Source organism: Bubalus kerabau, chromosome 4, assembly GCF_029407905.1.
Source record: "Bubalus kerabau isolate K-KA32 ecotype Philippines breed swamp buffalo chromosome 4, PCC_UOA_SB_1v2, whole genome shotgun sequence".
NCBI classification, from domain to species: Eukaryota; Metazoa; Chordata; class Mammalia; order Artiodactyla; family Bovidae; genus Bubalus; species Bubalus kerabau.
In genome coordinates this window covers 133,357,609-133,429,697 of record NC_073627.1, presented here as the reverse complement: position 1 = coordinate 133,429,697, position 72,089 = coordinate 133,357,609, and the positions used below count along the sequence as shown (strand labels likewise).

The 72,089-nt window shown below is 39.4% G+C and overlaps 1 protein-coding gene across 1 annotated transcript; it reads right to left on the bottom strand.

Moving 5' to 3' along the window:
• Window positions 1–35,479: 35,479 nt before the first annotated feature.
• Window positions 35,480–61,525, bottom strand: LPL (lipoprotein lipase). Its single transcript, XM_055578671.1, has 10 exons — window positions 61,245–61,525; window positions 55,033–55,202; window positions 48,475–48,654; window positions 46,743–46,854; window positions 45,525–45,758; window positions 44,018–44,260; window positions 42,681–42,801; window positions 41,607–41,789; window positions 39,990–40,094; window positions 35,480–37,447 (listed from the first exon to the last, which is right to left on the bottom strand). Coding segments are annotated over exons 1-10 (1,437 nt in total). The 5' UTR covers window positions 61,333–61,525; the 3' UTR covers window positions 35,480–37,446.
• Between the last annotated feature and the right edge of the window lie 10,564 nt (window positions 61,526–72,089).

The window sequence follows — 72,089 nt, the reverse complement described above, 5'->3', positions numbered from 1 at the left end:
TTATTGTGATCCACAGAGTCAAAGGCTTTAGCGTAGTCAATAAAGCAGAAATAGATGCTTTTCTGGAACTCTCTTGCTTTTTCCATGATCCAGCGGATGTTGGCAATTTGATCTCTGGTTCCTCTGCCTTTTCTAAAACCAGCTTGAACATCAGGAAGTTCACGGTTCACATATCGCTGAAGCCTGGCTTGGAGAATTTTGAGCATTACTTTACTAGCGTGTGAGATGAGTGCGATTGTGCGGTAGTTTAAGCATTCTTTGGCATTGCCTTTCTTTGGGACTCGAATGAAAACTGACCTTTTCCAGTCCTGTGGCCACTGCTGAGTTTTCCAAATTTGCTGGCATATTGAGTGCAGCACTTTCACAGCATCATCCTTCAGGATTTGGAATAGCTCAACTGGAATTCCATCACCTCCACTAGCTTTGTTCATAGTGATGCTTTCTAAGGCCCACTTGACTTCACATTCCAGGATGTCTGGCTCTAGGTCAGTGATCACACCATCGTGATCACCACATATTCCTCATTTTGCTGTTTCCAAGCCTGGATGATTGGATTGTGATTGTAAAGGAAGAAAAAATTTTTCTTAAATCTGTTAGGGTCCCTGGCCGAGTCTGAAAATTAAACTGACAAGACAATTTATTATAACAGAAGAAAAATACACTGTTACTAGATGTAAGTTTACATGACATGGGGAGTATCATAAGAAAATGAAGACCCACAGAAATAGACTGGAGTAATTTTAGGCTAGGTATAAGAAGGGTGACACTCACATAGCAGTATGGTAGGCCTGAGTGTGAGGTAAGTTTAATAAGCTGAGAATACTTAGCAAGGCCTTTTTGTTGGGATTTTGTCTTCAGAGATAATGATGCTCCTTTTCTTTGGCTAAAGGAAGGGCACTTGTTACATGGGCATTTTATGACCTGTTGCAAAAGATGAGGACGGGAAGGTTAGCAGACCTTTCTGCTCTGCCATTTTCTCAAACTCCTTCAACTAAAAATATTCAAGATGTCAAAGTGCCATATTTGGGAGGTAGAGTGTCTTGAACCTTATCACAAACCTTACTGAATACTCTTCAGATTTTTGCTTTTAAAGTTCTATCTTAAATCAAACTTCCAATTCTCAGTAAATTTTGACCTTATCATTCCCTGCTCCAAGACACTGCCAAAACTTTGCTATATGACATTCTTCCTCACTGAAGTAAGCAATATACTCAACTTTGTTTTACCAGCAGATTGTGTTAATACTCTTTGGGAAACCGTCTTTTGACATTCCATAGGAGGAGCATAAATCCATACTGAACTTACTGTACCTGCCTCCTGAGATTACTCAGGTTCCTCCTGCGTCTTCTTTTAAAAAATGTACTACCTGTCTCCTAGTCTTCCCCTTTAAAATTCCCAATCTTTTTGCAGAATGGAATGCATATTTTTAAGTTAACTGATTAATAAATTTTTTAAAATTGGTGTATAGTTGCTTTAAAATGTTGCATTAGTTTCTGCCATACAATTAAGTGAATCAGCTATACACATACATATATCCCCCTATCTCTCCCATGCTCCCCTCTATTCCATCCATCTAGGTCACCACAGAGCACTGAACTGAGCTCCCTCCACTATTCACAGGGAATGAATATTTTTTTTAAACTTCATTAAAAGGGTAACAACTGAAGTATTGGCTTATTAGTTCAACAAACAATTATTCAGCATGTACTAAATGCTAGGTACCATGCATTTGGCTATATGATTAAAAAGGAGACGATGGCAATTTTTCTCTGCTACTCATACCACATTGTAAATTTTCCAAGTCTCTGTGCCTCAGCATTACAAGTCAGAAACATCTTCTGTGTCACACGTTAGGTCACATGGTAAGAGAGTGTTAGGACTTCCCAGGTGGTGCTAGTGGTAAAGAAACTGCCTGTCAATGCAGCAGACTCAAGAGGTGTGGGTTCAACCCCCAGGTCTAGAGGATCCCTTGAAGTAGGAAAATGGCAATCCACTCCAGTATTCTTGCCTGAAAAATTCCATGGACAAGAGGAGCCTGGCAGGCTATAGTTCATAGGGTCGAAAAGAGATGGACATGACTAACCACACACACACACACTTGAGGGTATTAAGGTTATAGTTAGTTCAGTCACTCAGTCGTGTCCTACTCTTTGCAACCCCAGGGACTGCAGCACGCTAGGCCTCCCTGTCCATCATCAGCTCCTGGAGTTTGCTCAAACTCATATTCACTGTCGGTGATGCCATCCAACCATCTTATCCTCTGTCATCCCCTTCTCCTCCCACCTTCAATCTTTCCCAGCATCAGGGTGTTTCCCAATGAATCAGTTCTTTGCATCAGGTGGTTTAGATGAAATTAAAGTTGCTAATCAGCTGACCTTAAAATGAAATAATCTTGGACTATATGGATGGTCCCCATATAATCACAAGGATTCTTAAATGGGGAGGAGGGAGGCAGAAGAGTCAGAATCAGGCATGGTATTATAGAAAGAATCTACCTCCCATTATGGCTTCAAAGATGGACAAGGACAGTGGGTCACAGGATGCAGGCAGCTTCTAGAAACTGAAAGAAGCAAGAAAGTAAATTATTCTCTAAAGCATTTAGAAAGAATACAGCTATACTGACACCTTGATTTTATCCCAGTGAGACTCATTTCAGACCTCTGATCTCCTTCAGTGTAAGATAATACATTTGTGTTTAAGCCAGTGGTCCCCAGTTTTTTTGGCACCAGGGACTGGTTTCATGGTAGTTTTTCCATGGACTGGGATGGTGGGTGGATGATTTGAGTGCATTACATAAATGTAAGGGATTCTTGCTCCTATAAGAATCTAATACCATTGCTGATGTGACAGGAAGCAGAGAGCAGGTAGTAACGTAAGTGATGGGAAGTGGTTGCCAATACAGATGAAGCTTTGCTCCCTCAACCGCTGTTCACCTCCTGCTGTGCAGCCCATTTCCTAAGAGGCCATGGACCAGTACCAGTCTGTGGCCCAGGGGTTGGATACTCCTGGTTTAAGCCACTAAATTTGTAATAATTTATTGCAATAGCAAAAGGAAATTAATATAATAACTATAGTAAATTGTGGATAATCATGACATATGAACTTTTCAATAATATCTCCTGGGTTTTTGATGGGACACATGGTCTGGATAAATTTATGTTTTAAAATGTACCTGTGACTTTGTTTTTATTTAGGTATGTTGGGGTCCACAGATCAGAAGACAATTGCCATTTCTTGCTCACAGTTTCCAAGAGGAGAAGGCATGCCACACCATGCAGGACCACATGGGGAAGCACCTGAGTTGACGTGAGGCAGAAGAAGTGTGATGAAAATACCAGCAAAAGACTTTATTGTGTTTTTATGCAAGAAGAAATGGAGGAGGCAAGGTAAGAAGCTGAACAGGTTTAGGACTGGCAATTTTGAATAATTTTCTTGGGATCTAGGCTATCGGGGTGTTAGTTATTTGGTACCAGGCTCTGGGGGTGATTTAAGGAAGGAAGCTTGTCTAAACTACAGAAACCAGTTAAAAGAAGGTAGATGGGGTGGCATGAACTCTGACTTGGTTGGTTTATAAAGTCACATTCACAGGCAAGCTGTTTCCTAACTCTAGGGATTATCTAGCTCTGGGAGGGGTAGTATCTCAAGTCTGCAAGGCCTGATGGTATTCAAATCACCATAATATATAGAAACATTTTTAAGATTAATACAGGTTAGCATCCTGGACCCAAACGTGAACCATGAGACTCAGGCTGGAATCCAGTCAACGTATCCCATTTTTCTGACAACGGTAACAGTAGTTAGTGTTTGTTTTGGGGCCTGAGCCAATCTTAATGAGCTGAATTTCAAAACTTTTTAGATATTGGCTGGAAAGTAATCAGTAACATTTTTGGAGGGTCCTCTCCACTGATCTTGGAGCTGTGAATGTAAGACCAGCCAGCTGTCTTCTTATAACGATTGGAAGTCACCCTGAGAGTGGTAAAAACAAAGACCAGGAAACTTAAAAAATAGAAGCACTTGTATCAAGCTGTATCTGAAACCAGAACTCCTCTTGGATTTTTCAGGTATAAGTTCAGAGAGTTACTTTTTCTGAAATACTACTGTTTTTAATTTTCTTCATCTATTACTGAATAACAAGATACCCCCAAAGTCAGCGACCTAAACCTACAACAGTTTTACTATAGCCCACAATTCTGGGGGCCAGGAATTCGGGCGGGGCTTGACAGGACAGTTCTGTGTCTTGGGGCGTCAACTGAGGTCATTTTGGCAGATAGGCTTCTCTGGAGTGTGCAAGCAGTAAGAAAAAAACAATATCCCTCAGAAAGCACTCTTCATGTTTTTCAATCTTTTTGGCATAAAATTTTCCTCCCAGGAGAGATACTTTTGGCATTGCTTAACCTGTGGAGGTAGTATGGGTTTGATCTGAATCATTTCCTCTAATGCGTTCTTCTTGTCACTGGGGTTCTTGCCAGTGTTGAGGGAAAAAGCACTCGGAAGGATTTTAGAATGTCTGTATCCTAAAGATGATTTATTTCAGTGATATTTATGGAGAACTGGGCGTGTTCCAGAATAACCTGAGGGGCCATCAAGGGAGACTGCCCCTCTTGCTCTTTCCCCTCTGGGGGAGGGAGAATAATTTTCTTTTTACTTACAGGTTCTTGGCTGAATCTTCCCTGTAATAAAAGACAAATTAACAAGAGAAAAACAAACAGAAGCTTAAGGACATGTATAGGCCTTTCAGGGCTTCCCTAGTAACTCAGTCAGTAAAGAATCTGCCTGCAATGCAGGAGACTGCCTGCTGTGCAGGAAATGTAGGTTCAATCCCTGGGTCAGGAAGATCCCCTGGAGAAGGAAATGGCAACCCACTCCAGTATTCTTGCCTGAGAAATCCAATGGATAGAAGAGCCTGGAGGGCTACAGTCCATAGGGTTGCAAGAGTCTGACATGATTTAGCAACTAAACCGCCACCCCCACCACACCTTGTATGCAGAAAACTGAATAACTCTCCAAAATGACCCAAGCCACTACCTTAAACATCATCTCAAGCTAAAGACTGTCAACTGAATAAAAATGCATGGTCTAAAAGTTTCAAGCTAAGTCTTATTCAAGGATCTGAGAATTAGCTTGAAGGGCATCTTCTCAGATAGCTCTGAGGAACTACTCTGAAAAAGGGAAGAGCCAGGATATACCGGAATTTTCCATGGAAAAAAATTAGTGGAGCTTCAAAAGATTACTGCTAATAACAAGCAAGAATACTGGAGTGGGTTGCCATTTCTCTCTCCAGGGGATCTTCCCTACCCAGGGATTGAACCCACATCTCCTGTGTCTTCTGCATTAGCAGGCAGATTCTTTACCACTGAGCCACCTGGGAATCCCAAAGAATAGGCATCTCACATTAGTTATTTTAATGCTTTTTCTATGTATGGGAAGATGTAAGAGTCTGGGCTCATTGAAATTATTCCTTAGATATGTGTCTTAACTATCTCATGGCCAGTATCTGAAGCAGATAAAACTTTCTGTTTTTCTCCATCATGAATTTCCCTAAGGGCACACCGTTGAGGGTAGCAGCAGTGGCTGATGGCTTGACCTTTGTAGAACTGGAATGGCTTGCAATATTTTTTTTATTTCCTGGAATAACAAGTAACATTCCCTGTCCACAGAGCCCTCTGTTGGTCAAAAAATTAGGGATGTATTTTAGAGCTTCCCAGGTAGCTCAGTGAGTAAAGAATCTGCCTGTGGTGCAAGGGATGCCAATTCAATCCCCGAGTTGGGAAGATATCCTGGAGAAAGGCATGGCAACCCACTCCAGCATTCTTGCCTGGAGAATCCCATGGACAGAGGAGCCTGGCAGGTTACAGTCCATAGAGTTCCTAAGATTGGACATTTAAGCGACTGGGCATGCACATGGGAGGTATTTCATAATCAATTTGTCCTACAGTGCCAGGAATTCTCATTCCTAGGTCAGACAAGGATTTTGTTGATGGGTCATTCAATGTGTTATTCTTGGATTAGGCCATGTTGATAACCTAAAATCCTCTGGATTGTCTGTTTTTCTAGTCTATTATAATCCATGAAATGTTTTCCCTTGTTGTTTTCTTCCATATCTAGAGTTGTACTATTACAATTATCCTATATAGAGTTATATATATGATCAGTTGCCTCCAGTCATTTAGGTATCATTAATTTTGTCAGAAACTTGGTTTCACATTGAGAAGTCATGAACTCTCAGAACAAAACCAGCTCATCAAAACTAGGAAGTGGATCACTTAAGGCAATAATTTAATTTTTCATGTGGGTCATAGCATAAAGGGAGAGGTTTTTCTGAAAAACAAAGATTAAAAGCCAATAATATTTTAGATCAAAAGTCATACAATTATAAGTGATATTGATCAGTTTATTTATCCCTTATAATTAATTCCTATTTACCTGAATGAAGCCATCAGATATTTCATTAGTTTTTAAATTTCTTACTCAGTTCAGTGGCATGATCTAAAAGTCATCAGACCTTATATTTGTCAAAAAGTCCTTTCTGTGGATCTTCTTTTTTTTTTTTAAACTTTTTTTGGGATATAGCTGATTAACAAACAACGTTGTGATAGTTTTAGGTGAACAGCGAGGGTACTTTGCCATACAGAGACATGTGTCCATTCTCCCCCAGACTGCCCTCCCATCCAGGCTGCCACATACCATAAGATTGAGCAGAGTTCCACGTGCTATACAGCAGGTCCTTGTTGGTTACTCTATGGATCTTCTTGAAGATCTTCATTTGGTAAATGCATCAGAGTATGTGTCTGATTCTTTGCGACCCCATGGACTGTAGTCTGCCAGGCTCCTCTGCTCATGGGATCTTCCAGGCAAGAATACAGGAGTGGGTTGCCACTTCCTTCTCCAGGGGATCTTCCTGACCCAGGGATGGAACCTGGGTCTCCTGCATAGCAGATTCGTTTACTGTCTGAGCCACCAGGGAAGACCCCAAAACACTAACTGTCTATAAAAGACAAAAGATTTTAAAAGGCATAGTTAAATATCTGCAATGCAGTTGACAAATGATTATATCTGTGTCATACAACATTTAAAGATAATAACTAAAATTATGACTACCAACATTATACCAGGACATATCAGATTTTTAGGAATTCCATATAATTTTTTGGAATATCTACATTAATGACATTTACCCATACAATATAATCTAAGAAGGTTTATCATTGCTTATTTAACAATGTTTCCCATGTAATTTAGCATGTCAAATAGACCTAATTCTGTCTTTGGGATGTTTCAGTGGCCCACTGAAGCATTTCAAAGTTAGTTAAAGGTCAAAAGAAGTTTATTTAAAATTTGATTTTGAGAAGTTTGTCAAAGACATAAAAAGTTTGTAAAATACTTGGTCAAAGAGGATTATATGTAACTGTGAAGCTATACTTTTTCACTCAACGAAAGTGACAGTAAAATATTTTAAATGCAAATAGAGAAAGTTACAACAGATTACTTAAAAGGTAAAGAAATTTCACATATTGTTATCAAAAGCAGATCAGTAGGCAAAAACAAAAACCAAAAAACAAAAAAATACGCTTTGTTTTCAACACAGAGAAAAAATCAAATTCTGGTTTTTATCAACTTGCTTTTAATATTAAAATTTATTTATTTACTCAACTGAATTTTATCTTAATCTTAGTCTTGACTATGCACAGAACTCTTTTCTCAGCATTCCATTCCCACAAATCTTTTATAAATCTTACTTTACATTTAGATTTTGCCCTATGATTTCTTTTCCCTTTTTCTCTCCAGTACACAATTACTTCCTTTTCCTTAGCAACATGAATTTCCATTCCTTATGCCTTTTTTCATACAAAATGTTTTCCTTATTAATTTTAATAGTTTTAATTATATATGTTAATTAAGTTCTTAACTTTTAAAACCTTAATTGCTGGTGAAAACTAAGAAGACAGAAGTTATGGACAGTGTTTTACATTACCATGCTATAGATTGTAATATTGTAAATACTATTTATGATTTTTAAAACATGCTTTTTTATAGAAAATTTTTCAATAAAAATTTTCAAACATTTTTATTAATAGATTCAATATCTTTGGTTTCTCTGTAAAAGGAGGCCTATGTTTGGTAAAGTTTCACTATTTTATTTGGGAATGACCTAGATATTTAAATAATTTCCATCATTCAACTTAATTTAGCAAACTCTAAAATTTCAAATTACCAAAAATTTGGACAAACTCTTTTTAAGTAGACATACCATAAAACAACAATTTCTGAAGAGTTCATTTAAAAGCTCTTACCCCATTTATATCTGTTGAATTTGTTTGTTCCCAATAGTTATGGTAAGATTAGTCATGAAAACTTTATGAGATATTAGACCAGTTTATCCATCATTCCAAGCTACTTTCTTGCTGATAAATTTTACGACAGACATAACATGACTTTATCTGACTTTTAGTAAACCTAGGTGCAATAAACATAAGACATGTTTGATTTAATTATACCAACAAACAAACTAATACTGAATATTAATTTAATACTAAATATTTTCCGGATAGCATGAACCTGAAAGTAATTTGGGCTCGTCTCTGTTACATCTAGAAATAATTACTTTGTAAATGCTTTAATGTTAAATTGATCATAAATTAATTTTGAAAACACTATCTGAAGGTAAAGATATATCATTTGTATAATATGCACACAGATACATAAACAGGCATAACTAGAAATCTCATAGTTTCATTTCAAAACTTAGTCATGAATCAGGTATTACAATATAAACTTGCTGCTGCTGCTGCTGCTGCTGCTAAGTCGCTTCAGTCGTGTCCGACTCTGTGCGACCCCTAGACGGCAGCCCACCAGGCTTCCCCATCCCTGGGACTCTCCAGGCAAGAACACTGGAGTGGGTTGCCATTTCCTTCTCCAATGCATGAAAGTGAAAAGCGAAAGTCAAGTCGCTCAGTCGTGTCTGAGTCTTAGCGACCCCATGGACTGTAGCCCACCAGGCTCCTCCATTCATGGGATTTTCCAGGCAAGAGTACTGGAGTGGGGTGCCATTGCCTTCTCCAATATAAACTTTATAAATAGGAGAAGGCAATGGCACCCCACTCCAGTACTCTTGCCTGGAAAATCCCATGGACGGAGGAGCCTGGTGGGCTGCGGTTCATGAGACTGAGCGACTTCACTTTCACTTTTCACTTTCCAGCATTGGAGAGGGAAATGGCAACCCACTCCAGTGTTCTTGCCTGGAGAGTCCCAGGGACGGGGGAGCCTGGTGGGCTTCCGTCTATGGGGTTGCACAGAGTCCGACACGACTGAAGCGACTTAGCAGCAGCAGCTTATAAATAAAAATTGGAATAAGTTAAAGTTATTTGCTCAGATATGACTAAGGCTTTTTAATATTTGTAGAAAAGGCTTTCAAGATTTGTATTTTCCTTGATAAATCTTTAAGGAGGCTGTGAATTAGATTTTGAGTGAGGGAGTCTTTCCAGTAGTTTCCTCTTTCCTCCCCCCTCCTCCTTTTTTTCTTTTGGTCAGTTTTTACCTGATTGAACTAGTTAGACTGAGTCTCAGGTTATTGTGTGCTGTATTTCAATTTCTGATTTGTAGAGATTTTCAAGACAAATACAGTTGCTTTTTAATTCCCTGAAGAATTGGTCTGTTACCTAAATGATATAAAAAATTGATTTGCCCTGCCACGTTTTCTTTAATTTTCTTTTTAAAAGTATATATTAGCAAGAAGATTTCCAATTAAACTGGAACTCAAGATTTCTATGTTCTAGAACTTTAAGGTTAAATTTATAATGACCTCAAAAGTTTGCCAGAGTAACTTAACTCTCAATTTTTGCTTTTATTTCATGTATGCTAAGTCATTTCAATCGTGTCTGTCTCTTTGCAAGCCTATGGAGCAGACTGGGCTCCTCTGTCCATTAGATTCTCCTGGCAAGAATACTTTAGTGGGTTGCCATGCCCTCCTCCAGGGGATCCATGCCCTCTGATCCAGGGATCAAAAGCTCATCACTTACATCTCTTGCATTTGCAGGTAGGTTCTTTACCATTAGTGGCACCTGGGAAATCTTGCTTTTATTAGTCCCCAAATATTAGCTCCTGATTTTTATTTCACACTCTGTGGGCTCAGGTAACCCTATTGGTTTCCCTTAGTATGTTTAATTAATATTATGTTAGCAGCAGATTTATATACCCTGTCTTATAATACCAGGCAGGGCAAGCATCCCTAGTGAGATATAATGGCTATCCCAAAATATAATTAGGTTAAAGAGATATAACCATCTTATATAAAGCCCCTTTAAATATATCAGTTCTTTTAAGCTTTCATTTCTCTTGTGTCAACTCTTATACCTAATTTTAGCCTCCATTAAGACTCCATCAACAAGTCTGATCTGACAAGTAGTCCCACAAACTTTCCTTTTTGTCCTCTGGCCATTTTATGTATTTTTGTATAAAAGGCTTTGGAGCTCCCAATGAGGAATTGAGACAAGGGACTCAGGGGGATCCTTTTATCAATCTTTTAACTTAATTGACCTAAATGTTAACCCAAGCAATTGTTGTTCAGTGTAATTTTCTTCTTATTTTTTTTTAAACTAGGGCAAACAGAGTTGACTTCTTTGGGGTCCTTTAAGGCTGGGGGAACCAAAAGGAGGTCCCTTTGGCTTGTACAACCTTAGATATAGTACTATATCAGACCTTTGTTTTAATTCCATGAATATGAATATGCTTTATCTCTATTTTAAAATAACTGTCTGAAGATTACCATTCTGTTGGAACAAGTCTTTTTAAAATTTTCACCTATTGGGAAGAAGTCTCTAGATTTTCTCTCAGCTTCTTATTCCTCTGTGAAGCTAATGAACATTAATCTAATGTTTTTAATAACATCTGTAAGATTCATTGAGGGGAAACCAAGACCACAAATAAGGCTTCCCAAATGATTGTTTCTTTTGTTTTAAAAAAGGGGAGTTCTTAAGCTTCAGTTCAGTTCAGTCGCTCAGTTGTATCTGACTCTCCGCGACCCCGTGAACCGCAGCAAGTCAGGCCTCCCTGTCCATCACCAACTCCTGGAGTTCACCCAGACTTATGTCCATTGAGTCGGTGATGCCATCCAGGCATCTCATCCTCTGTCGTCCCTTTCTCCTCCTGCTCCCAATCCTTCCCAGCATCAGGGTCTTTTCTAATGAGAGTCAACTCTTAAGCTTAGTCATTATCTATTTGTATGCACATTCTAATTTGATCTTTTTATAGATACCAGTAAAGCAGCTGTTTATAGCAAGAGCTTTCTAAAATTTTACCAAATTTAGAAACTTCTCCAACCTAAAAGATTTATCATCTTGCCATTGACCAGTAGTATCTTAATAGCAATTCAAACCAATAAAAAGCAAGAAGCATTCCCATAAGAAAGAGCAAAGGATGCAACCTTCGTAAGATCTAGAAAGTTTACTCTCCGAAATACTTTAAGAAAGTAAAGATTTTCATTGTACACAGGTAGACACAACTGAGGCCAAGATAACAAAGACTCCTCATGGACTGCGACCCCATCGGCCAGGTTTCCTGAGAGCTGGCATAACCAGACAAAAGGACTACTTGGAATCCTAATCCATTTGACTGACTGCCAAATGCACACCATATGTGTACCTTTAGAATGGCAGAGATAAAGCCCTCAGAACACAGAACAAAATGCTTAAGAAGATTAGATAGAAAATTTACATCTCAAAGGCAGAGAGAGAGAAATACAAGTTCCTCCTAGAAGGAAGGAGGAGTTCTTTTGTTCTTTTAAGGTCAGAATTCTGAAAATATGTTTTTTACAAACTAGGTTTTTTTATATGTGCACACACAAAAATTAATTTTGGAATGTCCAAAAAAAAAGCAACTTTATAACTTTTAGGGCAAGATTTCCTTTCAGATCAGATCAGTCACTCAGTCATGTCCGACTCTTTGCGACCCCATGAATCACAGCACGCCAGGCCTCCCTGTCCATCACCAACTCCTAGAGTTCACCCAGACTCACGTCCATTGAGTCAGTGATGCCATCCAGCCATCTCATCCTCTGTCGTCCCCTTCTCCTCCTGCCCCCAATCCCTCCCAGCATCAGGGTCTTTTCCAATGAGTCAACTCTTCGCATGAGGTGGCCAAAGTACTGGAGTTTCAGCTTCAGCATCATTCCTTCCAAAGAAATCCCAGGGCTGATCTCCTTCAGAATGGACTGGTTGGATATCCTTGCAGTCCAAGGGACTCTCAAGAATCTTCTCCAACACCACAGTTCAAAAGCATCAATTCTTCCGCGCTCAGCCTTCTTCACAGTCCAACTCTCACATCCATACATGACCACAGGAAAAACCATAGCCTTGACTAGACGAACCTTTGTTGGCAAAGTAATGTCTCTGCTTTTGAATATGCTATCTAGGTTGGTCATAACTTTCCTTCCAAGAAGTAAGCGTCTTTTAATTTCATGGCTGCAGTCACCATCTGCAGTGATTTTGGAGCCCAGAAAAATAAAGTCTGACACTGTTTCCACTGTTTCCCCATCTATTTGCCATGAAGTGATGGGACGGGATGCCATGATCTTCGTTTTCTGAATGTTGAGCTTTAAGCCAACTTTTTCACTCTCCACTTTCACTTTCATCAAGAGGCTTTTTAGTTCCTCTTCACTTTCTGCCATAAGGGCGGTGTCATCTGCATATCTGAGGTTATTGATATTTCTCCCGGCAATCTTGATTCCAGCTTGTGTTTCTTCCAGTCCAGCGTTTCTCATGATGTACTCTGCATATAAGTTAAATAAACACGGTGACAATATACAGCCTTGACAAACTCCTTTTCCTATTTGGAACCAGTCTGTTGTTCCATGTCCAGTTCTAACTGTTGCTTCCTGACCTGCATACAAATTTCTCAAGAGGCAGATCAGGTGTTCTGGTATTCCCATCTCTTTCAGAATTTCCCACAGTTTATTGTGATCCACACAGTCAAAGGCTTTGGCATCGTCAATAAAGCAGAAATAGATGGTTTTCTGGAACTCTCTTGCTTTTTCCATGATCCAGCAGATGTTGGCAATTTGATCTCTGGTTCCTCTGCCTTTTCTAAAACCAGCTTGAACATCAGGAAGTTCACAGTTCATGTATTGCTGAAGCCTGGCTTGGAGAATTTTGAGCATTACTTTACTAGCGTGTGAGATGAGTGCAATTGTGCGGTAGTTTGAGCATTCTTTGGCATTGCCTTTCTTTGGGATTGGAATGAAAACTGACCTTTTCTAGTCCTGTGGCCACTGCTGAGTTCTCCAAATTTGCTGGCATATTGAGTGCAGCACTTTCACAGCATCATCTTTCAGGATTTGGAATAGCTCAACTGGAATTCCATCACCTCCACTAGCTTTGTTCGTAGTGATGCTTTCTAAGGCCCACTTGACTTCACATTCCAGGATGTCTGGCTCTAGGTCGGTGATCACACCATCGTGATTATCCGGGTCGTGAAGATCCTTTTTGTACAGTTCTTCTGTGTATTCTTGCCATCTCTTCTTAATATCTTCTGCTTCTGTTAGGTCCATACCATTTCTGTCCTTTATCGAGCCCATCTTTGCATGAAATGTTCTTTGGTATCTCTGATTTTCTTGAAGAGATCCCTAGTCTTTCCCATTCTGTTGTTTTCCTCTATTTCTTTGCACTGATCGCTGAAGAAGGCTTTCTTATCTCTTCTTGCTATTCTTTGGAACTCTGCATTCAGATGTTTATATCTTTCCTTTTCTCCTTTGCTTTTCGATTCTCTTCTTTTCACAGCTATTTGTAAGGCCTCCCCAGACAGCCATTTTGCTTTTTTGCATTTCTTTTCTATGGGAATGGTCTTGATCCCTGTCTCCTGTGCAATGTCACGAACGTCATTCCATAGTTCATCAGGCACTCTATCTATCAGATCTAGGCCCTTAAATCTATTTCTCACTTCCACTGTATAATCATAAGCAATTTGATTTAGGTCATACCTGAATGGTCTAGTGGTTTTCCCTACTTTCTTCAATTTAAGTCTGAATTTGGCAATAAGGAGTTCATGGTCTGAGCCACAGTCAGCTCCTGGTCTTGTTTTTGCTGACTGTATAGAGCTTCTTCATCTTTGGCTGCAAAGAATATAATCAATCTGATTTCGGTGTTGACCATCTGGTGATGTCTTGTGTGTAATGTCTTCTCTTGTGTTGTTGGAAGAGGTGTTTTTTATGACCAGTGCATTTTCTTGGAAAAACTCTATTAGTCTTTGCCCTGCTTCATTCTGTATTCCAAGGCCAAATTTGCCTGTTTCTCCAGGTGTTTCTTGACTTCCTACTTTTGCATTCCAGTCCCCTATAATGAAAAGGACATCTTTTTTGGGTGTTAGTTCTAAAAGGTCTTGTAGGTCTTCATAGAACCGTTCAACTTCAGCTTCTTCAGCATTACTGGTTGGGGCATAGACTTGGATTACTGTGATATGGAATGGTTTGCCTTGGAAATGAACAGAGATCATTCTGTCGTTTTTGAGATTGCATCCAAGTACTGCATTTCGGACTCTTTTGTTGACCATGATGGCCACTCCATTTCTTCTAAGGGATTCCTGCCGGCAGTAGTAGATATAATGGTCATCTGAGTTAAATTCACCCATTCCAGTCCATTTCAGTTCGCTGATTCCTCGAATATCGACATTCACTCTTGCCATCTCTAGTTTGACCACTTTCAATTTGCCTTGATTCATGGAGCAATTAAGCAAGTACTTGTCAGTATAAACACTGTACATTCATAATGAAATCTTCCCAGTATCTCTCAACCTACTTAACCTACTTAAATGTCTTTAAACTGAACAAAATCTTCTCAGAATTTTTCAACTGGACTATACTTCAGTTCAGTTCAGTTCAGTCACTCAGTTTTGTCTGACTCTTTGTGACCCCATGAACCACAGCATGCCAGGCCTTCCTGTCCATCACCAACTCCCAGAGTCCACCCAAACCCATGTCCATTGAGTCGGTAATGCCATCTAACCATTTCATCTTCTGTTGTCCCCTTTTCCTCCTGCTTTCACTCTTTCCTAGCATCAGGGTCTTTTCAAATGAGTCAGCTCTTTGCATCAGGTGGCCAAAGTATTGGAGTTTCAGCTTCAACATCAGTCCTTCCAATGAACACCCAGGACTGATCTCCTTTAGGATGGACTGGTTGGATCTCCTTGCAGTCCAAGGGGCTCTCAAGAGTCTTCTCCAACACAACAGTTCAAAACCATCAATTCTTCAGTGCTCAGCTTTCTTTATAGTCCAACTTTCACATCTATACATGACCACTGGAAAAACCATGTCCTTGACTAGACAGACTTTTGTTGACAAAGTAATGTCTCTGCTTTTGAATATGCTGTCTAGGTTGGTCATAACTTTCCTTTCAAGGAGGAAGCATCTTTTAATTTCATGGCTGCAATCACCATCTGCAGTGATTTTGGAGCCCCCCAAAAATAAAGTCAACCACTGTTTCCACTGTTTCCCCACTACACTAGTATTTTTCAACTAGAGGGGCATCCTTCAGTATCTTCCAACTGGGGAACCACATATTTGTTATGCATCGATCCCCTGGAGGAGGGCATGGCAAGCCACTCCAGTATTCTTGCCTAGAGAGAGAATCTCTTGGACAGAGCAGCCTGGCGGGCTACAGTCCATAGAGTCCCAAAAAGTTGGACAAGACTGAAATGACTCAACACACATGCACCAAACAAAACTCAGGTTCATCAACCAATAGTTGGGATATCTGAGAACCAGGAGATACTTATCCAGATTCATCTGTTCTCACTAACGAGGTAAATGGACACAAGAGGCCTTTGCTGGTATCAAGGCTCTGGATCCTTGGAGAGTTCAGGTGAAGGAGAGAAGTCTGCTCTGAATCCCTTCATGGTCATCAAAACTGTCAATTGAATAAAAATGCACAACTTAAAAGTTGTGAGTTAATTTTTATTCAGGGATCTTACTGAAAACTATAACCTGGGGAGACATCCTCTCAGTTACCTCCGAAGAACTACAACAGACAGGTAAAGGAAGAGAAAGATATATAAGAGGTTTTTCTGAAAAACAAAACAAAACAAAAAACAAAAAAACAAACATTTAGTGCAGCATTGAAAGATTACAGTAAGTCCCTTATATATGAACAAGTTCAATTCTTAGGGCATATTTGTAAGTCCAATTTGTGTGTAAGTCCAACAAAGTTAGCCAACTAACACAATTGACTAATAGTACTCTAATGTAATAGATTTGTTTCACACAAATAGTACATGAAAAAACAACAACAACAAAAAAAACCCCACAAAGAATAAAGAAAATATTTTTAATCTTATAGTGTGCATGCATGCTCAGTCGTGTCTGACTCTTTGTGACCCCATGGACTGCAACCCATCAGGTTCCTCTGTCCATGGAATTCTCCAGGCAAGAATACTGGAACAGGTAGCCATTCACTTCTCCAGGGAATCTTTCTGACCCATGGATGGAACCCAGGCAGATTAGGTTTCTTTACTCCAGGTAGTAACCCTGCAATAAAGAAACTGCAGACAGATTCTGCACTGTCTGAGCCACCAGGGAAGCCCATAAATAAAGCCATACAGAAAGAAAACATTTTTAATCATTCAATACCTTGAAAAGTACAGTGGTACAGTACACCAGCTGACATACAGGGATTGGCATCGAGTGAACAAGCAAGAAGAGTTACTGACTGGAGGAGGGAGAGAAGGTGGGAGATGGTAGAGCTGAAAGATCAACAGCAATGGGAGATGGAGGGCAAGCTCCAATTTTAGTAATGTCAGTACTTGTTGAAACTCAGGTTAAAAATTTCATAACTTGAAGTTCATAACTTGAAAAGTTCATAACTTGAAGTTTCGTTTGTATGTAGGGGACTTACTGTACTGCTAATCACAAAGAACGAGCATCTCAAGTTAATGATTTTAGTGCTATGAGAAGATACAAGAGTTTGGGTTCATTGAAAGTATTCCTTAGATATACAACTAAACTGTCTGAGGATCAGTATCCAAAGCTCAAAATTCTTCCTGCTTTTCTCCATCCTGAATTTCTCTCAGAATCCACCATCAGGGCAGCTAGAGACTGATGACTTGATCTTTGTAGAACTGCAATTGTGGGCAACATTCTTTATTTACTGGAATAGCAGGGAACATTCCCTGTCCACAAGACAAAAGAAAAAGTTGAGGTGGGGTGGGGTTAGGGGGGTAGCTAGCTATGGAGGTTATCACACAAAGCACGGTGAAGAAGGGTTTGGCTCTAATGCAGATTGTAGTTGGTGCTTAGATGATCCTCTCCATTGATGAGTTTCTAAAATGTTTGTCATCTTTCTCTTCAGGGAACTGAGAGGGAAACACCCTTACAAGTAAAAGTTGCCCTTGTAAATGTAAATTTCCCGTACAAAATGGTTATTTATACTCAGTTTTCAGAGCTTTCCCTGTGTTTGCTGTTCCTTAAAAATACTAGCTCAAAATAATCCACACACCAAATAGACATATTTTGGGATGGTGTAAAATATACAGACATATTTCTTATAATAGTTCATATACTTCTTATAGTTCATATACTACTTATAGTTCTACATGTGTGATTTCATTTGAAGAAAGGGTTCTGCTAAAACTAAAAATTTCAAAAATGCTGTGATATTGTGATTTATTCTAGGAAATAAATATTTGGTCTTTGATTCCATTCCAGGCACAGAGCTCCTAAAATACTTGGAATTTTGTAGGGAAGATGTTTTTTGTTATGTTAATATGAGGATGAGGGCTGGTTGCAAACTTTCAATTCCTCCAACCACTTGCCTGCCCCCCCCCCCCCTTCCCTGAAACCTTCTGAGAGGAGACAGGGACTAGAAATTGAATTCAATTCAGTGGTCTATAATTTAATCAATCATATGTAATAAATGAAGCCCTTATACAAACCCAAAAGGATGGAGTTCAAGATCTTATGAGATGGTCAACAGGAAGAGATTTGGAGAGAGTGGTATGCTCAGAGAAGTCATGGGAGCTTCAGGCCCTTTCCCCACACCTTGCCCTATGCATTTATTCCATCAACCTGTTCCTGAGTTATATCATTTTATAATATGCCAGTTAAGTAGTAAGTAAGTAAAATGTCTCTCTGAATTCTGTTAGCGACTCTAGTAAATTAGTTGAACCCAAGGAGAAGGTCATAGAAATTTCCAACCTGCAGCCAGTCAGTCAGAAAGACAGGTAGAAACTTAGGCTTATGATTGACATTTGAAGTTACAGGACTGAACCCTTCACTTATGGGATCTAAGGCTATTGCCAGGTAGATAATGTCAAGACTGAACTGAATTGTAAGATACCTGGCAGGTGCTGGAGAATTGCTTGGATGTGGGGACACTACACCCTCCCCTACCTCTACAGTGGAAATGAGGCAGGAGATAGATGGGTCTCTTCACTAGACTTCACCCATAGCCCTTTTCACTAGAATCCATCTTGGCTAAGAGATGCATGCACACATATAGCAGAGCAACAAGATAAACCAAGCATGGACTCAGAATCAGGCAAAGCAAGATGATTGGCCAGAGGAAACCCAGAAGATATTGCTCCATATAAGCTTTTCATACCATGATGGTACAACTCTCTCTCTGAACTGCCCATGTGAGTCTATCCACATATACTTTTTTCCTCCTAATAAACACTTTACTTGTTTCATTAGTTTCTAGCTTTTTGTGGAAATTCATTTCTACCAGGCCGACAGACCAGGATCACTTTCGCTGGTGGTCTAGCGGCTAGGATTCAGCACTCTTACAGCTGTGAGCTGACTTCAGTTTCTGGCCAGGGAACCTAAATCCTGCTTCTAGCCATTGCAGGCCAAAGCTGCTAGAGTTCAGATCCAGCTAGGTTAAATGACTTGCTCAAGGTCACACAGTTCAAGAAGTAAATAGATGAGAACTTAGGTCTCCTGAGTATGGTTATCTAATGTGTGTCCTCTCCTGTTTGATTCTAATAACCTAAGAAGCAAGTCCTAAATCTACTTAGATGTGAAAATAGGATTCAGAAAAGTTAAATGGTTAGGCCAACTACATAAGGAATAGAGTTGGATTTTAGAATACAGGTTGCCTGAAATATTTTTACTGCCAGTCTGGTGTACCATATGTTACACTAGTGATTCACACATTTTTTGGTTTGTTATATTCCTTCAGAATCTGATGAGCGTGATGGACTGCCTCACAGAAAACTATACTGTGTGCTTATGGATGTTAAATATAATATAATGGACATTCTGAAATTCATCTGTGGGCAAAGGTCTAGGAAGAGGTTGCAGATCTTAGGTTAGAAATAGTAGTGTTAGTTGCTCAGTCATGTCTGATTCTTTGTGACCCTATGGACTATAGCCCTCAAGGTTCCTCTGTCCATTGAATTCTGCAGGCAAGAAGACTGGAGTGGGTTGCCATTTCCTTCTCCAGGGGATCTTCCTGAATGAGGGATCAAACTCAGGTCTTCCACATTGCAGGCATATTCTTTACTGTCTGAGCTACCCTTGTAAATATTTAGCAGTCTCTCTCTACGTGTACTTCTGCCATAAATATTTGTTGATATTTTCCTTTATTCTAACAAGTAAGATGAAAGTGAAATAATGATGTATGTCAAAATTTCACTTGTTTATGTAATGACACAAGGACATTTTTGCCAAATCAGATAACGGTTTTTAAATATTAGAAAAATATTCCTCAATTCTTGTGTTATTCACAAAGTAATGGCAACAGTCACAACTTACCTTTAGGTTTAATCTGCATTAGTAACACTTCTCCTTCACTGTTTCATGTGACAGTTAATTGTAAAGTGATTAGCAGAAAACGAGGAAAGAATTAAAAACCATGGAGAATTTAGTCTCCACCAAGGACATTATAGGTGGAAAGAAGTGGCTCGATATATTGCCCTTCTTTTCAGTTAACTAATATTGTGCAGGAAAGTGGGGCTGGAGAGGATGGTCACATCCCAGTTTTCAAGCAAGTCCCTGGGATGGCCACCAAGTGTGATTTCTTGACTTTGCACAGGAAAGAATTCAAGAGCAAGCCATAGTAAAGTAAAAGAAGATAGGTTCAGATACACAGTCCACAAGCGCTTCCCTGATGGCTCAATGGTAAAGAATCTGCCTGCCGATGCAGGAGACACGGGTGTGATCCCTGGGTTGGGAAGATCTCCTGGAGAAGGAAATGCAACCCACTCCAATATTCTTGCCTGGGAAATCCCATGGACAATAGAGCCTGGTTGGCTATAATCCATGGGGTCTCAAAGAGTCGGACATGACTTAGTGACTCAATAATAACAACACTCCACCGACAGAGCGTGGGCCATCTCAGAAGGCAAGACTACCACCAGGGTGGAGGGCGGTCAGTTTTTATAGGGGTGGATTATTTCATAGGAATAATGAATTATTATTAATAATGAATTAGGAATCCTCCTAATGAGTAGGAGGATTATTCCAACTATCTTAGATAAGGGGAGGGATTTTCAGGAATTGGGACACAACCCACTCCTTGGTCTTTGATGGTTGGCCTCAGTACTGTCATGGTGCCTGTGGGTGTGTTATTTAGTGTTCTGATGTATCACAATAAGTGTACACGGAGGTTCAAGCTCCCCTAGAAGTTGACTTGTCTGTCATCTTGGACCCAGTTGGTTCTAACCAGTTTTTGTCATGTCCTCTGTCTATGTTATTCTTTTGTTAGGTAGTTAGAACAGGGAAAAGGAGTCCAAAATGGTGGTTGCTAAAAGACAAGGAAGGGAAAAGCCTGCAAAAATAGAACAGAGGAAGGTCAAAGGAAGGTCTGAGGACTGGAGTGAGGACTTCAGGTAGAACAGCACTCCTGACTAAGCACAATTTGCATAGGGCAGGCCCAGCGGAAAGAAAAAAACATATAAAAAGAGGAGACAAAGCTAGCTGTCTCTCTCTCTCTCCCGCGAGCTGGGGCACTCTTCTCTTCGCGTCTTTGTATGGACGTGCCCTCGTTCCTCAAAGATGGATTTTCCTGCTATCTTCTAAATGAAGGGAACGGGGTTCAGGATTGGGAACATGTGTACACCCATGGTGGATTCATGTTGATGTATGGCAAAACCAATACAATATTGTAAAGTAAAAAAAAAAAAAAAAAAAAAAAAAAGATCTGTAACACTGATTTGTCTAAGAGCTATAACATGGTCTGTTTGAGATCTGAGAGCTATAACACGGTCTGTCCAAGACCCGAGAGCTGTGACACGCCGAGGGGGCTTTAATGTCCCTCACTCCAAATCTTTGTTGTGATGAGACAAAAACCGAGGAGCATACACTCGCCTGACACTTTTAAAGGTTGTGCCATGCCCCTCCCTTCTTGTTTCAGTTGGAAGTGTGTATGTGTGCACACATGCGCATTCATATCAGCACAATGAGGAGCACCCAGGGGACAATGTGAGCACTAGGGTGTATTTTGGTAGAATTGGGTGGAGAGTCACTTCACATTCATCTGGAATCCCTTAATTTACTGTGTGACCCTGAGCAAGTCACTTCACTCCTGGAAGTCTCAGTTTTCTCATTTGTAAGATAAAAGGGTAGCACTGAGTCCCTGCCAGGTTTTAATGGTACTATAAATGTATTTAAATCATTAAGGTATATGTGTTGGAGGGGCGGGGAGGGACAAATATCTCAAAACACATATTTGTAGAAAAGAAGTAGGATCTATTCTTGCTTATCACAGTCAAGGGAGAAACACAGGAAAGTAAACCACCATTTCCCATTTCAATTATTCATGGAAAGTGTGACCTGTCAGAAGAAAGAGGGAGAACTGACTGAGAGATTGAGACTTTTTTTGTGTAATTTGTGTTTAAATTCAGGCAATAGCTTCCTTTTGTTGCAGGAATGGGGACTTCCTCCAGGGCCCTAAGATTGTTAGACAATCTTTCAAATTGTCTAACATTTGGAAATGAATTGTCTGAGGAGACACACGAGCTGACAAAGCAACAGACTTTATTGGGAAGGGGCGCCCAAGGGCAGAGCAGCAGGGTAAGAGAACTCAGAACTGCTCTGTTACATGGCTTGCAGTCCCAGGTTTTATAGTCATGGGGTTATTTTCCAGGTTGTCTCTGGCCAATCACTCTGACTTAGAGTCCTTCCTGCTGGCACAAGCATCTCTCAGCCAAGATGGATTCCAGCAAGAAGGATTCTGGGAGGTTGGTAGAATATATGGACAGGCATCTCCTCTCTCCTTTTGACATTTCCTGAATTCTTTTGGCTGGTGGTAGCTTGTTATAATAGTTCCATGTTCCTTATCAGGACCTCCTGTTGTAAGATAACTCATTCATGTGGTTACTATTGGGCTTGGCTAGGGGTTGGGGGTGGAATTGGGGGGGTGAGGGAGTGGGGGGCAGTTTTAGTCAGTGATTCCCCTAATACTTTTAACCCTTTATAACGGATACCCAGCATCAATAGCATTGTTATGCTAAGTTATTTTTTTCTCCATAAAAGGGGGTATGCCCTTCTCAGAAGAAACATTCCAGTGGTAATTAAGTTCTAAATTAAGTTCTATTTTCCTCTGCTAGGCCTCTCTGTTCAACCCCAGACTATTTTTTTCTTACTCTCTTTGCTATGTTAATTAAGGTTTTCACAGATTTTCCAACCTTTTACCTTCATAGGCTGCTATTTCTTACCCCACCATCTTATTTTTTGCCAGAATTCTCTAAATTCCTTCAAATGCTGAAGGAATTCTCTAAATTCCTTCAACACTTCTCCCAGCCCCTTTGTCCCTTCTGTGTTAGAGCCCAGTCCACACCTTCAGCAATGACCCTATTGCCTTCATCCATGGACTTCACCTGTGTGGAGGGCACTAGCGTGAGCTTGGAATTGTGATGGAAAATCAAGGTGGAATGGATATTACTAAGAAAGCTCTATAAAATGGAGCTGAGAGGCTTGCATCAGAATCAGTCATAACTCTTGTAACTTTAACAGTCATATGCCTTTTGCCTTTATAAACTCCCGGCTGTTTTTCTTTCTTGTACACTCTTGGTTTTACCCAAATCTTTGTCTTCCAAATTGCAGTTCCTATGACCACACATGAAACTCTGTTCTTTGTAGCTTTGTTATTGATTGCTGTTCTACAAAATACCAACTTTCTACTTGCATCACCTCAACCTAGTTATTTAATTTTTCTGTGTCTTGATTTTCTCATTCATCAAATACAGATAATAGGCACTTCCCTGGTGGCCCAGTGGTTAAGATTTCATGCACCCAATGTAGGGAGCCCAGGTTCGATCCCTGGGCAGGGAACTAGGACCCACATTCCACAGTGAAGATCCTGAGTGCTGCAACTAAGACCCAGTGCAGCCAGATTAAAAAAAAGAAGAAATATAAATAATAAGGGAACTTTCTCCATACCTTTCTTGTAAATATTAAATCAGTCTATGTGCATTAAAGACTTAGCACAAAACTGGCAGACAGTAAAGAGTAAGTAGATATAAGATATTATATGTTTATACCATTATATTTTATATATTTCTGTTCCCACTCCAAAAGCAGGGTTTGTAGGCAGTACAAACACTTTTATTCCAACAGCACAACTGACAAACTTTACTGAAAAGCTGAAATTTAAAAAATAAAGTTGGTTATTTTGCATCATGTAAAAACCCTTCTCCTATCTATCTCCCTTCAAAAATCAAAGGTTTCTGAATTTGTACCTATATTTCTGTAACAATTTGTAATTGAACTTACTCTTGGTAGTCAGTTTTATCTCTTCCTTTCCAATCTGGATGCCTTTTACTTTCTTTTTTGTTACCTTATTGCACTGAATGGGGCCTTTAGTACAAGGTTGAGTAGAGTGGTGAGGTGACCCTTCTTGCTTTGTTCCTGATCTTAGGGAAAATGAATTTAATATCTTACCAGTAAATGGTATTAGCTCTAAGATTTTTCTACAAGCTCTAAGCTTGTAGGTGCCCATGATGGTTAACTTTATGTGTTAACTTGACCATGATAAGGGATGTACACATAGCTGGTAAACCTTATTTCTGGGTATGTGTGTAAGAGTATCTCCAGAAGAGGTTAGCATTTGAATTAGGAGGCTGAGTAAAGATAGTTCTCACTAATGCTGGTGGGCATCATCCAACTCATTGAGTGTGTGGATAGAACAAAAGGCAGGCCAGTCTACTCAACCTGAGACATCCATCATCTCTCATCAGACAGTGTCACTCCTGGTTTTGGGGCTTTGGGATTCAGATCAGAACTAATTTACACCACTGACTCCAAATTTTCAGGACTTTGAAACTGGACAGAATTGCACCATCTATTTTCTGGGTTTATTTGCTTTGTGGACAGCAGATTGTGGAACTTCTCAGTCTCCATAACTGTTTGAGTCAATTCCTATGAATAAATCTCTTCTTATATCTATCTATATCTGCATCTAATCTATCTATATCCTATTGGATATATCCTATAATCTATCTTTTTCTCTTGGAGAATTCTGATTAAGCCAATGCCCTTCATCAAATCCCCTTCTACTCCTAATTTTCTGAGAGTTTCTTTTAAAAATCATGAATGGATATCAAATTTTGACAAATGCTTTTTTTAATCCTCTTTTTTTTTAATGGTTAGAAAAACATGATCATAATAAATGGCATCAGGCTAATATCCTAAAGATAAATTTCCAGGAGCAGGAATATTGAAAAGTTGTGTATTTATAATTGTGTATTTATATATATATATATATATTATATATATATAATTGTGTATTTATAATTTTGATAAGTATAAACAATTGCCCTTCCTAGGAACTTTACAAATGTATATTCCCACTATCAGGTAAAAAGTTTTCACCACCAGGTAAAACTCTTTTCAGTAAATGTATAAATTGCATCTCTTTTTATGAGTGATCATAAATATCTTTTCTTCTATTTAAGAAACTTTTTATATTCATTCTTCCCATCTTTTGCCCATTTTTTTACTCTGTTGTGTATGTGTGTGTGTGTATGTAAATGACTTTTTAAATTGATTTTTAGGATATTATTTTTTATATATCAATATTTCTTAGTCAATTTATTATTTTTTGACTTTGCTTTTGATATGTGTGTAAAAGTGATATTTTAACTTGAATCTCACTACTTCCATTAATTTTTCTGATGAGCTAGAAATGGACCTTATGAGAAAATGTGGGAAATACTGTAGTTTTATCAATTCCTTTGACAAATCATCTTGTGGAAAGTTGTCCACAGTGGTAAAACTTATAATAATAGTGAGCTGATTCCTGCTAATTTTTTTTTCACAGAAAGTAATGAATATAACTTGTTTCTTTTTTAATTGGTGTGGATAAAAGCTATTATCCTTACTTATTCCTATCATTTCTTTACTATTAGAGAAGCAGTAAAGGAACTGGGTGAAACTATTTGATGCATATGGAGTTATTATGTGCCCTTGACTCAAGATCACCTTGAAATGATTAGTAGTCTGGATTCAAATAGAATATTCCTTACTTCCGATAGTATGCCATTCAATGATATCTTAGCCCAAAGGTCACATGTGGTGGTAATAGGGGAGTCCCAAGGCCTCATTTCCAACCTAGACTCTCCAACTTGGGGATTTTTGAAAGCCTAATTTTTTTAGCCCTTACTTGGATATCAAAATGCTGAGTTCACAGTGATGAATTCAACCAACTCTTTATTTAACTTGTACTGTCATTGCATTCTGTGTACAACACAATCTCACATGATGTTGGCACATACGATGGAAACAAAAGTTATTTTTTCTTTTAAAATTAATTTAAAAAATAGTGTTATGACATAATTATCTTCCTTCCTTGTTTTTAACTTCTGTTTTCTATTGCTTTTTTGTTAACCTAAACTCAGCTCACCCACTCTTTCCTTAGCTTTTTTTGGATCCATATCTCAGTTCCTTTTTTCTTCTTAAGACATACAGGAAAATCTCTTTCTAGGGCTAATTATGTTCATGTTTGCTACACTCTTGAGCAATTTATTTTAGTAAATCAAAGAAGAATGTATTTTTAGAACATCCCAGGAAGAATGCATATACTGGTTAAGTTCAATTACACCTACTGCTGAAGGAAACCTACAGAAGTGGAGGTACAGAGAGTGGAGTGAAGAATTTTATTCATTTGTACTATTCACCAAGGTTTTAACAGTACTTAATTATGATAGTCATCATTCACTTATTTATGCTTCTATTTAATGAATAGTTGTTAAATAAATACATGCAAAGTTATTTTCATACTCTGAGGTTTTTTGTTTTTTAAGTTGATGGTTGATATAAACACTATCATCAAGATTGCTGAGAGAAATATCATTAACCTCAGATATGCAGGTGATACCACCCAAATGGCAGAAAATGAAGAGGAACTAAAGAGTCTCTTGATGAAGGTGAAAGAGGAGAGTAAAAAAGCTGACTTAAAACTCAACATTCAAGAAACAAAGATTATGGCATCTGGCTCCATCACTTCATGGCAAATAGATGGGGAAACAATGGAAACAGTGACAGACTTTATTTTCTTAGACTCTAAAATCACTGAGGACAATGACTGAAGCCATGGAATTAAAAGAAATTTGCTTCTTGGAAGAAAAGCTATGATAAACCTAGACAGCATATTCAAAAGCAGGGACATTACTTTGCCAACAAAGTTTTGTCTAGTCAAAGCTATGGTTTTTCTAGTAGTCATGTACCGATGTGAGAGTTGGACCATAAAGAAGGCTGCACGTTGAAGAAATAATGTTTTCCTATTGTGGTGCTGGAGAAGATTCTTGAGAGTCCCTTGGACAGCAAGGAGATCAAGCCAATAAATTCTTCAGGAAATCAATCCTGAATATTTACTGGAAGGACTGATATTGAAGCTGAAGCTCCAATACTTTGGCCACCTGATTTGAAGAGTTGATTTATTGGAAAAGACCTTGATGCTGGGAAAGATTGAGGGCAAGAGGAGAAGGGGACAACAGAGGGTGAGATGGTTGGATGGCATCATCGATTCAATGGACATGAGTTTGAGCCAACTCCGAGGGGTAGTGAAGGACAGGGAAGCCTGACGTGCTGCAGTCCGTGGGGTTGCAAAGAGTCAGGCTCAACTGAATAACTGAACAGCAGCAGCAGCAGTTGCCGATAACCTTAACAAAACTAACTTTGGTAGAGTGAAACTGACAGCTTCATTAGCATTTGAAAATGGAGAGGAGAAGAAGAAACAGCAAGTGGAGACACATCAGGCAACTTTGCTGTAAAGGAAAATATATACATAGCATGGTAGTTGGAGATGAATGTGGGATCATGGGACTTTTGTTTGGTGTTAGGTAGAAATTGAGGCAGGAGATAGATAGACCCCAGGCTGAATAGCTAGAGTTTGTCCCCTGTGGATAAATACTCCAAGATGAAGAGGAGGAGGAGTTAAGCCCTGCCCAGATATGAAACTATATATTTCTCATTCTCAAGGTCAAGGAGACCTTCCTTGAAAGTCAAAAAGGAGAGGGAGACACCCCATAGTAGGTGATGTCAACCTACCCATAGGCCTCTTCACAAGAATCCATCTTTGCTAGATGCACATGCATACATGGGAAGGCCTGGAGATAAACCAAATATGGACTCAGAACCAGGCAAAGCAAGATGATTTGCCAGAGGAAACCTAAAAGAAATGCCCCATAACAGTGATTCAAACTACCATGGTGGCACAGTAAATTTCATTTATGTGCATGGAGGTCTCATATCAATAAGACCTAAGACGTGACCAGAGCAGGGAGATTTTATACCTTTTTAGACAAAGAAACAATGAATCTATATCTATGGAAAACTGAGAGGACAAAGAAAGTTAGGTTTTGGGTGCTTAATTAGTGAAGAATCTAAACAGAATTTGAGTTTAGGTAGTAAATTAAAGGACTAAAAATGTTTATACAGACTTCTTGGCCTGAATTCTCTGTCTCTGGTGAGGATGTCCTTCTGTCTCCAGATACAGGTAGAGAATTTTCACACAAGTGATTTATTTCCTACTTTAAGGGAGACAGAAAGGAGGATCAGAGTGTCCCTCTTGCATTAGCTATTTCTTCAGTAAAACCATCTATATGCCACAGAGGAACATTTTAGGATGGCCCACCCTGAAGTAAAAATTGAGGGAGAGGGGAGAACAGGGATAACTTTAGAGTGATTTCTGAGTAGGAAAGAAGGAATTCTTTTTCCTGAACAATCAATCTGTGCATGAATTGGCCTTAGATAGAAACAGGGAAAACATCCCTCTCTTACAAAAAAAATAAAAAAAGATTTATTTATGGCTGTGCTGGGTCTTCATTGCTGTGCTGGCTTTTATCTAGTTGGGGGGCTACTCTCCAGTTGGTGGGCAGGCTTTTCATTGAGGTGGCATCTCTTGCTGCAGAGCACAGGCTCTAGGGCATGCGGGCTTCAGCAGTGGTGGCTCCCTGGCTCTAGAACACAGACTCAATACTGTAGTGCACGGGCTTAGTTGCTCCGAGGCATGTGGGATCTTTCCAGATCTGGGCTTGAATCTGTGTCTCCTGCATTGGCAGGTGGATTCTTTACCACTGAGCCACCAGGGAAGCTTTCAAACATCTCTTTTATCTGGAGGGAAAGTGGCAGGAATGGAGCAGGAAAATTGGTACCATTAGGAGTGGTGCACAGAGACATTCCTTTATGATTGCCTCCATATTCTCAGTAAAATCAGAAGTGTAGCCTTCAGTTGGGACTGAGGAGACGTAGGGAATTATCGGAGGTTTGAGGTGAAATAATCATCGGGGAGAATAAAAGAATGTTTGTGATTGTAGGAGGGATGTTGGGCAGTTATAAGGTACTGTTTGAATGAAGTGGTGACAGATTTAAAGTGGACAGCCAGCGGGATGTGTGTGTGCACGTGTATACACTGGAGCGCTTCCAGTCACGTTCTCAGATGCACTTACTGAGAAAGTGATGTTTGGATTTGTTTATGTTTTGCCTGTAAAGCTCAATTCAGGGAGAGAGAGGCAAGGGCCTTGAGAGTTTTGGCAGTGGAGTAATAATGACGTTGGGCCTTGAAATCTAAGCTGGGTAAGGATTGAAGTGAGACTTTGTAAGGAAGCAAGAGATGGATGAATCAATGAATTGGAATTCCTACGGCATTTGAGAAATTATTGGATTAAATCTATTAACTAAAAAGGCAAGTCGTAGTGGTCAAAGAGAGGAGAAATTTAAATGGAGTATATGAGTTATTAGTAATGATATGATGTAGTATTAAAATATGACTCAGATTCAGACTTAAATTGAAGAAAGTAGGAAAAACCACTAGGCCATTCAGGTATGACCTAAATAAAATTCCTTATGATTATACAGTGGACGTGAGAAATAAATTTAAGGGACTAGATCTGATAGATAGAGTGATGAAGTATAGACAGACGTTCGTGACATTGTACAGGAGATAGGGATCAAGACCATTCCCAAGAAAAATAAATGCAAAAATGCAAAATGGCTATCTGAGGAGGACTTACAAATAGCTGTGAAAAGAAGAAATGCAAAAAACAAAACAGAAAAGAAAAGATATACCCATATGAATACAGAGTTCCAAAGAATAGCTAGGAGAGATAAGAAAGCCTTCCTCAGTGATTAATGCAAAGAAATAGAGGAAAACAACAGAATGGGAAAGACTAGAGATATCTTCAAGAAAATGAGAGATACCAAGGTAACATTTCATGCAAAGATGGGCTCAATAGAGGACAGAAATTGTACAGACCTAACAGAAGCAGAAGATATTAAGAAGAGGTGGCAAGAATACACAGAAGAACTAACTGTACAAAAAAGATCTTCACGACCCAGATAATCATGATGGTGTGATCGCTTAGCTAGAGCCAGACATCCTGGAATGCGAAGTCAAGTGGGCCTTAGGAAGCATCACTATGAACGAATTCCAGTTGAGCTATTTCAAATCCTGAAAGATGAAGCTGTGAAAGTGCTGCACTCAATATGCCAGCAAATTTGGAGAACTCAGCAGTGGCCACAGGACTGGAAAAGGTCAGTTTTCATTCCAATCCCAAAGAAAGATAATGCCAAAGAATGCTCAAACTACCACATAATTGCACTCATCTCACAGGCTAGTAAAGTAAAGCTCAAAATTCTCCAAGCCAGGCTTCAGCAATACGTGAACCATGAACTTCCAGATGTTCAAGCTGGTTTTAGAAAAGGCAGAGGTACCAGAGATCAAATTGCCAACATCTGTTGGATCATCGAAAAAGCAACAGTTCCAGAAAAACATCTATTTCTGCTTTATTGACTGGTCAAAGGCCAAACGGAGAAGACGATGGCATCCCACTACAGTACTCTTGCTTGGAAAATTCCATGGACGGAGGAGCCTGGTAGGCTGCAGTCCATCGGGTCGCGAAGAATCAGACACAACTGAGCGACTTCACTTTCACTTTTCACTTTCATGCATTGGAGAAGGAAATGGCAACCCACTCCAGTGTTCTTGCCTGGAGAATTCCAGGGATGGGGGAGCCTGGTGGGCTTCCGTCTATGGAGTCACACAGAATCGGACACGACTGAGGCGACTTAGCAGCAGCAGCAAGAAAGGCCAAAGCCTTTGACTATGTGGAACACCACAAACTGGAAAATTCTGAAAGAGATGAGAATACCAGACCACCTGACTTGCCTTTTGAGAAACCTGTATGCAGGTCAGGAAGCAACAGTTAGAACTGGACATGGAACAACAGACTGGTTCCAAATAGGAAAAGGAGTATGCCAAGGCTGTATATTGTCACCCTGATTATTTAACTTATATGTAGAATATATCATGAGAAATGCTGGGCTGGATGAAGCACAAGCTGGAATCAAGATTGCCGGGAGAAATATCAATAACCTCAGTTATGTAGATGACACCACCCTTATGGTAGAAAGTGAATAAGAACTAAAGAGCCTCTTGATGAAAGTGAAAGAGGAGAGTGAAAAAATTGGCTTAAAACTCAACATTCAAAAAACTAAGATCATTGCATCTGGTCCCATCATTTCATGGCAAATAGGTGGAGAAACAGTGGAAACAGTGGCAGACTATTTTGGGGGGCTCCAAAGTCACTGTGGATGGTGACTGCAGCCATGAAATTAAAAGACTCTTACTCCTTGGAAGAAAAATTGTGACCAATCTAGACAGCATATTGAAAAGCAGAGGCATTATTTTGCCAACAAAGGTCCATCTAGTCAAAGCTATGGTTTTTCCAGTGGTCATATATGGATGTGAAAGTTGGACTATAAAGACAGCTGAGCGCTGAAGAATTGATGCTTTTGACCTGTGGTGTTGGAGAAGACTCTTGAGGGTCCCTTGGACTGCAAGGAGATCCAAGCAGACCATCATAAAGGAAATCAGTCATGAATATTCATTGGAAGGACTGATGTTGAAGCTGAAACTCCAATACTTTGGCCACCCGAGGCAAAGAACTGACTCCTTTGAAAAGACCCTGATGCTGAGAAAGATTGAAGCAGGGAGCAGAAGGGGACGACAGACAATGAGATGGTTGGATGGCATCACTGACTCAATGGACATGCGTTTGAGTAAATCCTGGAGTTGGTGATCGACAGGAAGGTCTGGCGTGCTGCAGTCCATGGGGTCACAAAGAGTCAGACACGACTGAGACACTGAACTAAACTGAAAATATGACTCAGGAAGTCTATATAAAAGTAGTCTATTGAAAGACAAGATCATGGGAGGACAGGATGTAAAGAAATTATGAAGGACTTCCCTGGTGGTCCAGTTGTTAAGAATCCTTACTTCCACTGCAGGGGTCATGGGTTCAATCCCTAATCTGGGAACTAAGATCCTACATACCTCACAGAGCATCCAAAAAAAAAAATTTTTTTTAAAGAAGAAATTATGAGGCCATTATATTGAACACATTATTTGTGTATGTTCCAGTTACCTCTGTTTGTATAACAAAGCTAATCAAAACTTAGGTAAAACAACAATGTATTATCTCATAGAACTGTGGTTAGTTCCAGTGGTTAGCTGAATTACTGTCTTTTAAACACTCAACTGAGTGGAAGTCCAAGATGGCTCACTCATAGGGCTGACAGTTGATGCTGGCTGCTTGCCAGAAGCTCAGCTAGTCTGTTGCCCAGACTGCCAACATATGGTTGCTTTATGTAACTTGGACTTCTCACATCACAAGCACTGGTTTACAAAGGGAAGTGTCCCAAGAGTGAGTGTTCCAAGGAGCAGAAAGCAGAAACCACAAAGCCAGAACAGGGTTACACCCAAACTGGTACAGTGATAGAGTGTTATTTCACCATATTCGGGTTTTTTTGGCCATGCAGTATGCAGGATCTTAGTTCCCCAATCAGGGGTCAAACCTGCATCCTCTGTATTGGAAGCTTGGAGTCTTAACCACTGGACCGCCAGGAAGTTCCCCATATTCTTAGTAGAAACAGTCTCAGGGCCCACATAGATTCAAGGGGGAGTGAGGGATAGAGACTAGCTCTTGAAAAGGGTGGCAAAGTAACACTGCAGAAGAGCAAACACATGGAATGAGAGATACTGTTGTGGCCATCTTTGGAAAAGAAAATTTTCTGTAGTGTGAATATTGAAATCGATAATAATAGGACTAGCATTGGTGGGAAAGAGGGTGAGCTAGATATTAAAATGTTGATTAGGAAGAACAACTCAGAGATATCTTGTTGAAGATATTTGCAACAAGGAGAAATAGAAGATAATGAATTTGTTAGCATAAACTTTAGCTCCCTTTCCTTGGTTTATTAGCTCGAACTGTTTTGTAATTTTACTCATTGCATTACTAATTATGGTGTAAGCCTTTACCTTATGACAGCTTTTGTTCTAAAGGTGTTATATGATACAACTTCACTTCAGCATTATAACCTACAATTGCATACTTCCATTTCTCCCCTCCCAATCTCTGGTCTATTGTCATCTGTTTATTTCTACATATGGGAGAAACCCCACTATTCTTTTGTTTTAATCGGGTGATTGTTTAAACACATTTAAATAATAAGAAAAGATCTTACATATTTATTCAAATAGTTACCATTTCTACTGGTCTTCATTATGTTGTATAGATCCATATTTCCATTCGGTACTATTTTCTTTTCACCTAAGGAATATTTAATATTTCTGAAACATTTCTTGTAGTGTGAATCTACTGTTGATGAATTATTTTAGCTTTTATATATGGGGGCGACAGAGGATGAAACAGTTGAATCTCACCATTGACTCAATGGACATGAGTTTGAGCAAACTCCAGGAGACAGGGAAGGACAAGGGAGCTCGGAGTGCTGCCGTCTATAGGGTCAAACAGAGTTGGACACGAATGAGCAACAGAACAACAATGTCTGAAAAGCTCTTTCCCCCACCCACTTCTGTTTTTGAAAGATGTTTGTATTAGGTATAAACTTCTAAGCAACGGGTTTTTTTTCTTTGAGTACTTTAAAGATGTTGCTCAATTGTATCTCATGCACTTTTTTTTCAACAAGAAATATTCTATCATCTTTATATTTCTTCCTCTCTATATATCTCATTTCTTTAGCTGCTTTAAAATATTTCTTTCTCACTTGTTTGAGACACTTGATTACTGTGAACCTTGGTGTAGTTTTCTTGTTTCTAGGTTTCATTAAATTTCTTGAATCTGTGGTTGTCATCAGATTTTAAAATATTTGCACCATTTTTTCATTTCATATTTTTTCTCTTCCTTAAGAAGTCCTCCTTTCATTTGAAGTCTCCAATGATACATTTAATAAAACACTTCAAGTTATCTCACAGTTCACTGAAGCTTTGTTTAATTTTTGATACTTTCTATTCTCTTTTACATTTTGTATAGTATGTCTTATAAGCCCTTAACCCTTTCTTCTGCAATGCTTAGTCTGCCATTAATTCTTTCCAGTTTATCTTTTCATCTCAAACAGTATAGTTTTCATCCTTGGATTTTTTTATTATTTTAAAAGAGCTTCCATGATTCTACTTCACATACTCAATCTTATCTCTAGCTTTTTAAACATATGCTATATAGTCATTATAACTGTTTTAAGGTCCTGAACTACTGATTCTGTTGTATGGGTTGGTTTTTATTTTCTTTTTCTTTTTAGGTACAGGCCACATTTTTCTGCCTTTTGCATTCTTAGTGGTTTTTGATCAGGCACATTTGTGGATTTTGCCTTTGTGGATGCTCAAAATTCTTATAAATGTTCTTTAGCCTTGTTCTGGGATACAGGTTCTTGAAAACAGTTTTAGGCTCTGAGTCTTTCTTTTAAGCTGCGTTGACAGGACCAGTGAAGTGTTTTAGACTTATTTTTGTTGAATTATTGAAGCAAAGGTCTTTTGTTCATCGTACTTGGTAGCACTAATTATGAGGTTTTTCTTGTCTGTGAATTGGAAACAGGCACTATCTTATTTCTGTGTGAACTGTATAGGTACTATTTTCTTTGTTCCTCTTGGTGAGTTCTTTCCTGAACCTTTGGTAGTTCACTATCCCCCTCCCCATCCCTCTCACACACACAGACACCCAGTGATCAGTACTCAAAGACTCAAGGGGGATCCTCAGCTGAACTCCAGAGTTCATTATGAAATGATCACCATGATAAGTCTAGTAATCATCCATTCTCATACGAAGTTACTACAATATTATTGATTGCGTTCTTTAATCATTTGATACTTATAGAGTGGAAATGAGAACAATCAGGCATAGATCTTGCATTTATAAAACTCAGTGAGCACAGCTGGAATGCTAATAGGGTAGATTACAAGCTTGGGTTGTCCAGAAGTAGCTGATAAGCATGCATGTCATTCAGATTCAGTATGATGATTCTGCTTTCCAAAAGACTTTCCTTAATGAACAAGATAGAGGCTGTGTCTAAACATTAGTAACTTTGTATATTTCTTACGAGGTCATTACAGATTTTATAAAATGATACTTATTTTAGTTTAAGGTAACTAGAAAAAAAAAAACAAACATACAATTCATAACACTTTAAATGAAGAAAGTGTGGGCCAGGAAGTCAAACCAATAGTAAACTACTCTAAGTCTTAGAACAGCAATCCATTCTCCAAGAATTGGTTCAAAAATACTAAGTACTGACTGTACTAAGAAGCAATCCCTACTTAGTTACATGGGTGGGCTGTATGTTGTTCTTTTCCATTATCAAAATAATTCAAAGAAAAGGTCTAAAAATACACCTCCAAAAGGTTCATTTTATTCTATAAATGCCATCCTCTTTATAGCTAACAATCAGATCTCAGAAACAGAGACATTATTCCAGGAAATGGTGAAAGATATTTAGTATTAATCTAACATGTTACTTGTGAAGAAGTATCTGGCAGGCAAGAAAAGTTCTGTGTGTTTTATTTAGGAAAAATTCTGTATGATTTTTCGCTATAGTTTAAATGATCTCTAAGACTTTGTACAAAGGTAAATATAAAAAATAAAATATACTGTGCACTGTAATTTTTAGAAGCTGTACTTTTTACTGAGCATAGGGATTATTCAGTAAAAATTTGCTGAATTAATCTGGATCTAAGAATAAATTTTTTTTAAGGCGGGTTTAAATGATACAAAATAATGACTTAGCATTGTAATAAAATGTTGTCAATTTTATTAAAAGTAGATTCCATTTCTTCACACAAGTAAGTATTGTGTTTTTTAAAGCCCATTTTATTGTATTGTTTCATCAGAGTAAGTTGGCTCAGTGAAACTATCACTGATAAAAACACGTACAAAATTAGCACCAAACATCTATAAATGCAGATAGCCACAATGACCTTTCCAGTATGTACAATCTCCTTTTACACATACACACATATATTTACAGCTAATAAATAACATTGAAAGTCAAAGCATTGCTGATATATATAGTGACGTCTATAGAAGTCAGAGTTCCCAGGGCCATACACTGATTGAATTTATTCTTTCTTAAGTTGATGCACCCTTGCTCAAAACCCAAATCCCGAGAATTAATGAATTATAACAATGAAGGGGGATGCCAACAACAAGTCACACAACATTTTATTTTTAGAGAGAATTCATTCCAAACTGGCTGATGTCAATCACAGCATTCATTCTACTTTGTACAGGCACAATCATATCTCTCAGATGAAGGAGTGTTCCGGCACCACTGGAACATTTTCTACTGCAAGTGTGTTCTAATGCACCTCTTAATCATCTACCTTCCGAGCCATGCTGAGGAATAATCGTGTATGTGGGGCTTCATACGTGAATATGTGTTCAGACACCCACACACATTCACAGTTTGGATTTTCAGTAATAGCCTCTGAAATATTTGACTTCTCTATCATTTTATAATAATATATAGAAAAGCATTCTGAAAATATGAGATTTAGTTTATAAATAAATGTTCACTCACTCTTGACTAGTTGTTAAAAACAACTTTCATGACAATTCACGTGGATATAGCAATTGATCCAATGGTTTTAAGCACTGCCAGTGACTATATGACTGACTGTAGCTTTTCTGTTTCTTTACTTAGTAAAAACAATCTTTGTCTAAAATTTGTAGGACTTTGCATGATGCAAAGTTTCATCTTGAATACGTATTTTCTTATCAAAGTTAGGGAAGAAAGAGACATGCTTAAAGTCTGACTGAAGCATGGCTGAAATAAGCCTAAAATGAACAGTAACTATCATACATTAAAAGACTTTAATGAATATAACTTTGAAAGTCTGATAATAAAATTACAGTATCATTTTTTTTTCTCTGTAGTTAAAATTCTGTATCAGCTGATGATAACAGGCTCATTTGAAAAGCCTATCTAGGGAAAAACTATTAAAATATAATCTTGAGACAAAGCAGGAAAAGAAAGGGGAAACACTAAACCATAAACTGTTAAGTTTATTAAGATTTAATTGATCTCCACTTTATATATCTCCTTTAATTTGTAACTTAGTTATGATGCAACCAACCGTAGAGGGTGTTTAAAGGTTCAGCGCTTTATCAACTCTATTCTTCATTTCTATCTCCAAGTCACTAGTTCCTGGTTCACTCTTGGACTACATTCCAATGGCAAGAGGAGAGTAATTCCAAGAAAGTAGGGATTTTGATTGATAAGTAAACGGGTCCTACTCATGCTGCAAAAAAACCTACTTTCTATATTTAGACTTGGAGAAAACTTTGAGAAGGTCATCAGTCTAGAAAACGCAGAATCCCAATTAAAAATGAGATTTTAATCAATTTTAGGCTATGGCTAAACTTACTACATGAAGAGATCTGATTATGTTATCATTTTAAATAACTCATTTTTTTTCTCAAAGGACAGAATGCAGTGCTTTTCATATCTGTTATTTTTTTAATGTTGGAAGATGTGCTATTTGGCCACTATACACCTCAAATTGAATTAGTTTTAGTATTTGAGACTGTCTCCTAAAATAACTAATAAGGCTAGAGCTGGGGTTAATACTCAGGAAAATCCACTTTTCACCATCTAAAGCACTGAGCGTCTTTTGTAAAAGTTACTTCATTCTTCATAGAATTCATATGCTGTTCTTTCTTCTGTAGCTTTGCCAAGTTTCTGAGAGAAAACAGAGGAAGAATGGCAATTTATTATCTTAGTGTTTTATAACCCTCTTCCGTCCCTCACCACCTTCAAGATGAAAAAGTAGTCAACCAGAAGTTCAGAACAAAGGTTGTGAGAATAAACATAATCAGAGGAAGTGGCAGGCTCACAGAAGTCAAAGACAGTCTAGTATTTACTTAGCCATGTCTGGATAAGGAGTATCCTTTGTAGAAGACTGAATCGAATGTTTTCAAAATTTAGCAAGGTTTCTTACGTCTAAAACTTGTTAAATAAAATACCTATTTTTTTTTTCCTTTTCTTGTGATATGAGTCTTCTAAAGAGTTTTACCAGAAGATGAGAGAGAAGCTTTTACTTCATTGACTTAGTCACAGAGGTGAAAAACAGCAGAAGGTTATTAGTCTGAGTCATAATTACCTCCTAGATAAAGTTCAGGAGTAAAAAAAAAAAAAAAAAAACTCCCTAAATATCTGTTGTTTCAGTAATCTTATCATCAGATGAAGAACATATCATTAGACTATCTTAGATAAAGTCTTATATCTTACACAAATGTGATAAGAAATATTTGATAAACAGATGAGTTGTTTCCTAATTTTTAAAGTTTTTTTTTTTTTAATTCACATTACAGATTAAAGTCATGGATGACCATGGGATAATATATACATAAGAATGTTTGTGTACAATGGCACCCCACTCCAGTACTCTTGCCTGGAAAATCCCATGGACGGAGGAGCCTGGTAGGTGGCAGTCCAAGGGTTGCTAAGAGTTGGACATGACTGAGCGACTTCACTTTCACTTTTCACTTTCATGCACTGGAGAAGGAAATGGCAACCCACTCCAGTGTTCTTGCCTGGAGAATCCCAGGGACGGAGGAGCCTGGTGGGCTGCTGTCTATGGGGTCACACAGAGTCGGACACGACTGAAGTGACTTAGCAGCAGTAGCAGTAGCAGCAGTACATAACTTAAATTCATATATAAAACTTCATATAGGAGTTCCTTTTGAAGAGTTAAAACAAATATGAAGAACCTCAGATTTGTGATGAAGAAAAACAAAGCAATGAAGCTCTTAGTAGAAGTATACACTTAGATAAAAATTCAATTATTCTCCCTGGCTCAACACCAGTAACTATTCTCCATTTCAAGTTTATCTTGAGTGCTCTTACATTAATGTTTTTAATCCAGATGGCTTCACCTTGTCCAAAGTATATATGTCATAACGCCATAATGTAAAAAAACTAAAAGAAGGTAAATATTATACATGTATAGAGAAAGTCTGAAATCCATATTTATCCATTGATAAACTGTATTATAAAATAGAAATTAAAAATAAAAGAGATATGTCACATAGAACCTTTAATATGCTTTTTCTGATTAGAGAATTCTTCTGTACTTTTGTCTGTAAATGCAACTGGGGAAGACAAACCGAAAGCAATTAGCTTTTCTATTTCTGGATGATGTTGTGACCAACTTTTCCCATTGTTTTCTCGTGTCACTGGCTGGTATGATATGATCTAAGCTTTCCCCCTTTATACCTACAACCCTTCAGCACTTGCACCTGGCAAGGGGATGAGTGGAGGAATGGAAGTGGCATACTTTGGGAATTCCAGGAGGGAACGTGGTGGAGAGAGAGGCAGTCACATGTTCAGTCTCTACTTAGTACTGACGCTCTGGAAAAATTCAGCTGACAGCTGCCATGTGGATGAAAAGGTCAGGTAGAAAAGAGCCAGGCAGTTGTTTTGAGGTAGAAAAGAGAACATCTTCTAAACTTTTAAGTCCACAAGCTTTCCATCTTTGGGGGTTTTGAGACGGATGCTTGGTGGCTGCCCCTTTGGCTCCCTGTCCTGGAATCTGCTGTCACTTAGAATCAAGGAGGACTCTGGTTTTGGCTGATGTTTCACTCCCCTGGGTGCCTCCCAGGAGGAGCTGTGCCCATAGCCACAGTGATGGCTACAAACTTGTGGTATATGCTCCGCACACAGGTCTGTAAAGGGAGCAGGGTTGCAGTACAGGAAAAAGCAGAAGTGAAGATTTTGTGGTAATTCAAGAAGTAAAATAAAACCTATGAAGTGCGCCAGAGCTGGCATAAAGAACAGGAAAAAGAAAATAGAGGAAGTACTGCTAAAAGCAAATGGACAGGTCTAATGTGCGTGCGTGTGTGTGCGTGTGTGTGTGTATGCTCAGTCGCTCAGTTGTGTCCAACTCTTTGTGACTCCATGGGCTGTAGCCCTCCAGGCTCCTCTGTCCATGGGATTTCCCAGGCAAGAATACTGGAGTGGGTGGACATTTCCTACTCTAGGGCATCTTCCCGACCCAGGAATTGAACTCGCATCTCCTGCATTGGCAAGCAGATTCTTTACTACTGAGCCATCGGGAAGCCCCCTAATGTATATACAGAAGACTTTAAGAAAGACCACCTGAAGGTTCTTATCACAAGACTCAATCCAAGCCTCTAGTTCAGGGGTGAAGGGCAAAGCATGAGCAGCATCCCTTGGAGAGCAAGTTCAAGATACCCATAGAGCCTGAGCCCATGATGCTCACCAGCCAGACTTTCTATTCAGAGACTTGTCATGGCATTTCACAAATATCACAGGTGACTTTCCTTTCTGCAGATAAGACATTTTCTCCCGGGAACAGAAGATCACCCTGTGGAAGAAATTGTATGTGAACACAGCATATTGGAACAATAAAAATGACTTCAAAAATAAATGCTTCTGTCAGGGTTGTCTGAAACTCACATGATTCTTCTGACTGTTTTGATATTTCCAATAATTAACTATCTATACTCAGGCCATTCCAGTCAGCAACACATGTGAATCAGATGGTTATTTGCGGGCTTAATGCACTGTTTGGCAATAAAGCTCGTTCATTAATATAGACTGGCATACAGATAGCCTGGAGCAGGTTTAAAATCACCAGGCTCTTAGAAAAAGATGATACAAGATCAACTTTACCACTTCTTAGTGTCTGCATTAAGGAATTCAGAAATCAGCTTTCAACTGGCCTTGCTAGAGAAACACTACTCTGTATAGCTTCTCCATTCACTTCTTTCCCTCCTCAACTTTGGTTATAAAAGAAAATGACAAAAGAGAAATATATTATTGATCCTAATTTAAAGAGTCATTTTTATTTACAATAATGGTATACTGAAGTTTACAAAATCCCTGTACATTCAGTATGAAAGACAGTGAAAGTGTAGTTGCTTAGTCGTGGCCAACTCTGCATTCCCATGGACTGCAGCCTGCCAGGCTCCTCTGTCCATGGAATTCGCCAGGCAAGAATACTGGAGTGGGTAAGCCATTTCTTTCTCCAGGGGATTTCCCAACCCATGGATTGAACCCAGGTCTCCTGCATTGTAGGCCGATTCTTTACCTTCTGAGCCACCAAGGAGGCCCCATTCAGTATAAAAGTTTTAAATCCTCTGAGGCTCTCTATGCAATTCATTTTATAGATCTATGTGGATTTGGGTGGGGAGAGAGGATGAGATTATCTTGCAATCTCATCCTTCTTGAAGAGGTTGGTTTTTATTTTATTAAAAAAAAAATATCTGGCTATATCTCTTGGCATGTGGGTTAGCTCCCCAACCAGGGACTAAACCCACACCCACTGCAGTGGAAACTTCCAATCTTAACAACTGAACTGCCAGGGAAGTCCTAAGAGGTTGGTTTTAATCTCTGAATGTTCAAGTGGCATCACTAAGGTTCTCTGCATAACTGTTTTGTGCTTGCAGAAATCAATGTTAAATGAGAAGTTGAGATTTTTTACTTCTAATCTCAGCTTTACTCAATGATTGTGGCAAATCAGTTTATGTTTTCTTTCCATGAAATGCAGAAATACCATTACTTCTCTAGTATAATAATAAAATAATACTCTTAAAAATAATAAGAATAATTTTCTAGGTATATAGTTTTAAATGAATTGCATAGACAGCCTCAGAGGATTTAAAACTTTTATACTGAATGGGGCTTCCTTGGTGGCTCAGAAGGTAAAGAATCTGCCTACAATGCAGGAGAGCTGGGTTCAATCCCTGGGTATAGGTATATAGTTTTAAAAACAAAGCCTACTAAAGTTTCACCTGAATGTTGGAGGCTCCAGAAATACTATTTCTAGGTAAAGACATTTGAGTGAATCAGAAGTGAATGGTGAAAAATTAATTACTTTTTTTGAGTCTCTCCTGCCTTTACTCTGATCTTTCCAATATCAAAGCCGGGGCTGCTCCACCAGTTGGACCAGCTGAAGTAGGAATCGCTGATCCATTTGAGTTTCAACATTAGCAATTCTCCAATATCCACCTCCGTGTAAAGTAGAAAGGAGTATGTCTTATTTGTGGAAACTTCAGGCCTGAATAAAAGATCAACATATTTGGTTAGTTCTGAAAATTAGAATTTTTTCCCTTTTTCTTCCTCCTAAAAGGTAAATAGCTTTATTGTTTGGGGAGTATTTTAAAAATGCAAAAAATGTCCAACAAAATATACAAGATGAATGTCAATGGCACTTAGCGTATTTTGAAAGATGGCTACACCCCTTTAAAGTATTCCAACTTTTATCCTAACAATATGAATTATGTAATATAATTCCTAAGAGAAAAATTCATAAGTCCATCACTTAGAGATATTATTTTCATTTTCATATATTTCCTTCCTATTTGTACTGATATGTGATCTGTGTTTCCTTTGTCACAATCATAGTGTACATGAATTCTCTATTTTTTCTTTATTCACTTCATGTTTTACCTTCCACTTTTTAACATGCTTTACCTAGTTTTCTATAACTACACTTTTTAGAGGCTAGATTGATTTTATTGATTTGTTGAACCACAATTCACTTAACTATTGCCTCAGTTTTGGACACTTACTTTGTTTCTAATTTATGCTACTGTGGGTACCACTGTAATGAACATCTTTTGCCTATTAAAAAATTTTCTATTAAGTACACCTTTTTTTAGGAGTCCTATGCCAGGGGTCTGGGATCTAATGCCTGATGATCTGAGGTGGAGCTGATGTAATAATTATAATTAAGTGCACAATTCATGTAATGCACTTGAATCATCCTGAAACCATCCCCCATCTCCCGGTCTGTGGAAAAATTGTCTTCCACAAAACAGGTCCCTGGTGACAAAAAGGTCAGGGACTGCTATCCTATGCCCTTTCTGTTCCTCAGACTGATGGTCAGGGCAGGTAACAGTGCCATGATAAGCCCCCATGCTGAAGGTAAAATTCTGCGGCTACTCACAGGGTAAAAGGGATGTTCTCGCTCTCAGCCACAGTGCCATACAGAGAGATCTCGAAGGCCTGGTTGGTGTATGTATTACTCTCAGTTCCAGAAAAATGTATCTTTACTTGGTAATGGAAGACTGGAGAGAGAGAATCAGAACAAGCTCTTATCAGTCTTTATGGAAACACCGCAGCACAAACAAGCAGGCACTCTCAACAGCAGACTGCATCTTACTAGTGATCAACAGGAAGCGTTCATACATGACTATAAATGTGACTCGGAAAGATTGCTTCATATCTGTACAGTGCTTACTACTAGAATATTCAGGCTTTGAATTCTACTCCTTTGCAGAAGAGTGTGGTTCTAGTGGATAGGAAGAATCCAAGTATATCTGACTTGGTAAGCAGACCCAGAAAGTAATCATCTTTGATCTGGTACTGGGCTTCCTAAGCAATGCAGGAGACTCAGATTCTTAACAAAATGGGAGTATCTTAGAAGGCTTGGTATATTCCTCCCTCTCAGGACTAGTTCTATTTTCAAATACAGGTGGTTCCTGCCTTCACTTAGAGCAGACTTTGTTGTTTGTTGTTTAGTAGTTCAGTCGTGTCCAACTCTTTTTCAACCCCATGGACTGTAGCCCACCAGGCTGCTCTGTCCATGGGATTCTTCAGGCAAGTATACTGGAGTGGGTTGCTATTTCCTTCTGCAGGAGATCTTCCCAACCCAGGGATTGAACCTGTGTCTCCTGTATTGTAGTCAGATTCTTTACCGCTGAGCCACCCGGGAAGCCCCAAAGCAGATTTTAGGAGTTGGCATCCTTTTTCTGCAAAGGATGAGAGTAAAGAGGTTTTTCGGGCCACAGTCTCTGTCTCAACCACTCAACTCTGCCATGGAGGCATGAAAGCAGCCTTAGTCAATACAGAAATAAATTAATGTGGTTACATTCTAACAAAAGTTTTTTTAAAGAATCAGATGCTGGGCTGGAATTGGTTCAAGGGCCATAGTTTGATGACTGTGTATGAACGGTTTCAAATGAACTCAGAGCCTGGTACTAATGTGGTGCCCCATGCTAATGGGCACAAGCACAGAGGATGGTGGCAGGCAGAACTGATGCACAGGGTGGTGTTGTTGTGCCCTGGGCCTTACTAGCAGTGGGAATTAGGAACTCCAGCAACATGGATTAGTGCAACTTCCTCTCTATCAACAGAAACACAAATGAGGGCTCAGAACTTAGCAACATTGTTTTATCATCTCTATTGCAATGGACAAAATCAGTTCATGTGATGCAACAAGCATGATAATAAAAAAAAATAGGATCAAATCCATTTTCCTATTTATAACAGTCTCCAGCCTACCTTTGTAAGGCATCTGAGAACGAGTCTTCAGGTACATCTTGCTGCTTCTTTTGGCTCTGACCTTGTTGATCTCGTAGCCCATGTTGTTGCAACGGTTCTTTCTGCAGCTCAGGCAGAGACCTTTCTCAAAGGCTTCTTTGGAATTGCACCGGTAGGCCTTACTTGGATTTTCTTCATTCAACAGAGAGTCAATGAAGAGATGAACGGAACGTTCGTGGGAGCACTTCACTAGCTGATCCACATCTGGGGAGAAAGAGACACAAGGAACATTTCAATTCTGTGACAGTTCACAATGAGTGTTTCATCTTGCATGTCTAATATAGCTGAGATGTGGTGTTAGAACAAAACGATCTCCTTGATCGTAGGTCCTGTTTAAGGAGGCACTCTTGATAGCAGCTTCTTCCCTACCCCAAGAGTGTTAAAGCTGCCAATTTTATCAGGAACTTTAGATGCTTCTGCTGTCTTATATTTGTGAGTATGTTTACAAAGCTGTAATAAGGACATCCAAGATAGAAGTTGATTTCCCCCAGTTCATCACACCTTTTGCTTATATTGAAAGTATATAATACCTCTAGATGCTTCTGGAAGTATACCCCTAGAAACCACATCATAGGTATAATTGCCATATTAACAGCATTTTATCATAGATACTATGAATAATTGAGGAGTGTGTCACTGTTCATGATTTTTACATTAAATTATAGAAATAATAGACTTATTAATAATTATTTCTATAATTTCTACAATTATAAAATGTATTATTTCTATAATTTCTATAAATATATAATTATAGAATTATAGAAATAATCAGCAATGTCATAAAAGTACAGCTTTTTATCATAAGCTTTTTTACCAATTAAAAGTAGTAACATTATGCTATAAATTCTATAACGTATGCCCAAAACACCAGAGTATATTGGTTATAGGTAGGTCCCATTGTCCACAAGGTATGCAAAGGTCTGTTAAAACAAATCATAAAATTAACACACACTAACATGATTATTCAACATTAAAAACTAATATTAAACTGTATTTTCTTCTTAAAAAGTTGGAATATTTATTGTTAGGGAATGGTGATTTGTACATCTCTTTAAAAAGCTGGCAAAAGAAATTTGGACTAATTGACATGTCCTTTACTTTTAGTAGAATTAAAAATAACTCTACTGGTTTTGCACTGTATTCAAAGTTTAATGTGTAGCAAGATAATACTTTTTCAAAGGCAAGGCAGTTTTCTTGCCATCTCACTGGTTTTTATTTTTTTCCCCTTTTATTACTGCAAGTGCAGTATTCAGTGCAGCTTACGATATAATACAAGACGAAATGTCTATCTGACCCCAGGAAGTATTGAGGCTCTAAGATGACCATGCTAAGAGGTGACAGACTTCTTCAAAAACACATCTTGGCTAAATGTATATTCAAACTATGTACTTGTGGAGAATGGTAGGGCACTTGGTCAGTAAGAGTTAAGACAACAACTACATTTAGTTAACTTCTGAATTATATTTACCTCCAAGGCCTCTCTCTGCAATCACACGGAGAGCTTCCCCAATGTTACATCCTGGTTGGAAAGTGCCTCCGTTAGGGTAAATGTCCACATGCCCTACTGGTTTCTGGATTCCGATACTTCGACCTGGTGACCCCCTGGTGAATGTGTGTAAAACGTCTACAAAATCCGCATCATCAGGAGAAAGGCGACTTGGAGCTTCTGCATACTCGAAGTTAGGTCCAGCTGGATCTAAGCCTTAGAGGGAAAACAAAAAGTCCTCAGAGATTTTTATTTATTTATATATTTGGCTGCATGAGGTCTTAGTTGTGCATGTGGGATCTTTCGTTTCATCGCGTGGGAACTTTCCTTTGGGCTGCATGAATTCTCTAGTTGACTTTGTGGGCTTAGTTGCTCCACCGCACGTGGGATCTTAGTTCCCCAAGGAGAGATGGAACCTGTGTTCCCTTCATGCGAGGTGAATTCTTAACCACTAGACCACCAGGGAAGTCACTCAGAGATTTTTAAATTCCCATTAGTTTTAGTCTCCATCAGTATAATCTTAGCATTCCATTGCTCATCATTTGAATGTAACTGGCAGTCACAGATTGTTATCAGTTCCAATTCTGTACTGACTGAGTTTTAAATTACTGAGATTCATAAGAGGTTTATCTCTTCTTCAAATAAAATTTGAATTTCTCAAACTAATCATTAAATAACAATTTTCACACAGGATGGCTTGATTCCCTTTTGTAAATTATTTCTGTGCCTGGTTAGAAGGCCTGTAAATAGTGCTGGGCTCTTTCTTCCTCTCTACACAGGCCAAACTATCTATTGCCATTGGCCTGGATGACAGGTCTCCTTTTTCCAAATGGCCTCTGGTGCGGGTCCTTTTTCTTTTTCTCCAGTATTGATGTGAGAGGTGACAGATATGTGTGCATACACTATTAAAGCACAGAGCAAAGGGAGGAGGGAAACGGGTTTCTGAGATGTCACTGGGCTTTCTGTGTTTAACTCTGCATCGTTTCTCTTCTTCTGCCAGTAGATGGTGAGCCCATGAGAGCAAGGGTCTGAATTTTATTTTATTCCAGAAAAAGAGCCTTCCCATGTGATAATCAAATGGCCAGGCATACCCAGGAGGGTAACACACATATGCTTGTTTGACAAGCATCCTGATTCTCTTTCAGAGCAACAGGCAATGCAGTTCTTTTATTTTAAGAGAAAATGGCACTGCTTTCTTACCGGTAATCCTGTTGACCTTCTTATTGGTCAGACTTCCTGCAATACCAGCAGCGTGGGCCCCAAGGCTGTATCCCAGGAGATGCACATTGCCCAGGGGATAGTTAAATTCATCCTTTGGAAGACGAACAGAAAAAGGAGTTTTATAGTTCTTTGCAAAATATCAATGCTAAAAGAAATAAAAGTTGAATAGTGTTTCAAATAAATAAATATCATTTTCAAAATAGGGACAATACTGAAACCTAACTGTATTTTAATTTCTTGTTACAGGTAAGAGGAACATAGACTATATTGTTGAGATTTTTCTCTTTCCTTACTAATATTTAAATTAGAGTTTTCCAAATGTCTGAAATAGAAATGTATGGAAACATGAATTTCCATACATCTGAAAATATATGTAATGTGTATATTTATATATTGGAGTAGGAAATGGCAACCCACTCCAGTATTCTTGCCCACAACATTCCATGGGCAGAGGAGCCTGGCAGGCTACAGTCCATGGGGTTACAAAGAGTTGGACATGACTAAGCGACTGAGCACCATATTTATATATAGGTATTTATATATATATATAGACACACACATACAGATATATATTTAACTCATCATTTTCTACTCAAATACCCTGTGTTACTTTATTCTTTAAGGTTACTCAAGCAATGACTTAAAATCAGAAAGTATTACAGAGGATGGGACACATATGGGCCAGCCTTCTCATTCAACAGATGAGAAGTCTGAGTTCCAGGAATGTGATCTGATTTGCCCAAGTTCACTCTCCTGGTTAGCAAAAGAGTCAAGAAAAGAACTTTTATCTTTTAATGATCGATTCAATAAACAGAGCTTATTTTTAAGTACCTGGCTTAAATAATGGCCTGTGAGAGTATTATCTTCATTTCAACCCCAAGATACTTTCCAAAGGTAATTTTCAGAGGATGACCTCAGAGAGTCAAAGTGAATAAAGCTCCTGATCCTCAGCTACTTCATATCCTACACACTTTTCCTGCCATTTTTTTTTCCCCTAGCTCATCTCCTTCACTCCTCCAACTCTCAACAAAAATCCAGATCTTTAATCCACACTAAGAAATAAGTAATATTAAAATTTTCATCAAAGATTAACAGGTCAAAGCCTGGATAAAATTTCCATGTACCAGCCAACTGGTAGGGAAGGATTTGGCTGAACATGACATCTTTCCTCTGCTCTGAAATAACAAGTTTTTGTCTGTTCTGCCCACTTAGTTCTTGGTCTCAGCAAATCTATTCACCATGAAAATATCAAAGGACAGTGCAGGGCAGGACTATGCCTTATGGGTTTTATAGCTTTATCATTTTTTATCATAATGCTACTTTTAGCTGAAAAAAATAATGACTATGCTTATTCTAAAGATATGAGTTGACCCAAAAAATATCTATATCTAAATGTATAAGAATAAAGGGCTTCCCTGGTGGCCCAGATGGTAAAGAATCTGCCTACAATGTGGGATACCCAGGTTCGATGCCTGAGTCGGGAAGATCCCCTGGAGGAAGGCATGGCAACCCACTCCAGTATTCTTGCCTGGAGAATCCCATGGACAGAGAAGCCTGGCAGGCTGCAGTCCATAGGGTCACAAAGAGTCAGACACGACTGAGCAACTGACACTTTCTCTTTTTTACCACAAAGGAACAAAAACCGGTCGTTAGTTCAGCTCTACCCAACTGGTCTGTTCTGGATATACAAGGCTCCTTCCCCCAGTCTTACCGCCATCCAGTTCATAAACTTGGCCACATCCTGTCCCACCAGCTTGGTGTACCCTGCGGACACTGGATAATGCTGCTGGGCCCGTGACAGCCAGTCCACCACGATGACGTTGGAGTCCGGTTCCCTCTTGTACAAGGCAGCCACAAGTTTTGGCACCCAACTCTCATACATTCCTGTCACCTGAAGAGGATGATACAAGCATCCTTAAAATGCCCACCTACAACTTGTTATATTAATAGATACATGTGTCAACCCCATACATTAAATGGGGGGGGGGGAATCCATAGGAAGCCCATTGGCTCATCAGTAAAACTTCAATAATTTATAGTATTGAAAGGAAAGATCAACCTGAATAAGTTAAAATTTACAGTAGAATGATGGGCTATTTTAAAAGAAATTTAGTTTAAATACTTTCAATTGGGTTAATAAATATTTCCCAACAGAAATATTTTGGGGAATGTGAGTACGCTTTATTCTTTTTTTTTTCACTTTCTTTTTTAAATTTTTAATTAGAGGATAACTACTTTATAATATTATGTTGGCTTCTACCATACACCAACATGAATCAGTCATAGGTAAATATAGGTCCCCCTGCTTTGAACCCTCCCACCTCTCTCCCAATCACACTGCTCTAGGTTATCACAGAGCACTGGCTTTGGGTTCCTTGTGTCGTACATCAAACTCTCACTGGCTATCTGTTCTACATATGGTAATGTATATGTTTAAATGCTTTTCTCTCAAATCATCCCACCCTCTCATTCCCGCACTGTGTCCAAAAGTTTGTTCTTTCTGTCTGCGTTGCCTTTGCTGCCCTGCAAGTAGGATTTTCATCATTGCTGTCTTTCTAGATTCCATACCTTTATTTTTATAAAGGGTTATTTACATACAAAATTTGATGTGATAGTGAAAAAAAATAGTTTTAAACATACTATTCTTACAGAAGATAATTTTAATTAGCAATCTCTTAATACATTAGAAAATTATTAGTTTCAGCTCAGACTTGTTCACCATCCTTTCAAATTCTTGATTATCAGAGTACAAATTGATGAGGTTTAATTATCAAATTTCCAAAATTATAAGATTGGTCTTGTTTTGGAGACAAGCAAACTGCCATCTGTAATTCTTTGCTTCTTGTTGATAAAGGCCCCCAAATTCAAAGTGAAAAGATTTATGCCATCAAAGAGGAGACCCTGAACATCTTGGCAAATATGCTTATTTTTAAATAATCGAACACATTAAAAAAAACACAGATGACAAAATTCCATGCCATCCCGCCAGGAGCCTATACATAGCAACAACCTGTTTTAAATCTACCCACCTCTAATACAACCTGAGAGCTGATCATACTGTTGCCCTAGTAAAGGTTATGACTCAACAGACAAAGAAGATTCTGAAATAAATATCTTAGGCTGCTTTTAAGGGGAAATCTGTAAAACCTGTATTCTTCTTAGAGTAATGCCAAAAGAAAAAAATAAGACTCTTGAATTCCCAAACCAAGGGACTTTGTTTAAAACTTTGATCTTAGATGGTGGGTCCTTTCAGATCTTTATTATTATTATTTGTATTTGTTTTCTTTTTAAATTTTTATTTATTTTTTAATTGGAAGATAATTGCTTCTTAATATTGTGTTGTTTTCTGCAATATATCAAAATGAATCAGCCATATACTTCCATTCTGTTTAATCTATTTTGTAGGATAAAACATTAAAACATGAACTCTCGATTCACGCCTGACACTAACAAAGTGGACAAATTTTCACCACATTGCTGTGCTTTGTGGAAGGAAAAAGCAAGCCTGGGACTCAGGAGATGTTGGTTCCAATCCCAGTTCTTCCCCTAATTACGTCTATGAACACAGGCACTGTTTTAACTTTACCAGGGCACCTATGAAACAAAGGGATCAGATGATCTGGAAGTTACTCTCCACTCCTAAATGTCTTCTTGTGACCAATTTGGTTCCCAATCTACTTGCAGTGATACGATGTCAGCTCTATAAGCTATATGGAAACAGTGACAGACTTTATTTTCTTGGGCTCCAAAATCACTGTAGATGGTGACTGCAGCCATGAAATTAAAAGACACTTGCTCCTTGGAGGAAAAGCTATGACCAACATAGACAGCATATTAAAAAACAGAGACATTACTTTGATGACAAATGTCTGTCTAGTCAAAGCTATGGTTTTTCCAGTAGTCGTGTATGGATGTGAGAGTTGGACTATAAAAAAGATGAGCACCAAAGAATTGATGCTTTTGAACTGTGGTGTTGGAGAAGACTCTTGAGAGTCCCTTGGACTGCAAGGAGATCCAACCAGTCCATCCTAAAGGAAATCAGTCCTTAATATTCATTGGAAGGACTGATGCTGAAGGTAAAACTACAATACTTTCGCTACCCAATGAGAAGAATTGACTCATTGGAAAAGACCTGGATGACAGGAAAGATTGAAGTCAGGAGGAGTAGGGGCTGACAGAGATGGTTGGATGGCATCACTGACTTGAAGGACATGAGTTTGAGCAAGCTCTGGGAGTTGGTGATGGACAGGGAAACGTGGCATGCTGCAGTCCATGGGATCACAGAATCAGACACGATTGAGTGATTGAACTGAACTGATAAGCTATCTCAAGCACGAAGAGAAAGCAAAGCCAAAAAAGCACAAAGGTGATGTGAGATCACTAGGAACATGTTGGAGTCTTCTATGAACACATCTCTGTATAGCTGCTTCCAGTCAGGGTGCAAAACCTGGGTCTTTGGAAGAAGCAGATGCAATGCCCGCCCAGCATAAAACTCAAGAATTGGTCCTGCTCCATCTTTCTCCTCTCTTGAAAGTTGAAGGGTAACCACCATTTGTAGCTGCCTTTCCAGAGAGGATGATGTCATTTCTCCAGAACACAATGCTAATCACTCCTCCTTTTAGCCGGTGGTGAGGAGCGCCAACATCACATTGAGAACCCTGTGCTTAAACACAAGCAGGTGGCCAAGCTCCAGGACATCTGTGGCTGCACTGCCTCCTGGGAAGTGTCCTGGGCACCCTGCATGCTAAGCATTCCCTTGGGTTTCTCATGACAAAGCTGCAGAACCTCCTCACTTAGTCCCATACCCTTAAATGGCTGAGCAGCTTACCTCAGATAAGGCAGGAAAATCTTATTTTCTCTCACCCCCTATTATAAATTTTTTATGTACTGTCAGTGCTTCTGAGTTGGGCAATCTGTCAAAGGGCAAGGAACCCAACCTACCTCTACAGCAACTAATACTTCAGCGACTGATAATTTTAGTAACTGCCTAACAATCTTATCCTTTCTTTTTAAAATTTAACATAAGACTCTTCTATAAGTAACCCTCAACAAAAATATCAATAACCTCAGATATGCAGATGACACCACCCTTATGGCAGAAAGCAAAGAGGAACTAAAGAGCCTCTTGATGAAGGTGAAAGAGAAGAGTGAAAAAGCTGGCTTAAACTCAACATTCAAAAAACAAAGATTATGGCATCCAGTCCCATCACTTTGTGGCAAATAGATGGGGAAACAATGGCAAACTATTTTCTTGGGCTCAAAAATCACCGCAGATGGTGACTGTAGCCATGAAATTAAAAGAGGCTTGTTCCTTGGGAAAAAAGCTATGATCAACCTAGAAGCATATTAAAAAGCAGAGCCATTACTTGGCCAACAAAGCTCTGTCTAGTAAAAGCTACAGTTTTTCCAGGAGTCATGTATGAATGTGAGAGTTGGACTATAAAGAAGGCTGAGTGCTGAAGAACTGATGTTTTTGAACTGTGGTGTTGGGGAAGACACTTGAGAGTCCCTCGGACTGAAAGGAGGTCCAACCAATCAATCCTAAAGGAAATCAGTCCTGAATATTCATTGGAAGGACTGATGCTGAAGCTGAAGCTCCAATACTTTGGCCACCTGATGTGAAGACAAAGACCACTCATTAGAAAAGACTCTGATGTTGTGAAAGATTGAAGGCAGGAGAAGAAGGGGATGACAGAGAATGAGATGATTGGATGGTATCACTGACTTGATGGACATGAGTTTGAGCAAGCTCTGGGAGATATTGAAGGACAGGTAAGCCTGTCATGCTACAATCCATGCGGTCACAAAGAGTCAGACATGACTGAGTGACTGAACAGTAACAACAACCCAACAAAGGACTGGAAAACAAGGACTCACCTTCTTCAGTTCCAAAAAGGTAATATTTCCTAGCTTTTTTCCTTCTCAGTTTCCTTAAATCAGTACTAATTTTTAATAGCTTTGATTCACAGGCACACACGGAGAAGGCAATGGCACCCCACTCCAGTACTCTTGCCTGGAAAATCCCATGGACGGAGGAGCCTGGTGGGCTGCAGTCCATGGGGTCAAGAAGAGTCGGTCACGACTGAGCGACTTCACTTTCACTTTTCACTTTCATGCATTGGAGAAGGAAATGGCAACCCACTCCAGTGTTCTTGCCTGGAGAATCCCAGGGATGGGATGGGGGAGCCTGGTGGGCTGCCGTCTATGGGGTCGCACAGAATCAGACACGACTGAAGCGACTTAGCAGAAGCAGCAGCACAGGCACACAGCTGCACTTGAAGTCTTCCTTGCCACCTGCACCCAGTGGTCCCACTGAAGAAACCAGGTTGTTCACTGAAATGCCTAGATGAGTTGTTGCACAGACCACCTAGTTCTGCACAATGAAACTCAGTCCCACAGCCAGTGGCCCAGCCTCTGAGCCCAGGCACTCAGAAATGTCAGGACACATGTGAAGAACGTAAGTGGTCTTTTTAAGCAGTGGGGCTAATGATAGAAATTACCACTATCTACTGATACTGGGTGAGTCACATCATCTTAGTGTGAGGAGGAAATATTTTTCAAAAATTCCTAAATTACAAAATTCTCTCAGGGACAAGTTGAGATACCTGAGATATTTAATTTATTTCTGTCATATGAATGTTAAGCTTAAACTTTTTTGAAAAGTATTAAAAGCTAAGTTCTAAATATAGCCAAAATGTGTCTAAAATAACCAAAGATTATACTTTCCAATATAAACCTCTTAAAATGTAAAAAAATCTGTCAGAAATTTGAAAATGCAACTTTATCGTAAGATATATAATATGCTACCTAAACTCTAGCAAATAGAAGTGTTTTGTTAAAATAAATATTCCTGTGAAATCCATTAGTTGTTGCCTTCATCTTTATAAAAGTAACAGCAATTGTCCTACACTATCAATAACAAAGGCACTTAAGTTATGTAGAAAAAAAATCAGGAGTACAAATAGCAACCATTAGCTGATTCATCTCATTGAAGTTAAGTATCTATTACCACACTCACAAACTCTGGACATAATGGAATGATAATATTTCTTTAAGCATCAATTTTATCTACGTTCTTTTTAATGAGCTACAAAAATCTGTTCATTAAGGATTGAAAATATTGGAAACAAACTAGTTAAGTAAGAACTATACCATATAAAGGGACTAGCTGGTATATTTAAAGAGAACTATATTTTTCATATTCTTGAAAAGTAAATATAAGCAGTTTTCACCTTTGCTAATCATCTTGCATGACAGTTCCCTAGCTAGCCGTCTTTCATCTCTAGAAAAGCTCCCTAAGGTTTACAGTTGGAGAATATTGGGAGAGGAGGGACGTCCAGTCTAAATTCATTTTTTTAACAGATCAGTAAACTTAGGCCCAGTGGTGAGAAGTGGCTGGATCCAGTCACAGAGCTAGAGAATGGCAAAGCAGAACATTAACAGTCTCTTCCCTCCACCCCAGCCCTCTCCTCACTCTCACAGGTCATCTTCCTTAGGAAAGGACTTGGGTGATGCGCCAGATGAATCAGGATCACGCCAAGTCTCCAGTGGTTCCTCTAACCCACACTCTGCTCTGTACTTGAGCAAAGGCTAGGGGAATGGCCAGTTTGAGGTCACAGCTAGGCACCATGGTAAACTGAAGGCTAGCACTGTCCAGAGGAAGTACCCATGAACTTGTGGCTTTTTTAATATACTTTTTAAAAATTTATTTTTAATTGAAAGATAATTGCTTTACAGTATTGTGTTGATTTCTGCCAAACATTAACATGCATCAGCCATAGGTATATCTATGCTCCCTCCCTCTGGAACCTCCATCCCACCTCCCTCCCTATCCCACCCCTCTAGGTTGTTATAGAGCCTAGTGAGTTCCCTGAGTCATACAGCAAATTCCCATTGGCTATCTATTTTACATATGGTGATGTATGTTTCCATGTTACTCTCTCCATACATCCCACCCTCTTCTTCCTCTCTCACCCATATGCATAAGTCTGTTCTCTATGTCTGTATCTCCATTGTTGCCCTGCAAATAATTTTATCAGTACCAGCGTTCTAGATTCCATATATATGCATTTTTATCTTTCTGACTTACTTCACTCTGTATAGTAGGCAACTTGTTGCTTTAGATTCCTCAATCCCCACCTGAGCCAGAACTGTTTTTATTCCAGTTTAAAGCAAAGGCATCACTGGGTTCCCATCACCGGGCTCTCAACAAGCCTGTTAGAACACTTAGTTCATGCCAGTCTACTCCTTCCTAAAGAGCCTTCCTTACCGTCCAGCCATGGATCACCACAAAGGTTTTGCTGCTGTGGTTGAAGTGACAGTTAGCCACAGATTCGGTCACTCCAGGAATGAGGTGGCAAGTGTCCTCAGCTGTGTCTTCGGGAGTCCTGAGAGCAAATTTACTTTCAATGTCTCTAAAATCTTTTCCTCCTGTAATCCCTGAAAAGGAAAAATTGGATAGGAGGTTAATTAGAGGGTGGTTTGTTTTATTTGCTGGACTAGTGTGTTTTAGATTCACAAGCAAATACCAGTAATGCTATTTTTGTTTCTAAAGTAAAAAAAAAAGTGGATTGCAAGAGAACGGTTGATCCTCCAGTGGTACTCAAAGTGGACAGTGCTCCAGTGCTCAGTTGTATCTGACACTTTGCAGAGGATAAGATAGTTGAATGGCATCACCAACTCAATGGACATGAGTCTGAGCAAACTCCGAGAGATAGTGAAGCACAGGGAAGCCTGGCATGCTGTAGCTCTTGGGGTCACAGAGAGTCGGACATAGTGACTGAACAACAAAAACGAACAACAACAAAGCTTGTTTGAGGGAAGACTATTTCCTTTTCACTAGCATTATTTTTAAAAATTTTAACAAGAAGAAAAGTTGGAAGCATGGGGAAATTTTGTATGGAATTATTCCTCCCCACATGGCAAGATACATCAGTTCAAAATTGCTTTAGTGATTTGTTCAGAAATATCTGTGCTATGTATGAATTATGATTAATTCTTTCCCCCAATGTTTCTTTCCTCACTTGTGTCTTCACAGACTTCCACACAAAGCTGCCACTTAAAATACTACAGCAGAGGTGGTTTTGGAAAGAATACACTCTTCATTGTTAAGCCCCGACTGAGTCAGGAGAGAAAGAAAACTTTGGCCTATTTTTGAGTCTCTGGACAATACTTCTAAATGTTGATGAATCTTCACAGGGTATTTGTAGGAAGTACATACTATATCACAGTAAACATTTTAAGTACATTTTAAGTAAATTGTATTGCAATTTACTTTAGATTTTGCCCAAGAAGTTCTTTTACTGTTAGAAACTGCCTTAGAAAATTTCAAACTAGGTTAGTTTCACCCACATCACTCTATATCAAATAATTTATGTTTCCCTTCTTAACAGTCTTATTTTAACATGTTCGATCAGCAAGCTTTTTAAAGCAGAAATAACCTGAACAGTCTGGCAGACAGATCTCGCCCACCACCTGGTTGCCAAACTGATATTTAAGATTATTGCTCTGCATAACTCCAGAGGATAACAGTCACTTTTAGCCTATTTTTTTTTCTAGAATTATGCAACATGGTGGCCTAGGGTTGCTGGTGGTTTTGAAATGACTAAGAATATTCTTTGAAATTATTAAGGCAGGATTTGTATATTTCTATGAAAAAGAAAAGCCTGTTAAATCTTTAACTCTTGTACCAGATTATCATATGGATCACTCAGAGCTCCAATTTCCCACAACCATCATTTCTATGGGGTACATAGCTTGTAAAGAAAAATAGAAGAAAATTCATACATTTGCAAGAAAATTTGTATTTGGAAACTTCTGTTTCACTTTTCATGAATTTTTTAAGTTAAAGAAAGCATAATGAAGGGTTTGACAAGAAAACAGTACCCCTCTATATGCTATGTGATGTTTTCAATTCTTTATCTATTCTGTATATGAAATTATAGATGCTACTGGTGTTTAATCAGTCCTTCCCTCTCCTTGGTGTTCTGACACATACCAAAGGTATTTCCACATACCTGGTTGTTTGTAATCCCTTAAGGATGTCTTGGCATTCTAAAGATGAGTGTGGTTTCCCAATTTCTACCAGCCCTCATACAACTGACTTAGGCCAGGAAGAGTTAGGGAGAAGGATGGACCCTGACTGTGGGTCAACAGTGTGTTTAGTCATCGTAATATATACACTGGGGATTGCTCCTGGCTGGCTGATGAACTGATTTGACTCAGCTGCTACTAAGGAAATTACTGTTTTTTATACATGGAAATGACAGTAGAAGGACCTTTCACTAGATCCCCTTAGAAGTAAAGCCACCTTAGAATAGTGTGTGTTACAGGGGCAGTTGTCTAACGTTTAATCCTTTATAAGGGCTGAATTCGACTCATCATATTAGTAACATCACACCATCATGTGTCCTCATCAAACACTAAGGAGAGATTTGGGGGCATCAGGTAAGTTACAAGTCAATGCATTTCTTGACTATATAATCTTTATCTCTAAAGTCCTAAATAAGTAACAAAAAATCAAAGTGTGTCAACAAAGGCTAGGAGTTATCTTAACATAGATAATAACTCACAGAGATGAAATTAGGTCAAGCCAAAACCCTTTAAAGGTATACTTATGGAAGGTACATTATAGAAGGAGCATTGAGCATCCCCGCAAAGTGACTCTAAAGGTAGTTCACAGTTATCAGATAAATAAGATTAACATGTATATGAAGACATGAGGTATATGAGCTGTTATAATGCCATTCTCTTAAAGTTTTTACTTCTTTCCTTTCTCTGTTTTTCCTCTCTGACACACACAAACATACACTCCTAAAGAACTTCATCAGTAATTCGTCCCTTCTCTGAGGCTGATGGTCATAGTTATTGACTCAGCTTCTATCGAATGCTGATCCCCCCCCCCCCCAAAAAAAAAGGTTTGGGGAAAAAAATCAGTGTTGTTATCTGACTGAATTGATTGGAGTTTTCAGACACTCCAATGTAGACAAGGCCCTTGCTTACCTAACAAGCAGATTTACTTTCCAATTTTATAGAAAAAAATGTTTGCAAAAATAGCAGCTGTAAACTCTACAGCCTAATTTCTCCTCTTGAAATAAAGCAAGAGAGGAGGGTTGAGCTAAAAATACACCGTCAGAAAGAAAGTGAACATTTCCTACTGCCAAATCTTCCCTGGTGCCTGACTCCCACCCTTCCATACATTAATCAATCATGCTCTTGCTGAGCTCTGCTTCATTTGAAGGTGCTACATGCTATTTTGCTGTCATTACTCATGTTTAACTCAGATATTAGCCTAGAAATTCACTATGGCCAGTCAAACAGACTTGTAGCTACTGAGCTCTTCAAATTTCCTAAATAAGGCCTTGCAGAGATTCTGGTGGCTCTAAGAAAAACGGAGAAGGCAATGGCACCCCACTCCAGTACTTTTGCCTGGAAGATCCCATGAACAGAGGAGCCTGGTAGGCTGCAGTTCATGGGGTCACTAAAGAGTCAGACACGACTGAGCAACTTCACTTTCACTTTTCACTTTCATGCATTGGAGAAGGAAATGGCAACCCACTCCAGTGTTCTTGCCTGGAGAATCCCAGGGACGGGGAAGCCTGGTGGGCTGCCGTCTAGGGGGTCGCACAGAGTCAGACACGACTGAAGCGACTTAGCAGCAGCAGCAGCAGCAAGAAAAAAAAAGAGCCTGAGGGCAGTGCCCATATCCTCATATTTTTCTTAGAAATTGAAAACGGAGAAGTATAGTCAGAGCCCAGAGGTGGTAGTACTTACCATTCCCTCCTCACACTTTTTCCTTTCTACTCTGAATGTCTTACTGCTGCTGCTGCTGCTGCGTCACTTCAGTCATGTCCAACTCTGTGCAACCCAATGGACGGCAGCCCACCAGGCTTCCCCGTCCCTGGGATTCTCCAGGCAAGAACACTGGAGTGGGTTGCCATTTCCTTCTCCAATGCATGAAAGTGAAAAGTGAAAGTGAAGTTGCTCAGTCATGTCTGACTCTTCGAGACCCCATGGACTGTAGCCTACCAGGTTCCTCTGTCCATGGATTTTCCAGGCAAGAGTACTGGAGTGGGGTGCCATTGCCTTCTCCGGAATGTCTTACGTTCCTACCTAAATTAGTTTGGAGGAGAAAGAGGGCAGAGAGTTGTTGTGATAAGAGAAGCATAATATAAAGAGGGGATGGGGGTTAGATTTAGAGTGGGAAGGAAGGATATGAGGGGGATTAATTTCAAGTCCATTTCCAAATGATTCCTCCCTTACAAAGCATTTATAGCTAGGAAAAACATAGATTGATTAAATTGATTAAATCCAATTTAATTCCTTAATCCCTTGTGTCTATTTGCATCGAAGAGTAATTAAAGGATTCAAGGAAGGATTCAAGGAATTAAAAGGTCTAAGAGGATTTTGAGTCTGGTCTAAATTCCTCACTTTAGGGCTGAGGAAGCACAATGCAGAGAGGTGACACTGACTAGCCCAGTAATTTAGGTCCTGAATCTCGCAGGGAGTCTGACAAATACTTTAAAACTGTGAATGACACTTATTTGTGTGTATTTTTGGTCTAAGTAACATTATCCCGTGATGTACTTTCTGAAACAAGAATTTGGAGTTTGTTCCACCCATTTTCTCAGATAGTGTAAAACACTATCTAGGGGCACATGCTACCTCGTAAGATGTTTGCCTGTGTGTCTGGTCAGCCACTCTAGTCCTGTAGGACTCTGTGGGACCCCACGGACCCTAGCTGCTGGATTCCACCATCCATGGGATTTTCCCGGCAAGAATACCAGGCTGGGTTGCCATGCCCTCCTCCAGGGAATTTTCCCAACCCAGGGATCAAACCCATGTCTCCTGAGTCTCCTTTCTCCTAATGCTGGGATAGACTGAAGGCAGTAGGAGAAGGGGACAACAGAGGAAGAAGTGGTTGGATGGCATCACCAACTCCATGGACATGAGTATAAGCAAACTCCAGGAGATGGTGAAGGACAGGGAGGCCTGGTGTGCTGCAGCCCATGGGGTTGCAAAGAGTCAGACATGACTTAGCGACTGAACAACAACAAATTGAACCTCCAGTGTTCTCAAACTGATCAGACAGAAAAGATACTTTTTTTTATCAGCTTTCCTTTTCTTAACCTATCAAAAATGCTATTTCATATACAGCAGAAGCTAACACAACATGGTAAAGCAATTTTACTCCAACTTAAATAAATTAAAAAATGTTATTTCACCACTCTGTGCTGAAATAGCAAAGTCAGAGACAAACTTAGCAGCAAAGTCAAACTTCACTATAAAATGAGCCACTGCAGGACGTACCGCCTGAAAGCACATCCAGGAGACACGCCCTGACTGCAATTCCACCAAAGAGAAAAGAAAACGTTGCCTCTTTTTATGACTTGCTTCAGCTGCCTTTTTAGTTCTGCTGTGTGTTAGCTGAACCAAGGCTCAAGTTACACAGGCTGCCTCTATCGTGGGCAGGTCTCAGGCTGGCCGCTCTTCTTCCCTGCAATAAACTCACATCTGCCTTGGACGCCTTAACCCTGGTGAGCGGTGACTGGGGTTCCGCCAGTGGCCTCCCCGCGGCGCCCAAGAAGCCCCAAGAGCTCGGACCGCACCACGGGGCAGGGCGCCCTAGTCGGGCTCAGCTCCGAGAACAGTCCGAGGACAGTAAGGGTAGCCAAGCGCAAACCTGGCAATCTCCAAGTCAGCGGTCAGATTGCTGGTCTCTCTGCCACGTTTTTTACGGCGGGGGTGGGGGTGAGGGGAGCGGTGGTCAACCCTTCACCAGGTTTGCTGGCGGCTAAGTAAATCCGAGGGTACAAGAGTGGAAGCTGGACAGCTTCCCCGGCGCCCCACTGCGTGCAGGACCCCGCATGCCCAGGACTTCGCGCCCCGCGTCCTCTCCTCCATGTCCCTCCACGTGGAGAGCAAGAGTGTCCAGAATTGGGGTCAGTGCCTCCCTCCGCTCCCCCACAGGCCGGCTTCTCCAGGAGAAGGGGCCACTTTCTACTCGCGCTCTCACTAGCTGGGGCTGAGCTGCTCCCAAGGCCAAGCCAGGGTCACCTTGGCACCCTTCATTTCATTCCAGGGCCCCTGCAAGAGGAGAGGTTAGCGCAGGTCACCGCTGGCAGAGCCCTTCCTCCCTCCTCCCTGGCCCCGCCCCTCACACTCTACCGGACCTACCCGGCTCCTTTCCCTGTAGAGCCCAGGCTCCAGGGAACTCAGCCCCAGCCGGAGTAGAGAGGGCTGCGCGGGAAAGAGAGAAAGGGGTACTGGAAGCCGCCCCAGAGAGATCGGAGGAAAAATCTCCTCCGTGCTGCTTCTAGATCCCACCCCCGCGACCCTTTCTGAGGCAAGCGCTCGGGCTACAAGAGTCCCCGGTGCGCATCCCAACCCCTTCCTACTTTCTTTCCTTCTCATCCTCACAACGTGTGCAAATGGCCACTGAGCCTATTCTGCAAGTGGGGAGTCTGCGCGCACAAAACTTACTGTCTGCGGCGACCAGCCCTCCGCGGGAGACGGTCAGACTCTGCAGGCACACGCTCAGAGCCAGCAGAAGTAGAGCCTTGCTCTCCATCTCGGGGGATGTCCCTCTGTAGGAGATGCAGGGCACCAGGCGCGAGCGCGGACAGAACAGTAGACCCGCTGAGCCCAAGGCGGCAGCAGGCTGGAGCAGCGGTCTGGCACAGAGCAAGTCACCCTTTAAAGGGGAGGGTGGGGAGCTAGAAGCGGCAGGTTTCCTCGGAGGAGGAGGAGGTGGGGGAGGAGAAAATGAGTCCGACACTGTTTCCACTCCACGGCTGCTTATGTGATTGGAAATATGCAAATGAACCTCATCATCTATTGGCTATAAAATCTTAAGTTGGGGGGAGGATACTAAATTCACTTTCAAATATTTGAGCAAACTGTAATGAGATTCAACTCTGCCAGGGAGAAGAAGGGGAAAGGGCAGAAGGAAAAATTTTACTTTCTTTAGGAGGGCAATTTGCTTTTCCTAAGAGGTCTGGCTCTCCTGGGTCCCCTACACAAACACCAAACAAAGGTTTTTATGGCTTTATGTGAAATACTCTGTAATCATCTGTTTTCTAAGAAAGGGAAGTTAAGTTGTTAAACTACATTTGGGCAATACCCAGCTTCTTTTGGTGGCTCCTGTTTGTAACTTGCAGTGTCTGTTTTGTTTTTTGTTCCCCCCCTCCCCTGCCAATTCTCCTGGACAATGTCAATCTAAGGACCCACGGACTCACATTTTTCTGCAGCTTGAACTTGCACAATCTGGTGTTTTAACTTTGGTAATATGGATTGGCTTGTAGTTGAGAAAAGCCCTCTTGCTCTAGTTTCTAATTTTTGCCTTATGCAAATTATACTCAATCCTCAAACTCATCAAGAAATGCAAAGTAACATTTTATCCTCAGAGGCAGAATGTGGAGGCCAGACAGCCTGAAAGTGTATTGTTATGCTAAGTGAAAGAAGCCAGTCACAGAAGATGCACATCCTATTATTTCCTTTGCATAAAATATCCACTAATAGGCAAACCTTAGGGACAGAGAGTAGATTAATGATTGCCTAGTGCTGGGGACTAGGGGAGGCAGGAGAATGGAGATGATTTTGGAGGGGATGGTGATAAAAATGTTCAAAAATTACATTGTGGTGATGGTTGTACAACTGAATAAATACACTAAAAACATGGACTTATACACTTTAAATGGGAGAGCTTTATGGTACATAAATTATATTTTAAATAAAGCTATTAAAATGATGTGTTCAGGTATGCAAGTAAAATAACACGAATAATGAAATCACTTTGGATGTTGTATTTTCTTTGACAAAATGCTCAGAATACTTTCAAATGTCTTTTTAAATGTAAAAAATTTGAATTAGCCAGGAGTGACAATTAACTCTATACACTCCACTTTACATCTGAGAAATGGGCTCATAACCCAAACTCTCCAATTCACTCTCTATACTGGATTATTTCTCTGAATACTTCTAATGCTTCCTTCTACTCATCCCTCCTTCTTCCATCCCCCTCTCTCACAGACACACAAACACACAAACACAATCTACATTTATATGTTAGACAGATGAAGCCCATACAATTTAAATTAGGCTCACAGTTTAAGCTTTTCTCAAAAACAAAATACTTGATAGTGCTCAAATAATTCAAAGTCTGTTATTCTACGGAATAGAGTTCTATCTTTAAGTGTTAAATGTGTGTTGTGCTCAGTCGTGTATGACTCTTTGAGACCCCATGGACTATAGTCCACCAGGCTCCTCTATCCATGGGATTTTTCAGGCATAATTACTGGAGTGGGTTGCCATTCCCTTCTCCAGGGAATCTTTCCCATCCAGGGATTGAACCCAAGTCTCCTGGGTCTCCAGCATTGGCAGGGGGATTCTTTATCACTGAGCCACCTGGGAAGCCTCAAGTTGTTAAATGCCACAGCACAGTTTGTCTTTTATTACAATTATTAAAAAAAAGTATTGTGCACATTCATTCTATACTACAAAACATGTAAAGGAATTAAATTCCTATAAGAGCTTTAGAAGTAGCCAAACAGATCAAGCAGTGGATGAACAACTATGACATGGCAGTCTTCTAAAAATTCTATAGTAAATTCTAACTTTAAAAAAGATATAAAATGAGTACATTTGCATTGCATTGCTCAAGGTGCAAATAACATATAAACAAAAGTGGAGAAATGTTTACAATCTTATATAGAATACAAATGAAGCCTATTTTCACCAGAAATATTTGCCAAGACAGCCAAATCAATCTGCACTACTGTGCCTTTTAGAGAACTGCAAACTTTTAAGTATTAATAATAATTGCTAAAGGGAAGTGTGATGCTTGTAATGTGTGTTTGAAATGATTTTTCAGGTTAACAGACAGACATAAACTTAAAGCAATCAAGAGTTAAGAGAAATTTTTAAAAATATGAAACAGGTTTTGTAGTGGCCTTTATGGTTATACTGCGTGTGCAACAGAGTTGCAGAGATTTCCAGGAAGAATTCACTCACAGCAGCTCAACGTGGTAGGAAAGGAGACAGGTTGGCTCCAGTCCCTGGAGCAAGCAGTGGGCAGGTGGGTGTGGCGCCAAGACGCTCTCTTGATTGGCTGCCCTCGGAGCATCAGGTGCCTGTGTTCTCTTGCACAGGCTCGCATGATCTCCAAGTCCAGACTGTCTGTGCGTTAACAAAGTGCCTCGCCCAAACTTCAGCAAGGTTATCTGATCACTGATAGTGTGAGCCTTGACTTTTTCCCTGAGTGACGTTTCCTTTGTAACAGACATAAAAAGCTTCAGGTTAAAAGATACTAAGCTTTTTATAAACATTTAACAAACAAGTATAGGCGAGGACATTTGCCGTGTAAGCTTAAAACAATGTAAAACGTTAAATGGGCATACCTAAAGAAAAAATCAGAAAGCTTCAGAACTCTCACATGTAGGAAAGTTTTTTCTATCTACTTACCTATCTATATATCTATCATTTAAATTAAAGTCCTGTTATTTGCACACGCTGGGTACTTTTCATCCTTTTTTGCACTTAATCATTTCAAAATGCCTGAACTTAATGACATTCCTGTTGTATAGAGGAGGGAATATGAAACTCAAGAAAGATTAAATAACGGTAATCACAAAGTGTTTTGGGGTTTGTTTGTGTTTTTTTGTGATCCAAAGAAAGAATGAAAATGTATTTAATGTATTATATTTTAATGTTGCTCTAATTGCCAATTGCTCTGTGTTCTCTTGCACAGGCTCACATGATCTCCAAGTCCAGACTGTCTGTGCCTTAACAAAGTGCCTTGCCCAAACCTTGCCCAAACCAAAAAAAGCTGGGAAGCAGATATTTTTTCTACATTCCTGGTTCATTGCAGCTTTTATTTTGTGGCTCTTTTGCTAAATTAATTTGATGAAATGTCTAAGTGGACTCTAAAAGTGCATCTATATTGAAGTGAACCTGGTCTCTATCACCAAAATTATATTTAACCTAGAAAAAAACATGGGTAATACAAATAAAATTTATAAATTCATAATTTTAAATATTAAAAAAAAATTTACTGAAGGAGGAAATGGCAACCCATTCCAGTATTCTTGCTGGGAAAATTTCCCATGGACAGAGAAGCCTGACGGGCTACGATCCATAGGGTCACAGAGTCACCGCACAACTGAACAACTAAGCAGGCATGCACGCCTAACGGATAGAGTATGACGCTAGCCACAACTTAAAATAAGGAACCAAAAGAAGTCAGCAAAGGCAAGAGGAAAGGAACATTTTGAGACACTGAAAGGCAACCCAGAAAAAATATTTAGATCTATTGACTTTAATAAAAACAAAAACAAGATGTTACTAAATATTGCTATAAAAGACTTTCCCATTGCTACCCAACTGTATCCTAGGATTGAACTGTAAAGAGGGGGAAACCCAAGCTGTATCTAAACAGAGATGATAATATGACAATAAGGATGAGGATGAGAATGAAGCCAAAGTTATAGCTCTGGAATCTAGGGCCTGAGATTGGAGCAATTGATAAGTGAAGATACTGGTCTTATACATCTCTTCTTTTATTCATTGCCTAACAAAACTACTCAAGTAGCTACCTATCCAAGGGAGGATTAATCTCAGACAGACAGAATTAGTTCTTGATTGGTAAAGCTGGGAGTTATCCTCTCAAAAAGTTAAATAAAGTACAAATAAATGTTATATTTTGCCAATTTGCTACTATCTCCTTCCTCCATCAGAATCAAGTAAAGGGAGCAGGGTTACTTTCTTTGCTTTGGGGGCAAAGGAATTGTGGGGTGTAGGGGAAATTGCTTTAAATGGTAAAAGTACAGTGTTAAATAAATCAGACCCATTTTAAAGATTTTCGTTTCATTGGGTTGGAGATATTCATCTCTTCCCCTCTTCCAGACACTTAAGAAAACAAAAAATGAAGAGAAAGAAAAAAAAAAAAAATCATGTGCTAATATCAACATTAAAGTATTTGTTTAAATACAGTTAGATTTTTTTTTAATTTTAAGATTTTTTTTTAATTTTAAGATTTTTTTAAAAAGAGAATAATTGAAAAAAAAAAAAAAAAGAGAGAATGCATTGCAATGGCATCTGTAATGGCATAAACCCCAAAAAGGCTTTGGGGTTTCCCATGTGGCACTAGTGGTAAAGAATCCACCTACCAACGCAGGAGACACAAGAAACTCGAGTTCAATCCCTGGATCGGGAAGAAATGGCAACCTACTCCAGCATTCATGCCTGGAAAATTCCATGGACAGAGAAGCTTGTCAGGCTATAGTCCATGGGCTGCAAAGAGTCAGACATGACTGAGTGACTGAGCACACACATACATACACACACAAAGAATAAGGCTTTACAGTGAGGGGTTGCATCAGAACCTACCAGAGATACAGATTCTGCCACAGAGGAACTGCAACAGGTGGAGGGAGAGAAGGATTTAGGCCTTTCCTAGAGGACAGCTCATAAAAACAAAAAAGAATGTCACAAACATAATCCATGGATTTATAATCCCTATTTGTTTAAAAGCAGTTTTTAATTTCCATTTTCAAAGAAAAAGAAAAGCAAAGTTAAAAACCTCAGTCCATGTAGGAAATCAAAGGAGAGCATAAAAGTTTTCTGTGGAGGGCTTCACATTCTGCGATACTTTCAGACAAAGCATCAAAGGCCTAGAATGAACATGAGCTGAGCCTTACTCACCAAAGACATATTTGAAGTGCCCCCTGCTGACGTCCTCGTGATACTGCTGCTGCTGCTGCTAAGTCGCTTCAGTCGTGTCCAACTCTGTGCGACCCCATAGAAGGCAGCCCACCAGGCTCCCCGGCCTCTGGGATTCTCCAGGCAAGAACGCTGGAGTGGGTTGCCATTTCCTTCTCCAATGCATGAAAGTGAAAAGTTAAAGTGAAGTTGCTCAGTCGTGTCCAACTCTTAGCGACCCCATGGACTGTAGCCTACCAGGCTCCTCCATCCATGGGATTTTCCAGGCAAGAGTACTGGAGTGGGGTGCCATTGCCTTCTCCGTGTAAAGTATCAAAAAATTATTTTAAGGGACTTGATACAGAATTGACTTATCTTCAGGCTCTTGTATTGTTATTTGGGGTTTCTTGTTTCTTTTGTTAAATTATACACAAGGTGAAGGAACTTTTTTGCTCTTTTCACCTCTGTGGTACTTCCCACAGCAGCAAACTGTGCTGGGAAATTAGGACGTTCTTCATCAATCGTTGATGGATGAATTAACATTGAGTAAAAGATTATCTTTTTGGCATTTTATAGGGTTCATGAGTTTCTCACAATAAGTAAGCTGGGGTGGTTTGCCATTCCCTCCTCCAGTGGATCACGTTTTGTCAGAACTCTCTGTTGTGACCCATCGTCTTGGGTAACCCTACATAACATGGCTCATAGCTTCATTGAGTTACTCAAGCCCCTTGGAAACGACAAGGCAGTGATCCTTGGAGGGGGATCTGATGCAAACTGATGCTGGGAAAGATTGAGGGCAGAAGGAGAAGAGAGCAGTCAGAGGATCAGATGTCTGGACAGCATCACAGATGCAATGAACATAAACTTCGGCAAACTCCGGGAGATGGTGAGGGAAAGGGAGGCCTGGTGTGCTGCAGTCCATGGGGTTGCAAAGAGTTGGACATGACTGGGAGACTGAACAACAACAAAAGATTATCTAGTGCAAAATGGGAGAAAGCAGGATTTCTTTTTTGTGTAAAGCAATATTTTATTTAGTAATTTCTCTTTACAACTGAAACTCTGGGAATTTAAAATTAACATCCTTGCCTGTGAGCTTCTTACAGACACCAGAAAAGTCTTTCTGTAATCGCAGACTTCCAGTCCTCTAGTCTCTCTCCAGAAGCTAATAGTTTCCTTTCATGTGTATATTTCTAGAAATATACATTGCCTGCATACATGTGTTTCTAAAAGTGTGCTTGTGCTTATTTATCCATACATGCACAACTTTGTTTGTTGTTGTTTTTGCAGAAATGAGCTTGTGCAGAAGGGTTCTCCCCTTTTTCTTTCTTTTTATGGCTAAGTTGTACCATCATTTATTAAACCTTGGAGACTCAGACAGTAAAGAATCCATCTGTAATGCAGGAGACCCAGGTTGGATCCTTGGATAAAGAAGATTCCCTAGAGAAGAGAATGGCTACCCACTCCAGTGTTCTTGCCTGGAGAATCCCAGGGACAGGGAGCCCGGTGGGCTACCATCTGTGGGGTCGCACAGAGTCAGACACAACTGAAGCGACTTAGCAGCAGCAGCAGCAGCAGCAGCAGCAACAGTATTTAAACTTTTTTTACTTGCAAAGTTCCTCCAACTCCCAATTGACTTTCCATCATTAAAACTTTCTTCACTTTTTTTTTTTTTTAAGATTATTGAGTTTCTTTGTCCTCTTGATAAGAGCCCATATTTATATTTACCAGATTCAGAAGGTGAGGAACTAAATGAATCTTCTAAAAACATTTATTGGGGTAAATCTAATATTACTATCTGTATCTCCTGCCTGAAAGTCTAGAACTCTTTTTATTAAGACCGTGTTCCCAGTGGAAGAGCCTAGGATTCAGAGTAGCAAATTTTTTTTTACCCCTTTGATCTTTGATTTTTCTATGATAAGATGCCAAAATATTTAGATAAAAAATGAAAAAAAATGCAGTCACCAACATATTTTACCTACATATTTTTATGCATATAAATTTATCAAACATTCTATATGGTTTGATAGATATGAATATTCAGCAAAACATAAATTGTAAGTAAAATGTAAATTTTCAGCTTATTGTCATAAACACTGACTGCATCACAAGCCCTCAATAAACATTTGATAATAATATTTTTCTGTGCAATATTTGAATATGAATTAAAGAAAAACGTTAAAATTTGCCTATATGTAGATTTACTCTGAATCTGGGCTTCCTTGGTGGCTCAGCAGTAAAGAATCTACTTGCAATGCAGGAGAAACAGATGATGAGGGTTTGATCCCTGAGTTGGGAAGATCCGCTGGAGGAAGGCATAGTAACCCATTCCAGTATTCCTGCCTGGAGAATCCCATGGACAGAGGAGCCTGGCAGGCTCCAATCCATAGGGTCACAAAGAATTGGATCTAACTGAAGAGACTGAGAATGCACACACTCTGAAACTGGATGTGGTTTGTGAGAACTTGACCTCACCAGAGGTCAAGAATGGAAGTTTTCTTTTTCTTCTTATTTGCTATTATTTTGTTAAGGAAGTTGAGATACAGTAAACTAGTACTATTCCATGCTGTTGTGAGGGTGAAGTGCAAGTCCTTGTTTTCGAGTTTATAATGTGGGCTGGGGGTTAGCGATTTACCTAATAACCACTCTGAGCTTCTCAGATTCTTCATTTGTAAAAATGAGAAAATAGTATCTGCCCTGGCTTCTTCCTAGGGAATTTTTAAATCAAATGAGTTCAGTTTTTAAAGGACTTAGTGAAATGAAGGATGTTTTACACATGTTGAGGTTTAAGGATTATTCATAGCTTCTTGACATTGTTTCCTTCTAAGGTATGACACAAGAGCATTTTGAAATGTTATATTGCTCCCCAGAAGTAGACCTTCAAAGTTGGTAATTAAAAATCATAACAAGAAAGAAGTTTCACTTCATGCTTACTCAACTTGATGGTGTTTCTGAAACTGTGCTGACATCTAAGTAGAAAGTGAATTTACACTCAGCATTGTTCTGGCTCAGTTTGTACTATCGCAACAAGTAGGAACTTTTCCTAATGCTTACAATTTTACCCTTCATAAGTCAAAGTTCTAAGAAATTCACCAGGAAATGTCTTTGGAACCCAGAACCCAAGGCCACTTCTCCATTATGGAAATTTACTGGTAAAAATGTGGGAGACAATGCATCATATGTGTTCAATGTCTACCACTCCGATGTACCTGAGTGGAGTGATTTGTGTGCTTGTGAATTTCCTGCATCTGAAGTTTTATAAGAGAGCTGTCTCTCGTGCTCTGTTACTGTGGTGTCATCTTAGAAGAGTCAAGAGGCAAACCCAATTGATGCCTTAGCTCCTAATTATATTTTAAGGTGCTCTGAAGACATCTGCATGGATATTTGAGAATGTGAAGACTTTGGAAGGATGTGGCAGCTAGTTGGTGACCACTGACCTTTGTTTCTTCACTCTCTTGGCAGCTCAGCTTCCAATGCCCAGTGGTCTGGATCTAGGTGAGAGGTGGCATTTTCCCTGGACTGAAACATACACCAGGATTCTGTAGACATAAAGGCTGTGACTGAACATGTGCCAAAGTTTCTTCTCCTTCCTCTTTTGCTTTCTCTTACAAACTAACTAGTGAATACAAATATTCCAAACCCTAAATTCCTGGAATCTCAATTGTCAACAAAGAGATCATAGCTGTGAGGTTTTTGTAGAGAATGGGACTATACACTCTATTCCCAAATCTAATATTTTATTTCTCAGTCTCATAGATTCTTTTTGGGTACTTGTTTTCTTCTAAAACAGAAAATCTCATCATCTTAAACAAGAGAAAAACCATGATCGGAGAGAAAGAATTAATTTTTTCTATTTTAATGTCTTTATTATAAATATGGCTTTATTTTTTAAGAAGTGAAGAATAAATGTAAAAGATGAAAATAATGTTTCTTGTTTTGTTTCTGTAAACAGGAGTTTGCACTGAACGTAAATTTGTAGATTTGTTGAGAGAGGCAGTAAGAATCTTTGGTTATTGTTTTGGATTTTGGTTTTGGTTTTCTGTTCTTTGAGTTTGTTGGAGAGCTCTCATATTTGGTGGCTATTTTTATGATACCTTTGGAATCATTCTGTGTTTGAAATGTTTCCTTGTAAAAATGTTTGCCCTTGTAGATTTAGTCAAATAGGATTTGTTTTCTTAAATGATCAAAATTTGGGTTGATTTTTTTAATGGTTGAAATGTTTAATCTATGGCTATGTGGTGACATAAAATAGGGGACTGAATACATGATCTTGTCATCATTTGCTACATCTCAGTGAAGATTAGCCCATGCTTTGCAAAGACATGCTATAGAAAGATGCAAAAAAATACCTCCTTTTGTATAATATATTTGAGTGCCTAGTTATCATTGGAAAAGACCCTGATGCTGGGAAAGAATGAAGGCATGAGAAGGGGATGACAGAGGATTAGATGACATCACCAACTCAATGGACATGAGTTTGAACAAGTTCCGGGAGTTGGTGATAGACAGGAAAGCCTGATGTGCTGCAGTTCACAGGTATGCAAAGAGTTGGACATGACTGAGCAACTGAACTGAACTAACAGTAAGCAGAGATATTATTTTTTGTGGCTTTGGTTTGGTAGCACAGTTGGGAGTTAAAAGAATTCTGTAGTAGTGTAGCAGCTATGGTTTCTAGAGTTTGCCTTTATTCCATCAAGAATATATAGAAGCTGGGGCTTCTCTGGTGGTCCAGTGGCTAAGATTTAGTGCTCCCAATGTAGGGGGCTCAGAATCAGTCTGTGGTCAGAGAAATAGATTTTGCATGCTGCAACTAAGAGTTCTCATGTCCCAAAGAAAAATCCCACCTCCTGCACCTAGGACCCAGAGCAGCCAAATAAATTATTTTTTAAGAAAAAGTATATAGAAGTTTTTCAGACAGGTTGTTTATATGATAAAGAAAATCTGAATATTTGCAAACCTACAAACAGCTTGGTAATTCTTTTTCAAGTTTTCAGTGTAGACATGCATTGCTGTATGTGAATCCAGTATCAGAACTCTACTGTATGATGGTAATTCATGGCATAACACAGACATGTCACCATACATGTTTAATTTTATATGACTTCAAACCTAGACATTATATTTTATTTATACAGTTTGCCACTATTTATATCATCATTCTATAATTTCCACTGAGGTTTAAATGTGTATATATAAAGGGAATGTCAAAATAAACACAAGGCAGTCACGTAAAGGCATCAATTCTGACTGAACTCTAGGCTTATTTTTATGAGTACTCAGCCCTCTTTATGTTGTTCTAAAGATCCAATTACTTTACTTGGGGCTTATTTTCCTGCCCCATTTGACTAAGAACACACATGAGGAGACAGACATCATTTGTAAAAATCCAAAATCCTTTTGACCATTGGCTTATTTTCCTACTGCCTAACTGCAAATCTCCTTTATCTTGGTACCTAAAAGGAACAAAAAAATTTGAACTAACGACAGGAGTACACATGATGGCTTCCTTCAAACTTCTTTTGTGATCTGTCATTTATCAATAAAAGTAGTAACTTTTCCCAAGGATCATGCATGGAGAATATATTGGCACTCTGCTGAGAACCATGGAATTGAAACTGGTGAGGAAAATTAACA

Bases quoted from the DNA above. Each gene is read 5' to 3' on its own strand.
- LPL (XM_055578671.1), bottom strand. From the start codon at position 61,332: ATGGAGAGCAAGGCTCTACTTCTGCTGGCTCTGAGCGTGTGCCTGCAG. The intron at 45,759-46,742 runs GTAAGAAAGCAG...TTTCCCTCTAAG, and splicing joins GAAGGTCAACAGGATTACCG to GCTTAGATCCAGCTGGACCT. The intron at 40,095-41,606 runs GTAATTAATTTT...TTTCTTCCACAG, and splicing joins GCAGGAGAGACTCAAAAAAA to GGTGATCTTCTGTTCCCGGG.